A 72,089-nucleotide genomic window follows, 5' to 3' on the forward strand; every position below is an offset into this window, starting at 1 on the left:
TGAGCAAAGAGTCGTCCATACAGCAATCGGGGAAGCCGTCCGATCTGTATCCCCATTGATAAGAGCCAAGCTTGCCTTCATGATGTTGGGGCTTATATCGTCTCTCCATCTTAGGCGCTTCAGATTCTCCGTGTAGATCCCAGTACAAGTGGTTAGAGCAGAGGTATGATACTCCGGTTTTATGTTAAGGGTGATGACCATAGTTAGCTATCTATGGCAAGATGGCCGCCGGCAGTCCGTAGGGGACAGCAGCCTCATTCCACTCTCCCTATGCTGTCCTGGATTGAGTGGTAAAATGAATGACTAATGCTGTCTAAGATCAAGGAAAGGTTGGAGAGGATGGTGAGGATGGAGATTACCTGGAATACGTATTCTACATAACAGTGAGTGCATTGCGATGTTCGAGGATCTGCACATCTCAGTGTCTACTCACATGTGGGTGCATACAGAAGGACGCTTGTTGAGGCAGAGCAACCTTTGGGAGACAGCAGCGATTATATTAAAGGAAGCAGTGGCACACCTCCTTGTGAGTTGGGAGGTGATTAGACGGATCATGGCCCCGAAGGCGCAAAAGTTACTGAGAGAACAGATTGAGCATAGGTGGAGAGAAGAAGAGCCTGGGACACAGAGTGAGCCAGACACTCCTGCGGCGAACCTAAGGACGAAGGCTCGTCAAAGGGCTCAGACACGGAGGGAGGCTGCGAAAAAAGCGTGAGCAAGAACGCTTTGCAGCAAACGAGAAAAGAAGAGAAGATCATCGCAGCGACTTACTTGTGAACCCTGCTGCAGAAGCTGTGAGGGACGCGGTACTCCGGCAGCCCTTGATATTCGAGTCGTTTTCACCACGTTTGGAGCGGGCGATTCCGGCGCCGGCGGGCAGACTCGAGGGTACGACTGAACAGGGTGCTGAGAAGCGAGAAGCCTGATTCAAAACCCGATGGCACAGCTCATTTTGCAGGACTATGGAGCGCTGTCTGCGGCAGAGGAAGCGGCAATGGAAGCAACGACTGCAGATGGTGCGGGTGCTGCGGTAGATCCAGCCTTGGAGAGTGCGCTGTTTGATCGGGCTGATGTGCTGACGGGAGCTGCAGGAGCTGGTGCAGCGGAGTCAGGCGGAGATGGAGCGCCGGCAGTGGAGACTGTGGAGACTATGGAGCGCTCTGAGCGGTCTGAACCTGCCGAAGTTACAGAGCAGGTGATTGGGCCTGTTTTTATGGGCGGGGATAGTGAAAGAACTATTGAAGGATGGACTAGTGATCTTGTCATCAGCGCAGAGCATTAATTGAAGTTGACCGATCAGCAGCAACTTGTGGAGTCACAATTGAGTGCACAGTGGATGGTGGAAGCAGCCGTACAACCGACTGTACAATTGGTAGAGCAACCAAGTGATGCACATGAAAATAGCAACATGCAGGAAGTGATAACGCTTAAAGAAGGGGGGACAGATTTATCTTCAGAGATGGAAAATCCTGATTTATTATTGCCACAATTGCCACAATTTCAAAGTATTCGAATTAATTCTATCTCTGATTCTACGTCGCCCGAACAAGGCTCGATGCAACAGGTAAGCCCAGATGCAGGATTACTCGAAGCAACTCTACATCCCGCACAATTAATTAAACAAACTGATTTGACAGACCTGAAAGGAGAGGATGAATTACTCTCGAGACGACTAGAGGCAGAAGCAGAGCCCACATATGAAAGTGGTAATGGAGTTGCCCATAATGCACAGCAAGGTCATACATCAACACAGCAAGGGGGAGGTACCTGTGCTTCAACAAGTACACTGTCTGAGATAAATAAAAGTGATACAGCAGTGGTAAAAATTGTGATCAATCCAACCAGTGGTGCTATCCCTAAAACTAATATGAAATCAACAACTATGAAATCAAAGCCTCATAGATTGGTTGGCCCTCCAAAGTCTACTAGATCAAACGACCACACGTTACAAGATCGTAGAAAATTTGAAAAGGAGGGGGGCAGCGGCATTAGACGCCTCTCTGCTCAAGGACAACATAGGGATGAGCGTACTCTAACATATAACAATGATAAAGAAGGGGAGGAATTTACTGAAACAGACTTGAGCTCTACCTCGTCTTGTGAATCATTAAGCAGTTCGCAGGAACCGCTGGAATCAGATGACTATCTCTCGGTATCCGAGTTGGAGCAGAAAGGAACTATCAAAAATCATAAACATAGGGGGGATCACACCCAAGAGCTAGTAGACAATCGGCTTCGGCACAGAGAGGTCGCTCTATAAAGCTAAATCGGGATAAATTAGCTCCACCACAAAAACAGCAGGATGGAGTAAGACGAGGCGATACACAAGAAACAATGGTGATTAAGGAACAGGAGCGGGGGCAAGTGCAGGGTCATGATTAACAACAAGACTCTCCAGATCCAGATCCAGATACAGACATAGATAGATTTGACCTCTTATTCTCTACGCTTAAACAAATGCAAGAAGAAGCCCGAACTGAAAGTAAAAGAGCAAAACGAGCAAATAGGAGAATACAGAGATCTCTTCATAAAGTAAATGAACTGTACACTGAATTTTCTGGTAGACTGACGGAGGTGGAGCAGAGAACTGGTAAAGTAGAAGACGAGGTGGCAAAGTTTCAGGAATTCAGACAAGGGCAGGAGAAAACTGAGTCTGATATACTGTGGAAAATTGAAGACTTTGAAAACAGGCAGAGGCGAAATAACATAAGACTGCTTGGGGTGGAGGAAGGGAAAGAGGGTGGAGACGTAAGAGCATACGTGGTGGAGCTGTTGAAAGGAGCCTTTCCTGAGATGAATAACTGGGACTGGGACAAAGAGGTCCAACGAGCACACCGATTTCCCCTGTCACAAAAAAAGGGTAATGCGAGTCCAAGAGCAAGAGCTATTCTCATTTATCTTGGGAATTATTTGCTAAGAGAGGAACTAATAACTAAGGCTAAACCGTACAAAAAACGTACATATAAGGACATAACCTTTTTTGCTCTCCCAGACTTCTGTCACACAACAGTTGAGAGAAGATGGCGCATGAGGCAACTTATAGTACCTTTCCAAAATCTAGGGTGCGAGGTTTATCTGCTGTTTCCATCTCGTCTCAAAGTAGGTTGCAATGGTCAGTTTAGAGTTTTCTTCTCTGAAATAGTAGCACAGGAGTATCTGTCCTATCTCAGGGAAGAGAAAACACATAGGGAACACTCCAATCGGGTTGAAGATACAAGACAAGTAGCTATCATAAAAAAGAAATAAAAACGTTACTGGGATTGCTTAGCTGATCACTATTTGAATAATAGTTATATAATAAGGGAACACGGGAGAGTGGATGAGGGAAAGCCCCCTGGGGGCTCGGCCGTCACATATAGGTCAGGATTGACCTATTTGCCAGTAAGGGAGGGGGGGGGGGACCTGGGGGGGAGCTAGGGGGGAGACAGGATACGGCACGGCATATAAAAGAGAGAAGTACTTCAGTGAATGAAAAAACTGAACTGAGAGAATGGTCAGGGAAACGAAAATATGAAAAGAGAAAGAATAGAAATAATGATGATACAGTACTTATAGGGTGTTGGATAACTAAGATAAACAGGAGTTTAAAACAAAAGAAAGAAGGAAAACATTTATTTGGTGAGGGGGATAAATATGAGGAAACGGGAAATAAGGTAAAAGGAAACAAATTGTATAATATGTATAATATGTATAACGTGAATCTGTGTGGTAACAAAAAAATGAATTATCTATGGGGACTAGATATGTAACGTGGAACGTGTGCGGGCTAAATGATACTCAAAAAAGGTTAAAAATTTCAATGTTATTAAGACAGATGAATGTGGACTTTATCTTTTTACAAGAGACACACGTCAGGACTTCACAAGAATTCTATTTAAAACAATTGGGCTATCAGGTACTAGTAAGTTCACAGCAGGGTGTCAAAAAGAGGGGAGTGGCTATACTATCTAGAAATAAAAACCTGCTCCTAGGAAAAAAAGCATCTGATCAATGGGGGAGGTGGGCAATGGTTGAATGTATGATAGATGGGGAATGGACTACGCTGGTAACTGTATACGGATCAACTGAGGATGACCCGGAGATTCTTCAATTTTTAGATGTGGAGCTAGCGACTTGGGCATCCAGAATTATTATGGCAGGGGACCTGAATATTAATGGGGCTGATTCATTCGGTAAATACTCTGGGAGAAAGAGGCGTGTTTGCCAAGCCTTGCAGGGATTAGTGGCAAATAATACTTTATCTGATGTTTGGGGGAAAAAAAATGCTGGAAATAAGGGCTATACATATTATTCGGCCCCACATAAAATCTGTGTAAGGTTGGATTATTTTTTTATATCAGATGTACTTATATCAGAATCAACAATAGAAAGACTCCCACGGATCCTGAGTGATCACAATCCCCTAATCCTTACACTACCAAAATCGGCAAATATTCGAGCGCAAAGACAATGGACCTTTGAAAGAGGGTTATTGCAGGAAGAAAAATACGTGAATCACATGAAAGTATGGATTAAAGAGTTTTTTGAGATTAACAGAGATAGCTCTTCTGTAGGGGTAGTATGGGATACTTTTAAAGCGGGGGTCCGGGGAGAAACCTTGAGCTTTAACTCTTATAAGAGAAAACAGGAGCTGACGAGAAATATTGAACTTGCAAAGGCAGTGCTTAAGGCTGAAGAGAAACTAGAGGAATGTATAGTAGGCGGTATCCCTGTAGATAACATAATCTTGGAACTTGTAAAAGCGAAAGGGGATGCAGAGGGAGAAATCGCTAGAAAGGCTGAAAAATTATACACTGCAAAAAGAGAAAAATGTCATGAATGCAGTGAAACAGTGGGTAGAACTTTAGCTGTCCGAACAAGGCAGCAAGAAGCGTTAGGAACTGTAAGGGAGATTAGGGATACCTCTGGTAGGATTCATACAGAGCCGGGGGAAATAAGGGAAGTGTTTAGAAACTTCTATGAGAAGTTATATGAGGAATCAATAAGGGGAGATGCTACTAAAATTAGAGATTATCTACAGGAAATCCCAGTGACTAGATTTTCGGATGAAGAGGCAGATACTTTAGAGGAAGTCTTTCAGGGTGAAGAAATTAAAAACGCTATTTTGCACCTCCCCTCTGGAAAAGCTGCAGGCCCAGACCAGATCCCAATAGAGTTCTATAAAGTATTCTGGGACATCTTAGAAGCTGACATGGTTAGGACGCTGCAACAGGCACAAAGTGGAGATTCAATACCTAAGTCATGGGGGGGGCTGAAATAGTGATAATTTTAAAGAAAGGGAACCCTCCGGAAGAACCGGGGTCATATAGGCCCATTACTTTGATGAACACGGATACTAAAATCTTCTCTAAAGTATTAGCAACAAGATATGCTAAAATAATAGATAGAGTAGTGAGTAATAACCAACATGGTTTTATACCTGGAAGAGGCACCACGCACCATACACGTAAGGTAATAACTTTATTCGATGCCACAGCAGTCTCAGGGGACCCAATGGCGATTATGTTACTAGATGCGGAAAAGGCATTTGACAGGGTCTCCTGGGACTATTTGTGGCATATCCTTGAAAGATCAGGAGTAAAAAAAAAGTATATTAAAGCAATCCAGGGGCTATACGTAGATCCTGTGGCCTCTGTGCGTGTGAATGCAGGGACTACAGCACAATTCCAGATTAGAAGAGGGACGAGACAAGGTTGCCCCTGCTTTCCGCTGTTATTCGCAATGTATATGGACCCATTAATTCGGAGAATAGAGACTTGTGATATAATTGAAGCACTGCCAACTCGAACAGGTTATTGTAAAATATTAGCGTATGCTGACGACGTCGCAATAATTACACCAACACCAATGGAGGCTATTGCACAAGTGGAAATAGAAGCTTTGAAGTTTGGGGAAATCTCGGGCTATAAACTCAACACTAATAAGACCCAGATAATCAAAAACCATAATACCATGTGTACAGATACCCGAGTTGTCCAGGCAGGCACATATCTAGGAGTATCTATCTCAGCTGATTTAGACCATTTAGTGGAAAAGAATTTAGTACCCCTAATTATTAAAGTACGGAGAGATCTAGACAGATTAGATCATCTACATTTATCAATAGTGGGACGAACAAATGTAGTAAAGATGTTGATCTTACCTAAGTTCCTTTATTTTTTTAGAGCAATACCTTTATTATTTGAAGTTAAATTGTTTAAGAAGATAGAAGATATGATCAACAGATTTATATGGGCAAAGGGGAAAACCAGGAGAGCACTTAGATTTATGACACTTCCACGGGAGAGGGGGGGGTGGGCATTGCCAGAGTTAAAGTTTTATTACTGGGCAGCAGCCCTGCAAAATATGGGTGGGTTAGCAGGGGGTGGAGAATCTGATGGGTGGAATGAGTTGGGATCACTAGCAATTTATGGTTTACTGTTGGGCCCAGAAGCAGAAAATGTTTTTTTTAAATATACTGAAATTAGTTATTACAAAAGGACACGATTTAGGACGCTACTAGCGGCTTATACTGTTTGGAAAGCCTTTACTAAAAGATTTGGGTTGGGGCGGTATAATTTTTACACTAGACTGAGAGGAAATCCAAACTTACCGGCTGAAGTAGTCTCTGATACTATATTTATAGAATGGGAAAGAAAAGGAATTAGAAGGATAGGTGACTTAATGGATCAGCAAGGTGTCTGTCAGTTTTCCGAACTGCAAGCTAAGTATGCAATAGATAAAAGACAATTCTTTAAGTATTTACAAATAAGGAGCTCTTTGCACAACAAACAAGGTGGTGTGGCAGGATTTAGTAAAAATGCAATCATGGAAGTGATCGAAGCAGGTGAGGAATGCACTATAAAGAGATTCTATGCTGAGTTACTAAACTCCAAAGAGGATGATATTGAAAAATGGGCAAATAAATGGAAAGATAGTTTAGAAGTTAAGGAAGAAAGCTTCCATATGTCTTTGGAAATGGGGTATACACTGTTATGCTCAGCACCTCTCCAGGCGCAACATTACAAAACACTATACCACCTATACCATACACCGGCAAAGATAGCCCAATGGGGGGGGACAGCAGGAACTAATTGCTTTAGATGTGGAAACTCAGAGGCGGATCTAATTCACGTATTTGCAACATGTCCTCACCTGCAGTCACTTATAAAGAACATACAGGGGTTCTTGAACCAAGAATTAGGAAAAAATATTCTCATTACCCCCCCCAATTATTCTCTTGGGGATAACGGAGGAGGAGAGACAGCATCAGGATAGATGGGAATCCTTTTTATTCTTAGCTATGGCGGTCATGAGACTTTGTATTGCATCTGCATGGCTGGATCCTTTACCACCATCATTTCACCAATGGTTGGCTAAATTACTATCAATATATAACTTAGAAATCGAGATATATGCAAGGAAAGGGAAAAAGGGTAGAAAAACGGGCAAACAAATCTGGGATCCCATTACCCGCTGGAAAGAAGGGACTATGGTCTGAAAGGTTTGAAATGCTTGTATAATATATACCTTGTCAAGATGTTTTATTTTTGTTTAAAATATATTTAGATACGTTGATGTTGACCCAACTTGGGGGAAAAAAAAAAAAGTTTGTAATCTTGTTTGGACCGTATTTATCAGTGCACTTACTTATTTATTTTATTTGATAGTAATATCTATTCTCTTCTTCATTTGCATTTTCCAACACTAACTATTACTTTTTTGCCTTACCCTTCATCTCTTTTAATACATGATATGTTATGTTTTATGTAAATATTGCCGTGCCCTGTATGTATACATGCAAAAAAGAGGGGGGAAAAAAACCTTTCAATAAAAATATTTTAAAAAAAGGGTGATGACCTGTGGACGGTGATCGCTTTCCCGTCGTGGTTGGATGCTAAAGCTGGCCAGATGATGGAACAGGTCTGAATTGCAGATGGTGAAGTCCCAAAAAGTTTTTTTATGCCCGTTTGTCCAGGTCCAATTTGGGAGGGTGTCATCCGGTGTCCTTCCGTTCATTACCAGGTATCCGGCACTATAGAATTGTAACACGCAGAGCTCACCCAAGGCACAGTGGGCTTGGTTTGGGGGCTTAGATTGGTCTGGCACCTCCGATAGTGTAGATGGGGAAAGACCGTCGTAGTCTGCATGTTTGCCATGGAAGAGATTAGTGTTGAAGTCCCTCGTCACTATGCAGTCCGAATCGGGGTGGTCCCCGGCCAGATCGCTCATGATTATAGATAAGCGTGCCAGATGTCCCTTTTTTGTCCGCGTGCTTGGGTTGATATACACATTGAGGAGAAGGAGCGAGTGTTGCTTGGACCATGATTTGATTTTAACCCCAAGTAGCCAGTCTTCTTCAAAATTTAGTGGAACAATCGGGCCTTTTAGATTATTTGAAACATAAATTGACAGTCCCCCTTTTGGGTGGCCGTAACGGCAGACTCTGATTCCTGGTTTCCATAATTCAATAAACCATGTAACTGGGGAGCTTTGGGTGGCCCACGTTTCTTGCAGGGCTATTAGTGCGTGCCCGTATATGAAGGAGTGTGTCTCTGGATTGGTTATTTTGTGCTGGAGACCGCTGATGTTCCATGAACACAGTGTGAAAATGGGGTCTGTCTTTTTCCTTATCACGGTTGGAGGTGCAGATTTTTGCAGGTGTGGTTGTACCGGTGCTTTGTGGTTTTGGTCCACTGAGAGAACATCCTGTGGTCAGACTGTTTTCCCGCATGACAGGACAGCCGGAAGCCATCCCCATCCTTGGGTGTTACCGGGCCGTGTTCCCCAGTTGAGAGGGGTGTCTGTGTTTCTGTGATCCCCAGCGCGTTTTTTAGAATTGAGTAGGGCTTAGCTTTGTTGCCAGCTGAGAGACTTTCTGCTTTTGTTCCTACGCCTGGCTGTTTTAATAACGCTGTGGGGTAACCTGGGGTAGAGTAGGGGTGGATTCTGATGCCCCAGTCCCGGAAAATGGCTTTGTGATCCATAAACATTCCTGCCCAGAAGGGCGATCTATATGACACCAGGGTTGCCTCGAATGGTTGTATGCCCCTTGGGGGAAGGAATTCGATCGAGTCTATGTCATCCGATAGTAGTGCTTCAAACCCCGGGATGTCATTAACTAGTTTTAGAATATTTGACCTGTTGAGGGTGTCGTGCCTCCCTCTTGATTTATATTCGGGGACTAATGGGATAGAAGAATATTTTAAGTCACTTTTGATCCCCGTGGGACAATGGGTTTGATTGCGTGGGGGGCTTTGTCGGATGGGGCCCATAGATCTACTCCTCGTTGGGGTAAGGACTGGTGTTGAGGTCCTAGATTCATGGCCTGCCTGCTTAGCGGAGGTGTTGGTTTATGGATGAAGATTGTTTTTAAAGGAATAATATCAATGTTACGTTTTTCCTGCTCTGCCAGGAGGGGTTGAAGAGCTGATTGGGGATGTGATTCCGTGCCTATGAGCCTCAGAGTGGAGGGATCATTGGGTGGAGGCCTTAGTTTTTCTGTATCAGGCTGCGGGTCTGGTCCCGCTGTTTGGGCAGGTGCCCCTGCTAGACCGGATGGCATACTTGGGTCCCAACCGCTTGTAGAGGGCTGTTGACAGGGACTTAGGGGTGAGCCCCCTTTTGAGTCACTATGAATGACATTTATAAAAGTTGAGGGTGGTGATGGAGTGCTTACACCTGCCTTTTTAGATGTCGTTAAGAACACAGGAAATAATTTCTGAGGGGCAGATGTTTGTTTGGTTTTAAGTTTATTTCTTTGTTTGCGCTGGCGTTTGCGCTCTCTCTTAGAAAGAGGTGGCATAGGGACAGAGTGCATTTCAGCATTGGAGGATTCAGAAGCCGCCAGGCTAACATGCTGCTCTCCCGCATTAGAGCTGGTGTAATTTGCTTGCCCATTTGGGACCAAGACTGGTGTCCCTGAGGGCGTTCGGCATTGGGGTGGTTTTGTTTGGTTGTTACTATGGCCTATTTGGGGATCTTGTTCCCCACTTGTCTGGGGGGCAGATGGGAAGGATGTCCGGGAGCTATCAGATTCTGAGCACAGGTTTGTGGGGGTTTGCGGTTTCTTGTGTGGGTTTTTTGGCGGGCCGCCCTCCTTCAGCTGTTTGACCTCATCTATGACGATGGAAAGAACAGTTGGCAGTGAAGAGAGTGAGTCAATAATGGGTGAGCAGCAGCAAACCGACTGTACTAGTTTTGAGGATGATTGAGCATCAATGATTAGGTTATTCAATGTATCTAGTTTATTGTCGGTCCCTGTTGTAAATACTGCTAGCGTGTTCAGTAAATCGACCTGCGTGTCCAGTTTATCTGAATGGTAATTTAATGCTGTAACTATCAGTTGAAATGTTTGAAGTAGTTGGGGCCAAAGGCTCAAAGTTGTTGGGACTTCTTGCTGTTTGATAACATTCGGGATTGGGTTAGGGGAAATTTGCGGGTTTTTAAGGAAAAGGGACAGGTTCACTAGGAGGTGATCATTTGAGTCGGATTTGTGAGGTGATTTAGATGGAGTTATTATTGCTGTTAGAGGTGAGAGCAGGCATTGTTGTTGCTTGGGCAGGACCGGGCTTCCCTTTGAGAAACTGTTAATGTACAGTTGAGGGAGTTAACAGTGTCGTTATTGGAGACCTGGTTGGATTGCTTGTGAATTTGTGGGAAAACTGATTGACGGTGAGATGCAGGAATAACCTCCTTTGGGATGTTATAATATTGAGATGACGGAGGTGATGGGGTCCCTAACTGCCATGCTAGGGGGAGTGCGTCACAAGTTGGCGACCTAGAGGGAGTTGGGTGCAGCCTGCCTCTTGCTTGTTGATAGCAAGTGATCGGTGAAGCTGTCTCAATGGGGGCTGGTCACTTGATAACAGATCTTCCGCCGTCTTCCCGCAACCCTCTAGGGCTGGTCTCTGGTCGTTAAATGCGGGCCCGAAGATGAAGACTTCTGGGCCAGAGGCCGACGTTTTGGTGGTTGTTGAGAACAGCATTTGCGGTGAATACGTATTTAACTTTTCGGGTTTTACCGGGTGTCCTGTGTGTCCTGTGATGCGGGGGTTCATAGCCTCACCAGGTTGAGGGGGAGAAGTAGTCATTGGTGAGACCGGCGCTTTTTTAAAGTAGTCCAGTAGGGACTGGGGTTTTGGTCCGCTCGAGGCTAATGCCTGGGCAAAGAGATTGCTGTTCTTGCTAGGGTGCTGCTTCCCAAGTGCGGGCAAATTTTGGAGCTTTGGTGAGTCCTGAGGGCTCGTGAGAGTGGCCTGGAGAGGGTCTTCGGGGACTGCCTCCGGTTTAGCCTTCTTCTTTTTTGTTGCAGTGGTGGTAGTTTTTCTTACTCTCCCTGATCTCATTGCTTCTGTTGGATAGGCAGATCGTGAGGGACCGCTGGTGATGGGACCGATAAGGTGGGAGCTCCTTCCGGAACCTCTGGTCTTCCCTTGAGAGATTCTACTGGCTGCTGGCTCCTAGGTTGGGCGAGAGGACGTGGGGAGCGTTGGGATGCAGGGTCCCTTTTTGTCTCTCTGGCAGGTTTCCTAGACTTTACTTGACTGTCTCGTGTCTGGGTGATCAAGCTGCCAAGGTATCTGCTGTTGCTGCTGTTATTGTGGGAGATGTGCGTGTGGCTGCCCCCTGCTCAGCGTTCTCCCCCCCCAGGCCCACCCTCCTGCAGCCCGAGCCACCCGGTAGCTAGACCAACCACACCAGTGGCCGAGGGACCGTGCCTGGCACAGAGGCGCGCCCTCCCCCGATACAAGCTCCAACCACGTAAGGGGAGGGGTGCGTATACCCCCTTCACGGCCTGGTCTCCGGTGGGTGGAAGACGCCAGCCGAGTGTCCACAGGGCAGGGGAGGGGGGTTGTTGACTGGAGTGATTTCCTTAGGAGGATGTTGATTTGGGAAACTGTCAGCTTGTGAGTTTGTTAGAGTAGGCCTCTGTTTATCAAAATCAGCATAGATATAAGCAATTTTGTCGACAAAGAAATCAGCTAAACCATCGCATTGTTTAGAGTCCAAGCAAGGGGGTTTAGGCTGACAAGTGGCACCCGAGAGTTCTTTGACAACTTTGAAAAGTACTTTGGGACAGTTTTGTGCACGTAAAACGGTTAGATTAGCGTGCTTTGCCCGAGCGTTGTTACATTGTAAATCATATTTGCTTTGGTCTGATTTGTACAATGATTTAGTTCTAGGATCGTAGTATTTGCGCCAACGTCTCTCTAAATTTTAGCATTTTGTTTTTTCTTGTTTAAGTGCTTCAGAGAACCCTGGGGCGGGAGGGTAGTGGTGGTATTTCTTATTGGACAGGGGTAGACATGCGTCAATAGAAGAGCTAAGTTATTGATGGATGACCGCATCATCATCATCCAGGTTATTAATGGAGGATACCGGCCTGGTGTTTTCTAGAAAAAGGTTACATTTATTTATGTCCAGGTTTTTCAAGTTTCTGCCATTTCTAGACCCTAGTGGGTATAAAGGGTTCTTTCAATGTTGCTCATATTTAATTTGGAATTCGACCAGAAAATGATCGGACCAAACAATGGGGATAGCAGGTTTACATAAGACAGTGTTGAGGTTAGAGAAGATAGGATCTAGTAATTTTCCTGCTTTATGCGTGGGGCCGGAGTTGTGGAGAGTAACGTTCAAAGCAGATAGATCAGCAATGAGATTGGTGCTAGTGGGGTAGGAGGTATCGTTAATATGTATGTTAAGATCGCCCACGATCAAGAAATTAATAGCCTGAAGTAAAAGAGGGGCAATGCAATTACACCCCAAAAAATTTGGCTTAATGGTAATCCACTATTGACAATGGCTGCTGGCGCAACTGCAGACGCACAGGGACACTGACTCATCTTCTCTGGCACTCTTCCATTCTTAAGACATATTGGGAGGATGTGTTAAAAGACATCAATGATATTTTTGAAACAGATGTCCCTAACCTCTTCAGCTATATACTCACATACCCACTACACTCAAACAAAGGCAAGGCACTCCATTTGGTGCTATGTGCAGCAAAACAGGGCGGGACGTCCAAATAGAGCATCGATACCGCACCAGCCCAAGCAGTCTGGGTGTACAAATTGTGGGACCTTATAGGAATGGAAAAATACCCACCTGCAAAGACAATAAATTACCACCATTTGAAAGAATGTGGGGCCCGTGCATCTGATTACCAGCCCTGGATTTTCGTGAACTCTCCTGTCTGACCTCAGCAGACCCCACAGACCTCAAGAACTACCAGCCCATCTCCCTTCTCCCGTTCGCGCCAAAGTCACAGAGAAGACAGTCAATGTACAATTTACAAAATTCATTGAAGAAAACTCCATTCTCGACCCCATCCAATCTGGATTCCGCAGCAACCACAGCACCAAGACCACTCTTCTTGCAGACACAATCGACATCTGCACCCTCCTCGACCAAGGACATACTGCAGCCCTTATCCTACTCGACCTCTCTTCAGCGTTCAACACCGTTTCCCACCGCACACTCACCACCAGACTCCACAATGCCGGCATACTAGGAACCTCCCTTGACTGGAGTTGCTAATTTCTCACCAGCAGAACTCAAAGAATCAGACTGCAACCCTTCCTCTTCGAACCCACAGAAGTCAAAAACAGAGTACTCTAAGGATCGTCGCTCTGCCCCACACTCTTCAACATCTACTTGGCCACCCTCACCCCCATCGTCCGACAGCATGGACTCAGCATAGTATCATACGCCGATGACACCCAGTTCTTCCACTCCCTCACCAAAGAACCCGTCACCACCAGACTCAACTTCCAGGATGGAATGAAAGACGTTGCATCCTGGATGAGCAGCAGCTGTCTGAAGCTCAACTCGGAGAAAACATAATTCCTCATCCTCGGACCCTCCCTCTCACCTTGGGACAACACCTGGTGGCCCACCGTCCTTGGCAGCCCCTCCACTCCTATGGACCACACCGAAACCTCGGCATCGTACTTGACTCCTCCCTCTTCATGATCCAACAGGTCAACCCATCGCCTCCACCTGCTTCAACACTCTCTGCATCCTCTGCAACACATTCAAATGGATCCCCCTGAATCAAAGAAGACTGTCTCCCACACACCCATACCCAGCAGACTGGACTACGGAAACACCCTCTATGCCGGGATCACCAGGTATCAGCTCCACAAACTCCAGACCATACAGAACACCGCAGCCAGACTCGTCCTTGGCATCCCTCGATATGAACACATCACCCACTACCTGTGCAACCTCCACTGGAGCCGCGTTGAGAAAGAAGGCCTCCACAACACCGGACCTCAATTTCTCAACAATAGAATTTCCTTCCATGTGCTCAAGAGGAACCTCAGATCTGCTGACCTCGCAGAACCCCTACGCATCCGCAGTGCAAGAACAGGTAGAAGAACATCATGGCCAAGGCCTGGAACCACCTTCCGATCAACATCAGACTTGCCCCCACCCTGCACATCTTTAGGAAGACTCACAAGACCTGGCTCTTTAACTGACCAGAGCTGCTCCACACGCCTTGAGATCCTCAAGGGTGAGTAGCGTGCTTAATAATTTCCTGATTGATTGACCTATCTCAGAATGTTCTGACTTATACGAGTTGAGAACACAAAAGACCAACGTAGCAGAGACTGAACACAGCAGTAATATCATCTCCTATGACCCAGCCCTGGAACTTTGCATACTTAATGATGAAGACCTCCCCTCCCCCATGGATTACCCCTACTAACCTGTTTTTTCTCCTTTCTACTCAATTCTTCTTTCTTACTCCTACAGATTAGCTCTATTCCCCACGGCCTTCCTCAATGTTATATCTAACCAGCTATTGGATGTAGGGAAAATAAATGTTTTTTATCTTGAGAAAATGAATAAAAACAGATTTGAACCAAACAAAGAAGTATAATTTACTAGAAAAGTATAATTAGTCAAACACACTTAGTCGTGTATTTGTAGTACTACAATAGTACTATAAAAAGTAGTACAAGGTGCAGTTTGTGAATCAGGCCCTGTCATGTTACACGTAGCTTGCGCTGCTGCAGTATTAAAAATCATGTGTTTTAGGCTGAAACATGATTAGAAGATGGAAGACTAAACTGTATTTGGATCTCCTAGGAACAGCTACTCATTCCTGACACACAGAGGGCCTAATTTACTATGGTAAATTACACTTGTGAGTAAATTTACATTTTTGAGTAAGTTTGCTACTTGTCGGTGTTCACAAACTGTATTTTGTAGTGATTAACACTTATTTAGTAACTTACACTTTGTAGTAAGTCCAGCACTACACTTGGCAAATCATTGGCACTGTAACACCCTCCCATAGAAAACAATGGAGATAGAAACCTACTCCAAAAGTGTATGTTACTACAAAATTGTAGTTTATGAATACCAAGGGCATTATTCACGAAGGTAAACTTACACGTTCATGTGAGCTTACTAGTTTTTGCTATTCACAAACCGGGAGTGTAGTTTTAAGTGTAGTTTCTTTATGGCTGCAAAGAACTCTGCACATTAAAGATTGGGCGGTCTTTGTAGTTGTAAAGATACTACATGTAAAACCACACTCCTATTTTGTGAACATCAAGAAATAGTAAACTCTTTGTTAATAAGGCCTCAAAAACAGTAAACTGACTCAAAAGTGTAAGTTGATACACAATTATATGTTCCCCAGTTTTCTCCAAAGAATTTAAATAAAATTTGATGGGCCAGATGTACTAAGAATTGACTGCAAAATACTGGTCGCAATTTGCAACTAGTTTTTTTGTGACCAGTGACACTAATAGGCCAGTTTGCAAATTACTGTTTCCTAGTTGTTCGCAGTTCATCTTACCGCATTAATATTAATAAAGTAGGAGGACCCACTAGTTATGACAGCCGTCACAAGGATAGTGGCCTACTGAGGTCAGCAGACCACCATGTCTGTGATTCCTTTTAAATAAAGCAATTGTGTTGTTTGTTTAAACGCACCCGATTTTCCTTAATGGAAAACGGAATGCATTAAAAAAGAATTTTTTAAGAACATGGACCAATGCCTACTCTTAAAAAAAAATTGAACAGCTGGAATTCTGTCACAACACTTTCAAACATACCAATTCAATTTGCTGTTTGGAAATGACACCCTAAACATGCCACATCCAAATACCGAATCAGTATTGGGTCGCAAAACCAAATTGAAATTTGGTCATTTGTTACAAAATCCCAAATTCTGGGTAATACATAAGAAAAGGCCTTTTAACACATACAAAAAAGCTTCACACATTTAGTCCACTATGTCATAAAACTGCTGGACGCTCAGAATAGTAGTGTAGTGACACACAAGTGCCTCATATGTAATCTCTCCTGAGCAGCTGCAGCCATGCCCCCTTAGCTTTTTCCGTGAAGAAGAATAGCTGTCAGGCTGCAGAATGGCCAAAATGTACTGGCTCCTGGCTGCCTGAGCTGAACTTTGACAGGCTGGGGATTTCACAGCACTGTGGGCTTGACCTCATCAGCCTAGTAAAAGTGCATAAAGGCCCTCCCCCAAATGTAGAGGGGAGCGTCACCAATTGCCTCGGACCTGGGCGCATCCGTTTTAAGCCCTGAAGTTCCCAGGGCCGAGTGTCAATCAGTGACTCCTCCTCACAGAGTGAGGTGAGGTTAGCAGGTCTTATTTAACCCATCCCACTCTGTGACTGCTAATGAGAGAAGGCAGCAGTGTCAACCCTCTTCGGACATGCGAGGCTTTTCTCTATGGGAGCTGCAGGGAAGGTAAGTTTTTGGATGTTTGGTGTGTGCATGCATGTATACATTTGTTGTGAATAACATAACATATGTATTTGTAAAGCACACACTCACCCAAGGGCACCTTGGTGCTGGGTTTTGTTTATTGTTACCAAACTTAACGGTATTCATTTTATCAACCTCAGAAGGATGAAAGACTGAGAAGACCAGCTGGGGTTTGAGCTGTGACCATGAGATCGAACATAGGCTCCTACAGTAGACACATTAGTCCAATAAGCATCAGACCCAGCTCTGGCTGTGCTTGAGTGCGTGCCTGTTTGCAAATGCATAGTGAGGGAGTGCAAGTGTGCATGTGTAGCCCGCCTGACCCTGTCCCTTCCAAAATACTAAGCCAACACTGCTCTTGAGCAAGTATATGAATCCCCAAGTGTAATGTCTTAAGCGGAGCTCTGGCTATGGTTTACTATAATACATTATTATATCTAAAAAAACAATTGTTACATGTCAATATTTCCAAATTCAAATTGTATAAAGACACTAAAATAGTAATATTATAGTATAGTTACTTCATGTAGCATCTCAGCTCTTCTTTAAAAGATGTGAGAAGCAGTGCAGTATCGTTTTAAATATGACTGCAGCCCTGCAACCCTCCAGGACAATGGAGACCCTGTGCACTGTACCAAGGCTGGGGAATTTGTGCCACATTTAGATATCTTGTCTGGCTGGCGAGATAGTTAGGTCTTGAGTGCATCTGATGGATTGGTAAGTACGTTAAAGTCAGCTTTGAATGCTTGGTGGGCACCATATTTGTTTTGGTAAGTTGTCATACATTTGTAGCTTTCATGAAACTGTCAAAGCTGCAGTTTGTTTCAGCAAATAAAAAATACAATAATTGTAATATAGAGTGTTCTTTCTCTCTCTGCTATGTTTGTTCCTTGCCCCTGTTCTGCCATGGAAGGCACAGGCAGGAAATAATAAGCCACAATCACCCAAGAGCATCACTGTGACAAAGTGGTTGCGGATGAACTGCCAGGTCAAACATTTCCACCAGCAGAGCTAGTGCGGATACATTTGCAGAAACATAGGGATTCCTCAGAACCTATATGACGCCTGTGAACTGCGATTTTGACGATATGGGAGGACCACTGATTTTTTTTTTTTTTTGAGAAGTTGTATATAGCGCTGGCTAGACCCGGAGGTATCAGCGCTTTACATGAGGATCAGTGAGTTACAGGTTACATAGTTACATCAATTACATCAAAGAATCATGGAGGGAGGAGGAGGGGGAGGGAAGGAAGCACAGTGTTAAAACGAGGAAAACAATGTCAGATGACTGGCTGGGTAGGTGATGGACGAGGGAGTGAACGCAGGGACAGACTCCTCTATAGCTGCATATGACCGCACCACCGGGCATCGGCCAAGGTTGCTTGTGCACCGAAGTGAGTACAAACAGTTTTGGTATCCGCCCAGGGATACATAAAATTCTAAGGGCCTCTTTTACGAGGTTTTGCCAAAAGGCAACACTGCAGGCCTTCCTGCAGTGCTGGCCTACGGCAAAAAAAAGGGCAGGAATGCGCCTCATCTATCAGATATGGCACATTCCTGTCCTTTTCCGCGGTGCAGGAGCACAATGGGCTGCCATGCGCCAACGCAGCCACCTTTGCACCATGGTGCAAAGGTACCTGCATTGCGAGGATGTTTATTTTTGTGCAGGAAGGAAAACCTTCCTGCACAAAAACAATCACTTGAATATCTTGAATATCTTTCCCCTTTCAATGTGTGCTGCAGAATGCAGCACACATAGAAAAAGGGAAAACGTGGAAAAAGAAAGAAATTTCTCATCGTTGTACCTCTCTTATGCCTCCCCTGGTGTGTCGTACGTTTTTGATATCTGGGGCAGTGTTAAAATGCCATGGATGATGCTGGGAATGCCTCCAGCAAAAACCATTGTATTCCCCTTTAACACAGTACACTGCGTTAAAGGGAACGATATTTAGGAGGTAGCATTAAGCCAAAAAAAAGTGGCTTAGTGCAACTTTGTAAATATGGAGAAGACTCCTGCGCCACAGAAAATTACAAAAAGTGACATTCTGGCGGTGCAAGGTGCTTCATAAATGAGGCCCTAAATTACCACCTTCATTTTTTATGGGATGTCAGAAGTTAGGTATTAATTTTGGAATGGAGTTATTCTTACACATTGTATAAACACATTCTGGTGAGGTCTCACCAAAGTTATGAGTGAAACGTTACTCAAACCCAAGCTCAATAAGCAGGCTAGTCCCCAGAGGAATGCATGTTAAGCTCAAGCAGTAATAACAATTTTAAAGTCAGGAACATAGCACAATAAAATCCCCAAATTCATTTAGAAAAATTGAAAAAAGCATAAAGGCACCAAACTGATAAAAATCAGGTAAGGGGGGCAAGAGATTTTGATTTTGAAAGTTTCAAAGCAAAATGCACCTATTAAAATAAAGCACCAATGGCAATGTTCAGTTTGTATTTGATCTGGGTCTAGGTGCACTTTCAAGCATATTGCAATAGAGCAGAGGTCAGGTAAGGCATAAAGTCACATTGATAACATTTTTTGCTTTGCGACTTAGCCTACTTTTGGGAAATCAAAGTCTTGCAGTGGATTAAAGTTAGGGTCCCATAGGGACATATTTACAAGGGCATTGCATCATTGTAGTGTCACTTTTTTTTAATGCTTTGGTGCCTCTGTGCCCTGCTCCATATTTACATGATGGAAGTAAGCCACTTTGCGCGGTTTAACACGTTCCACTCAACATCCATTGTTTTTTTACACTGATCCAGATTTACAAGGATCTGTAAATCTCAGGCAGTGAGAAAAACTTAGTGGCTCAACAAGGGAAAGTACTTTTAGTGTTCATAATTTTTTGCTCTTTCTTTGTGCATTCTGCAGCACTCATAGAAGGAGCAAAACGTAATTGATGTTTGTTATTGTGCAGGAAGGTGTCCCTTCCTGCACAGCTACAATCATCGCTTTAATGCAGGCACCTTTGCATTCCCACGCTTAGGAAATGATGTCGCTCAGTGCAAAAAAATTGCTTGCGGCACAGCGATGTGCCATATCTTTGTAAATATTCCCTGTTAGAAATAGGATTTCTGGTTGGTTAGGGCATGCGCCAAAGCAAGGCAGAAACCACCACGCTAGGCAGGGCAAGGGAGTTAGATGCTATGGATAACCCCTGCTCACCCCCTTGGTAGCTTGGCACGAGCAATCAGGCTTATCCCAGAGGCAATGTGTAAAGAATTTGCGCAACACAAACACACACACAGCAGCGACACACTAGGCACACCACAAAAGAAACTCCACACAAGGATATATAAAAATAGCCTTTGTATTACTCATAAATCACATGAGAGCATCTTCACACATATGTATTCTGTGCCACAGTGTATATGTATATACAGGGGATTATATACATTACAGGGCCAATCGGGCCTCTGTCATCAGCTTTGGTACACACAACATGGGAAAATCACAACCAGTAACTACTGGCGACATTGCATGTAACATAAACACATTCTGCATCACATCTTAGGCATACTTCCTAAATTACCAGGGCACCACAGTAACACTCATGAGGTGCACACATGACCTTAGGGCCTTACGCCCAACCAGAACATAAGGTGACCTCCAGGCCAACTGGCCTTCCTTGGGGGCCCGTCTTGGGCTGTCCTGTAAGGCCCTCTGTCCCAACGTCAGGGCTCTATTAGCAGAAGATGGCCGCCGAGCTGGAGCTCCCCAATTAAGCTCTGGGACTTGGGATCACACTTCTGTAAATATATCCCTGCCTATGCCCCCCATCCACCCTTCTTTCGGACAACCCAGCTTGCGGGAACGCATCTCCAACACAACAATATACTTAGAGCCTCTGATCTGATCTGAAAGTGGTTCAACAACTTTGGGATGATTGGAGCACTGGAACAAAGAGAATCCTGTAGAAACCTACCAGAAGCCTGCTTGTTTCTTTGACGTTCTCGGTGGTCATCCGCTCTCTAGTGGGGTGATTGGAGGCAGAGGGGCATCGCAGCCCAGAGAAGAGGTTGAAGTACGTTGCAGCTGCCACGGCATGATTTGCTGGCCGGACAGACTTTGCCTCCGAGCTCCCAGGCTGTGATATTGGGCTAGTCCGGTGAATGCGCACAGCCCGCCCCCCTTCCGTTGTGGTCCCGCTTCTAGAGGGGGCTGCAGAGTTGGCACGTGGATCTGTTCTGCTGACCACTGTAGCATTCACCCAGAGCTCCGCTTCTGAAGCTGAGAGGTGAGCCTCCAGCTTGCCGGACGTAGCCCCGAACTCCCTGGATCGCCAGGGTCGAGCTCGGGTTGCAGCATAGAGATCGCATCTCCGCCCTCCCGGCCACTGAGATCCTGGATGCCGGTCGGGCCTGAGGGCCGACCTGCTGAATGTTGTTGCCGCTTTGCAGAGCAGTATTCGGCTTGATGACCCGTCACTGTTCCGGTTTTGCATATGTCTCATACGAGGGTCCCGACTGATCTGGCACAACTGTGGGGCCCATCTTGATGAGGCACGGTGGGTCTCACTAATCACCCCCGTTCCCTGATTCCCGGTGCTACATGGAGTGTGGGCCTTGTGGGCTGTCCGACTCTCTGAGGCACTAAAGACCGAGTCGCTGCCGGCTACTCTGGATTCTGCTAAGGGTATTTGAGGGGATTTGTGGCTACAACAGTAAATACTCTCATCACTGTACAAATGAACCTGGCCAGTTCCTGAACTTGTGTTGTGCTGTTGTTGCACAGGTTTGGGCACCCATTTTGTTTTTGGCCTGGTGTTGTTTTATTAACAGACTTGGTGTCCCCCTACCCTTGGATCTGAAGAGGGTGCCCCCTTCCCCGGGCATGATGCTCGGCAGGGCATGGATATAGAAAGGGGCCTGCCCCTCTCCCAACCTATGGTGGCCTTCTTGGATTGGGCACTCTCTACCTATATTTCCACACTCACTTATGGTGGTCATCCTCGGGCCTGCCTTGTTTGCTTCCCAACTGGTATTCCCACTCTATAGACTGCCTCCATTCATCAAGTTCCAACCCCTGGTCTCCTAACCCGAGATTGTTAGGCCCTTGTAAAACTAATTGACCCTAAGGATCCCGAGGGGGCTGCCATCATTTAGAGAGATTCCCATACCCGTGTCGCTTGATATTCTTGCGCCTCTAATGGGCGAGGCCGAGCTCTGCCCAGTTCCCCTCTTGCCCACTCTGTTACGTGGAGAAGGAGTTTGCCAATATGGAGCCTAAACTTAGGATACTTTGCTCGCCAAACCTGGAACCTACTTGTCAAAACGCTTTCCAAATCAAATACACCCCGAACTTATCAAAAAATGCGGCAAAATATTTCAAACATAAACTACTTAAATCTCATCCGGAAACCCTCATCTCAGACCCCTACTTCTCTACCAGAAAGGGTGCTACCATAAATGACCTCATCTTCTACACTAATCGTCATGTGCAATGGAGGAATGCCATCCACTCTCATCTCAAAATCTCCACTTCCCTGAAAATGCCACATGGTCTGAGATTGATTGTGGCACCCTCCGCGGATTACAGAGCTGAAGCCACCACCTCCCTCTACAAAAATTGAATCATTCTTATACAAGCCTCCAACCACAATCTAATGCGATTTGACAAATTTTTCCCCTCCATCTTAAATACAGTGGCTAGCGGAAATCCTGCACACCGCGCAAGGGTGGGAACACCAGTGGTCCCCCAGCACTTGCAGACTCTATCCCCTACCTTGACACCAACTCCCGCTGATCCCACATCTACCTTGTTGGACCCCCCACTTCCTATCCTAACTCCTAATAACAAATCCCTCGCAATGCCCACACTCTACGTGCTGCGCCAGTACAGTAATCTCGCAAACCCTCCCACTCCCCCATAGGGTATGATAGTCCTAACCTGCCTAGTCCCAGTGCACACAACAATCCAACTCTTCCCAAGTCGCCTTCCGCAAGCCCAATTCACACTCCCACCAGGTTCCCATCAGCCTCCACTGGTCTTTATCGATCATTCCCCTCCTCTTCTATCCTACCCAGCCTCCAGATCTTTCAATGCCACTTCCCTGAATCCCTCCCCTTGGGACACACTCAGGCTCCTACTTCACTACCCTCCCCCGGCCTCACTAGCTCCTCCCCTTCCAAATCCTTTCCGAGCATGTTGCTCCACTTCCCAGAAATGTGTCCCACTGGGCGCATCCAGTTTCCTACAGCCCCTCTTTCCCCTGACCTCACTAGCTCTTCCCCTAGCCTAGCCATTCAGAGTGGATAGCTCCAGTGTCCTGAATCTCTTCCTGCTGGACATAGGCAGTCCACACCTGCACTACCTTCCCCCAACGTCACTAGCTCTCCCACGCCCCAGGAGACCTGTGAACCATGCCTCCCAATCCCTTCCGCACATCTCACTGGAAGGCCGCCTTAACGAGATAGTACTCTGCCTACAACAACTCAAGACATGGTATATTACATATCACTAAGGCCTTTTGTACAAACCCCAGTCCTTGCGGCCCCACCATGATAAATCACCATCGCCGCTCACTCCCTGATCATGGACGTTCGGGGCTCCCCGGCCCCCTTGACGCACAGAGGTCATTGTCTCATGTTCCCCATATACCTCATAGACGGGCCTCCGCTCCACTCCCAATTGACCCGACGCGCTCCTCTAGATGCAAAGCTCCCATGTCTGATACAGATATTCTCTCTCTCCTACATTTTTATGTTCCAGCTCCCCCACCCTCCATAGCAAACTTGCAACAAACTGAATTCATCACCACGGATCCCTTCAGGGAACCTTGGCCTAACACCAGAACCCTAAATGAGAACAACCTCACGCGAGTCACCACCACGCTTCCCGCTCCAACAGACTCCATCACTAGTCTCAAATGTGTGCTCCTAAATTGTAGATCTGCACCGAAACATGCTTCGGACATTGCAGATCTCACCCTGGTGCAGGATCTTGACCTTGTAACGCTGATGCAAAACTGGCTTAATGACTCAGCTACCCCCTTCTTGGACCTCTTAATACCTCCCAACTATGACATCATTAGGTTGGACAGATCCTCAGGGCAAGGTGGAGGCATTGCATGCTTACATGGGAGCAATCCTACAGTGAAGGTACTTCAGACTGACCTTCTGCCGTCCTGTGAATATCTATGCATTGAAGCGACTGGGGTAACAATCACTCCTACAAACTGCATACATTTTACCACTCCCCTTGCGACAACCTTCCCTTCACAGAACAGATCATGGACATTATCTCAGCTAACGTAAGCTCCCACTGCTCCCAAATCTTCCTGGGAGACTTCAACCTCCATTGGAATGATGTAAATGATGGGGTGGTTAATATCCTCAAATCCTTTCTTCTTGACCTTAACCTAATTCAAATCTGTGACATCCGCACATATATCAAAGGAGCTACCTTAGATGTCGTCATTGGTAAGCTCAACTCCCTCCTCCTCGATTCTATCCTCCCGTGTGATTGGACCAATCACTATTGCATCACTTTCCGTATCTTGGATTTGGTAAGGACAAATAAAGCCCAGCCCAAGAACCCTAAACAGCTGAAAAGATGCCTACGGAATGTCAACCCGCTTAATCTGACTGCTCTCTGTGATAACATTCTGCCCTCTCCACCAAACATGTCGGATGTCTACCAACTTACAGCTCATTATAAGCACGCAATGCTGAATGTCCTAGACTCCGTCATCCCACTACAGCTCAAAAGAATCCCCTCCAACGCTCCAAACCATGGTTTACCAATACTCTTAATTCAGAAAGGAGAAACCTAGGACTTGCTGAAAGGTTGTGGCGGTCCAATCCATTCTTTGAGCATCTGCACCACCTAAGATCCCTGAGAAGCTCCTATAATAAACGCATCAGATGCTCAAAGGCCAACTTTTTCAGAACTCAGTTAGACTAAGCAAAAAAAATCCCCAAAAATTGTTCGAACTCATCAAGTCTCAAGCCAAAAGTCATCCGAACTCTGAACTACTGGGTCTAGGGACATTGCCCTATTGCGAAGAATTAGCAAATTTCTTCATAGATAAGACCAGTAAGATTGAGACAGAACTACAATCGGCCTGTAAACACCTTTCGATCAGCCCACCTACCCCCCTATGCTCACTTAGTGGTGAGTGCATGGTCCCGGCGTTACCACACCTCCCTAAAAATAACGCCTCCTGGAATCTCTTCCAAACCTTGGATGAATGCACTATGCACAAAACGCTGGTGACTCTGAAACCTTCCAACCACTACAATGACCCATTGCCATTGTTCCTTTTCGCGGATTTTAGATCCTCCCTATTAACATTGTGGAATACGATAGTCAATGCTTCACTACAGCAAGGTGTTATTCCAGATTGCCTAAAAATTAGTCAAATCACTCTGATTTTAAAGAAACCTACTGCGGATCTCTCGGACCTTTAAAACTTCCGCCCAATCTCCAACATCCCCACCTTAGCAAAGCTCTTGGAGAAATGTGTGCTTGCCCAACTCTGCAACCACATCGACCATTTCCAACTCCTGGACCATTGCCATTCTGGTTTTCGCTCGGGCCATAGCACAGAGTCGGCCCTAACGCACATCGTTGATAACGCGTTAAGAATGTTGGACCACAATGAGTCGTGCCTACTGATCCTTCTTGACCTTTCGTCAGCATTTGACACTGTCAAATATGATACTCTAATTGACCTCCTGGAACACAGGATGGGGTTGTCAGGGCCTGTACTTAAGTGGTTCTCCTCATTCCTCCTGAATAGATCCCAACGCTTCAAGGTGAACCAATCCCTGTCCCATCCTGCACCGGTTTTGCTAGGGGTTCCCCAAGGTTCAGCACTCTCTCCCATGCTCTTTAATCAGTTCATGCAGCCTCTAACAGAATTGCTCAAATCATCCAGCAATTACTATCACATGTATGCGGATGATACTCAACTATACCTGAAGATCGCCGCCCCTGAGGACATTCAGTCACTTAACTTAGTCATACTGGAAACGCAAAGCTGGCTGACAAGTAATCACCTGAAACTAAATGCTCTAAAAACAGAAATCCTCCTTATCTCACCCCATAAGCAATCACCAGACATTGAATAATGATTGAATCAGCTTTCGGCTCTTAACTGCAGACCTCTCCTCGTTGACTCGGCATCCTCGCTTGGTATCATACTAGACAAGAGTTTGAACATGCAAAAACACATCAGTTCCCTCACCAAAGGAGCGAACTTCCAACTCAGCATCCATATGAAGCTCAAACCTTATCTCCTTGCTCATGACCTAAAGGTTGCAGTACAAGCATTGGAGATTGCAAAGTAGGACTATGGCAGTGCTACGCTGGTTGGCCTGCCCGGAGTGATAATGGCTCCCCTTAGGGTGACCCTCAATGCGGCAGCCAGGCTCATAAGGGCACATAAAAATTCAACCACATCTCTCCTGACTTGCTAGCTCTGAAATGGCTCCCCTATGAAGCTCGGATACAGCTGAAAATTGCATGCATAACTCACAAAGCCATCCACCTCAAGACCCTGACGTACCTTGCTCAGAAATTGGAGCTCTCATGTGGTTCAAGAGCCTCTAAAAGTGCCAGCACCCTATTACTCAAACCACAAAAATTCAAGAAAAGAGACCAATAATCATTTTCAGGTATGGCGCCAAGGATCTGGAACTCTCTTCCCCCCAAAGTCAGGATGATCCCTTCCTCTGCCCTGTTCAAATCAAAAGTTAAAGAGCTCTTGATGAAAAAATATCTGCCTCAGACCTCCTTCCCCACTTGACTCTTGGACCATTTGACACTGCTCTGTGCCCTAGATGCTATGTTCTTGAGACTGCTGGACATTCTAAATATTTGTCCCTGTCAATTTGATGATTATTTATGTATATTTCCATGTACTCGTCCTTTTTGATAATCTGTAAAGCGCTCTGATACCCTCTGTGGGCATGTTCACGCTATATAAAACTTTCAAAATAAATAAATAAATGTGGCCATGTATTAGCAACCAGGCTGCCTAATCAGCAGAGTACTGGCCCCAATGGGCCGGTACGCAAATGGGGGGAGGGTTCAACTCACCAGTGTATCGTTGTGGACATCAAATTGCCTCCCCTAGGCTGCAGCTGCCCGTGATCTGGCGGTGCAGCTGGGAACAAGCAGGCACCAACAGTGTGCCTTGGGAACCCCACTCACCGGGTGTCCTCTATGTAGTATGATCAGCACAAGTAGGCACCAACTATGTGCCTATTGAGCCCGCCTCACCGGGGCTCCTCGTCATCGAACAATTGGCAAACGGACACATGGGCAGTCGGGCACGAAGCGAAGCCTCTGTTGCCCCCCCCACAACCAGGCATCCTTCACCTTACTTCCTCTTCTCCCCTCCCGGTGGCTCCAGGCGACACGGGGGGCTCTCCCTTTCCTCCCGGGAGCCACTTGACTGACTCTGGCCGCAGGAATCACTGAGCAAAGTCCCTATTGGTCCCGCCCTCCTCCATGGATCACCACGGGACACAGCAATGCAGGGTGGGCTCCGGCCTGAAGGCTGGCACAACGGTGTCCCTTCTCCGTGGTTTCCACCAGGCTCAGTCCTCACCTGGATTCCGCTCTCCGCCCACAATCAGGCTCTGCCTGACTTCTGGTTTTGCGGGCCAATTTCCGCAGGGCGCAGCGCTCATGAGCCCAAAATGAAAATTATTGAAGGGCTCCACATGGCCCTTCACATGCCCCGCAGCAGCAGTAGATCAGATCACAGCGCTCCCCAAGCCACAGTGGCCCCAGCAGCATCCAGCCGGTCTCACCTCTGCAGACACCAGTAGGGAGCAGCCATAACTTCTCTCCCAGAAGTGCATAGGCAGGCCAGCACACCGGGTTTCCCTGGACAGAACAGCAGATCCTTAAGCTGCCAAGCAGGGCAGCAGGTCAGTCCCCCAGTGGTAGTTCCTCCTAGCAGTCCGGCAGCCTGCCGGCCTCAAGTAAACACCAAGCAGTACACTTTACATGGGGTCACAACCCCAATACTTGTACAACATGTCTTCCTTGATCTGCCCTGGCACAAGGCTTGGGACCCAGTTCAAACCAGTTCTGAGGGGCACTTAACAAGTGCACAACAGTCCCCATTGACAGTGTAGGTCCTGGCTCCAGACACACCACAGGGGGCGGAGCCAGCATTGTGTACGGCAGGTACAGACCTATTCAGGGTCAGAAACTACTCCTCCCACTACTCCAAATGCAGATCAGGCCTTTTCAGCCTAGCGCTGACTCACCCAGCCCCTCTGTAGCCACTGCACCTCCCCAGTCTGTGTGTTACTCCAGAGCCAGAAATGCAATACACAACAGGCAGGCACAAAGACACATAGCACACAGAAATGCCCAATTCTAAAAGTGGCATTTCTAAAATAGTGATAATAAATCTACAAACATCACTAGGCAGCATTTATTACCACTGTTCCAAGCATACCAAACTTGACCACTCAACTCCTCTCATGTCAGGAGCTACACCTGAAACACATATTACGGAATCCCCAATGCATTCTTATGAGAGGGAAGCCTCACAGTAGTGAGGAGCCAAAATGGCTGTTTGTCACTACTAGGACATGTCACACAGTTAAGGCACATGTCCTACCTTTTACCTATAGCTCACCCAGATCATAGGGCTAGCTAGGGCCTACCTTAGGGGTGACTGATGTGTAGTAAAGGGGAGTCACAGATGTGGCAACCACTTTATGTGCCACGCTACAGCGGCAGTAAACTGCGAGCGCAGGTCCTGCAATGGCAGAGGCCTGAGACAGGTTTGAAAGGCTACTTTAGTGGGTGGCGTAAGCAGCACTGCAAGCCCACCAGTACCATTTAATTTACTGGTCCTGGGTATATGAGATATCACTTTACAAGGGATTGATAGGTAAAGTAAATACGCCAAACAGGTGTAGACCAACATTACCACGTTTACCATAGAGAGCACATGCACTTTACACTGGACAGAAGTGATAAAGTGCCCAGAGACCTAAAACCACCAGCATCAGGTCAGAAAAAATACCAGGAGGAAGGCAAAAAGTTCAGGGATGACCCTGCAAAAACGGCCAAGTCCAACATTCCCCATAAAGTTTTATATGCCAGATATGGTAACCAAATGTTCCTTCCTCAGTAGCCATGCTATCAAACTGTGGGAGCCACCATACCCCATAACCAATTATTTGTATTCATATCTGAATACCTGCTGAGAAAGGCCTGCAGCTCTGCCCAGAAGCCTCCGGGCAAATGGCATGGCCTTCTGTCAGGATCTGTGCCATCGTCTATTTTCCCATTCCAGATTGGACAAAAGGTCACTAAGAATGTACCTTCCATGGCCCTTTACCAACAATCTTTGGTCCATTTTTACTCACTTGCTACAATCATGTAGCTATGCAATAATTAAGAACTAGAATAGCAGCTAGCTTTATGTCGGAATTTGTAATTATTTTTAGAGAAAATGTATTGCCACCTCTGTGGCATATGCCCTTGTTTCCATGGGGCTTGTGTAGGGACGTATACGTTTCTGAACTGTTGATGAATCTAATTTGCCAAGATAGCTTTGAATTATGTTTTTTTACTTTATTTGATAACCACTGAGCAGACAATGGGGCTGATTTAGCAAGGGTGATGGAGCACCTTTACCATCAAACTGAAAGTCCACCTCCCTAATTTACAGACGGGAGCAGTCAGTACCAAGGCAGTGAGGGCATGGAGGTTCCTGGCTCACATTTAATTAATACTCAACACCTGCAACTACATCTGCAATCATACCTGCAACCAGAAATTTCTCCAGTGTCTTAAAATCCCACAGTCATCATTTGGTCCAAAGGTCCAAGGCTCTACACCAGTTTCCTCTTGAATGGATCATAAGTCAATGAGAATATGTCTCTTTACTACGAATGTGTTTTTCACGCATTCGATTACAAGGCTGTCATAACAACGACTGCGTTGTTTCAACGCGAACCAGGACATCGTAAATCGTTACAATGACTTGTTGTAGGGCGTGTGCTGGACTTAGGAATAGTATAATTTACTATTCCTACTCCAGTTTGTGCAACAGCAGGAAAGGTGTTGAATTTACAAACCAACACCAGCGCGCCCTCTACAGTAAGTCATTGAAACAACTTGCGATGTAATGGTGTGTGTTGAAACACACCGGTCGTTTTAACAACTGCATTGTAATGGAATGCGTTGTAGTGCATTCATAGTAAATTTTGTCTCCCGCCAATGGCCATTTACTTATTTATAGATCAGGGGAACCCCCTTGCAACATGAGAGCAGAGTAAGGAGCTAGATAGGGCCACTATAAAGGCATCCAGGCCCGTTTCCCTTTAGCGCTGTCCTGTAAATTGATTTCTTATCATGTATAGCCCGATCAGGTCCACTCAGGTTATGTGCTCTAGAAGAACTTGACCCATGGATGCAGCTTCAACCAATTCCATAATGTGAAAAAAAACAAGCATCAAGCTTAAGACAATACAGTAAAGCACATGAAAGCCAGTTCAACCAAGCAAAAGGCGACATTACAAAGCTTACAGGAGACTGGGGCTCACAGCTTCCCCCAACGCCTTTTGACTTTTTTGAGACACAGAGGTAACCAGGAGAACAAGGAGGCCGTGGTCCCATTTAACCAGCTGGACATGGTGAGAAGGTGAGAAAGTTGCTTCACCATCTATTACCTGGGTGACTGACTCCAAGGGCATTATGGATAATGAAATGGATGGGGTCCTCTTTTCTCTAATAAGCCAATTTGCTCACTATGTCTGTATGTTCCAACCTGGAACAAAAACAGGAGCTGTCCGATTCTAACCTTTATGTTAATCTTTCTCACCCCGTCTTTGCGGATAATGTGGTTTCTCCATATAGATTCACGCTGCCAACCTCAACAGTACTTAACCTTCTGATGGCTGTTCCCACTATGCTGACCCAGCCAAACACATCCATAACTCCACCCAGTGGAACTGGCCTCTGGTGTGTAATCGACCACAACACCTTACAATATGAAAGGAATTAGGACAGCCAGTACCATAGAGTGCTGGGGTTCCCTGTTAAGCACTCTGCAGGTGGTTGTAAAAGCCCTTAACTACCTCTCAACGAAGCTCGACATACAGGTGAACCTCACAAATAACCTCACACTTTTCATCTCTAGCATTGATACAAAATTAGAGAAACTATTTTTTTTAAATTTCCATAGCAAAGTCTAGATATGATTCTAACCTTGTCATCTGCCACTACTTGCCCATCATTGACAAACTAAGTGATCTGTCCGAGGTTATAAAAAAAACTAATGGTGAAACTAAAGACAAATGGGTCTTCTGGATATTTATCAGCACAGGCAAACTTACCACTGAGGCAGGACGGAACCCTACTATCTGCTAGAAATTATCAGAAGATACCCTCAGTAACTGCAATTGTAGGGCTTTCACAGCATAGACAGTCTTACGCAGAGGTGTTGGCACTTCCAGGCCGGATCATGCAAGCCCCAGTGTTAGGCTCTTACAGGAAGCCCCCATATAAATTCCTAATTATAGAGTGGACATGACCACTAGTAAGAATAGCATCAATGGCAAAGATGCCTCCACAAAAAGGCCTTGAACGGATTACGTACAAGCCAAGCAGTGCCCGAGACACACAATGAGTCTATCTGAAGTGTTTCAATGAACTTCAACTCATGCTCCATTTCATTAGTGGTGGTTAATGAAATCCAAATTCGGAATACCTCGGCAGGGAATGCACACTCAACATGGGAATGGCATCCATTGTGGAGACCAGACCAAAGCTCAACTGCTTAGCAACAGTAAAGCCCGTTCTAAATCAAAGAGGGCCCTCAAGAAGGCGTGCAAGGGCAAATGAGTTCATAACCTGGGCAAAAAACAACCCTTGGGCAGGTGTTTCCATATATTCAATAGAAATATTACTGATTCAAATAAGGGAAAGGGTAAACCCAAAGCATGACACGCTCCCATACCCCATTTAATCAATGCCAATCTAGTCATTGCAACAACAGCTCAGCTTTAGACAGGTAAATCACCTCTTATACGAACACAGCCTGCAGTTGTAGCTCATTTACCAATGGGGCTGGCTGAAGTCTCAATTGCAGTGGGACAGAATATAAATGGTAGTCAAATTGACCTAACCCATTGGTGCAGCATTCAAACAGAGAAGCTAAGGATGCCACAACACTGCTATTCAAACATAAGGATTTCCTCAAGGTTTTGGCGAAACAATACAATATGTACCCTGATCCCAGCACAGAAAATTGCAAGGGAAGGTGCACAGTCATCATGAACTGCAGGAAGAGGGATCTCAGGTAGAGCAACCTAGTAACAAATCCTTAACAAACACACATACTAGATCTAGGCAATGCCTCAATAGGCATCCAATTATGGAACAAACAACATGCAGTACGATGCTCCTGTTTCAACCTGAAGGAAATTCCAGAGGAAGACATGATTCCCTAAATTGGGGCAACATTCAGAGAATTCTAAGAGATCTACATGTCCTTACATATATTGATTCACCAGACATCCACTCTATTGAATTCCTGCCCCCCAGGGGCTCTCAGTGTTTGGAGCCCCACTCTAGTTACATTCTCCTCTAACTCACTTGCACAGACAGTCTGGGTTTGGGGGTTCAAAGTAACAATATGTTGTGGTCATACATAGCCACCGGCATTATTCTCCAAGCCCAGGGAGGAGCCGTGCCCCTGTAACAACCCCCAGAGACATAGCTCTACACTACATAGACACATTGGCGCTGAACTGTCTGCAACAAAGGGTGGCACTGGGTCAGCAACACTAAACACTCTGATGCACTTTAAGGGGTGCCAATAATTGTGACAAAACACTGACTGGGCTCTGTGCCTCCCTGGGCTATGGCCCTTCAGCCTGATTAGGGCCCCGTGGATCTCCCTGGCCCTTCCAGAACTTTACAAGGGCAAAGCTAGACAAAGAAGCATTGGTGTCTATTTGCATACATTTCACATTATCATACTGCAAGAAACCTGGTTGGAAGCATCAACCCCTCTAGCTGGCTCTGTAGAAATGATCACCCCTGCAAGTAAGTCGGCATTCAAAGGGCATTCAAAGGGTGGTTTAGCCATGTATGTTAGCAGTTAGGTACCATCCGACATTAACGTCGTAGACGTATGAGAACCACGGTTACTGGCCGAAAAGATCAATGGCTGGACCAAAACCACAATATGCCTCTGATAACAGTAAATATCTACATCAACTCAAGTCATGGGGAGAAGAAAGCATTGCTGGAAAAAACTACAGGGCTTTGTGGTGGGTCTACGTTTGTGCCATCGAGATGCTTGAATGTTAGTAACCGGTGTTACAAAGTGACATTAATGATGAGCATATCAACCAGCAAGATTATATTTGAAACATCACTATCCAGGTATTCACTGATGAAAGGCCTACAGACAAAATTGATGAAAAATGTTTTTTGCTTTACTGACACCCATATTGAGAGTCCTCAATGGATGCTTCTCTGGGGCATCCCCCAGTCTGGACATACACATCTGATACATCTAATTCTACAGTTGAATATACATTAGCCAGTCTGGCATTGTTCAACTAGATAACCAACTTTTCCATCACACTGAGAGCGATCACTACCTCCAGATTATAAACCTACAGTTAGTCTTACCCCATTACAAAACACTAATATCCTGTTTGTAGATGTCCACATGGAGAACCTAAAGAGAGTATGTGGTGAGAGGAGCTGGCACCCGAAATTTTGTTAACAACTATAGAGTCAACTAAACTATGAAAAGGGTAACCCTATTGCTATTTGAAACTAATTTACAAAGAGTACCATCGCAGCAGGCGCTAACAAGTCAAATCCCTGGGCATATAGATCAATGCCCAATGGTTTAAATAAAAATCTCTCCAAGCAACTGCGGTGCTTAAATCTGGCACCCTAAGATCAAAATCATTAAGCCAAAATAAGACACATTGGGAGCCAGTAAAAAAAGCTCCAGTATATCCTGAACTTCCACTGGACTTTCATCTAAAAAGGTCTCTATCATAGAAGAACAGAATTCATAAAACTGGGAAGAAGTTATTGTTGCAAGGGTGGCTGAGCAAAATGACAACGACGTGCCAGCCACCTAACAAATGTATTCAAAAGAACAATTGCTGAAGATACTTAAGAAAGCAAAATCAGACAATGCTGCAGGGCCGAATGGCTTACCAAAGACCTTTTTAAAGCCAACACTGATTTCGGGGCAGCCAAGCTATGTCGTATGTGGCGGTTGTCAGCCAAGCCAAGGTTACAGGCTCATGGAAGGGCTGTATATATAAAGATCTTTATTCGGTTTTTAAAGTACATAAAAAAACATAAAAGCAATGTCACAGATGAAAAACATCGATTTACATAACTGTGAATAAAAACTATTACAATTCATATGAAACGTGTTATTCATGGAGAACAAACAGGGATCCCAGACCATGTTAGCTAATATATCAGCATTCTAGATTTCTGAAACTCATCTAATTCTATGGAGATAAGACTTATCAAAGATTTACTCTATGTTTAAAAATACATTTCAGAAATGTCATAATGTATTTACAAATCCGTTCAGACTCTAAAAACTGTAGTCGCAGCATGGCTGGGCGACATCTTTTAACACCCAATGATTTTAGCAGCGGTAAAAACCAAAGCTTAAGATGACTATCATAAAATTTACAGAACAAAATAGTGTGAATAGTTGATTGCTCTGATATTCCATCACATGGAAAAGATAGCAGAATTCGGTCCCAACTGTTTTGAACAGGAAATACCACTAGTCGATGAAAGATGTTAAGTCTGAATCTGACCAGTAGAAATCGCTCAAATTGTGACAGATCATATGTTAGATGTGGATGAATTGAAGGGGCGATCTGGACCGCCATTGAGTGTTGAACGGAAGCTTTACTTGCTTCCGTGGCGATACGCAATTCCTCTACGAGGCTCAGTGCCCTTGCATTCAATTTTTTTCTAGATATTTCAGAGATCGTCTCAGGAGCGAAATAATAATTCCCAAGTTCAAGATCAGTCAGAAACTTTTTCACATACATAGCCAACTAATGTTAACTGAATAGTCTAATGACATACAATCAGCCACTATTTGCTTAGTGAGTGAATTTTTCGTTGATGTCCAAATACGTTGCCAAAGTAAAAGTGGTTGTATTTTTGCCAAATCCACCAAATGCGGGATCCCCAATTCCATATGGCACGCAAAAGTAGAAACGCATTTAGGTGCTGCTAGTAAAAATCTTAAAAAAGTGTTCTCTGCCACTTGTAGGGGACTAGTATTGGCATGCCCCCACAATCTGGCCCCATACAGTGCTATCGTCTGGCATTTGGCTCTATAAATTTGTAACAATTCTACGGGTGGCTTTTTTCCCAACTTCTGCGAAAAACCTATGAGTGCAGCGATGGCTCGCGTTAAGTGATGTTTCTTGGCCTCGATTGCGGGTTTCGAGTTTAATCTGTCATCAATTATGATGCCTAGATAGGGGTATTGGCCAGTGACTTCGAGTCTTTCTTTAGTAAGGAATATATCTTTACCCCCTTTTTTTCCTAAACCTGCTGCCATTACATAGGTCTTTTTTATATTTATTCGTAAATCAAGGTTCCCCGTAAAGGTGGCATACCTATCGAAGGCCTTCTGTAGTTCGCGTGGGGTGCGGGCTAGTATCTCTGCGTCGTCCGCATAGAGCAGAGCGGGGATCGGGTGTTTTCTTACTTGCGGAAGATCCTGGCCCCCGTTCAACATTGCCGCCTCCAAGCCGTTTGTATAAAGGGAAAAGAGAAAGGGGGCCAGGACACAGCCCTGCCGGACACCACGCTCTACTCTAAACGACTCAGACAACTCGCCTTTGACACCAAATCGTACCCTCGCAGAGGCGTTCGAATATAATTCCCTCAGGAAATCGACCAGAGGGACATCAACACCCATTAGTATCAAGACGGACCACAATTTCGTGTGGGAGACGCAGTCAAAAGCAGCAGACAGGTCAACATACACCATGTATAACCTGCCCTGTTTTGCACAAACGTATTTACCCAACGGCACTGATAAATTTAGGGCTTGCTCGGTCGTCCCTAAACCCTCCGGGAACCCAAACTGGAGGTCAGAGAGGATCCCACCATCGTCCGCCCACTGCTGTAAACGCTCGAGCACTATTCTCCCCACCACATTTCCTAGCGAGTCCATCAGTGAAATCGGGCGATAGCAGGACACCTCATGCCTATCTCCCTTCTTAAAGATAGGGACCATGATGGATTTAGTCTAGGAGGCCAGCAAGCCATTCTTCATTGCTGCCCCGAACACCCTAGTCAATATTGGAGCCCACAAGTCCGTTTTGTATTTGAAAAAATCTACGGGAACCCCGTCTGGGCCCAGGGCATTCCCATTTCTGCTTGCATTTAATGCTTGAAGAACCTCGCATATAGCGATTTCTAGCGAAATGGGGTATACCACCGTTGGGGGACTACTACTGGATACTATGTCAGTCCCTACTGGTTCCGGACCTTTCAGGAATATATTCGAGAAGTGTTCCACCCAGGCTGATACCTCGATGGCTACTTCTATAGTTGGAAGGTTTTTGCTATCTACTAAGAAGGGAGCTTTTACCACCCTCCAGAATGCCTCACTATTTTTATCTATTAAGCTTTCCTGCAGTTGGTCCCATAGGGCTTGCTTTAGTTCTGCCTTCCTTTCTTTACATGCTATGTTATAGAGCTTTCTTAAAAATCTTATTTCTTTTGGGTCTCTGTTCGTTTTGTTTAGGGCTGTTTTCAGTTTCTTGTGTGCTGCCGTACATTTATGATTAAACCATCCTGTTTTCCTAGAGCAATCTCTTTGTCTATTAGCCATTAGTAATTCTTTTATTTTATCTAGGATTACCTCAAAGGTATTTAGGACTTCCTCCCCCGAGGCTCCCAGATCTAAGCATTTAACTATAGAAGGATAGACTGCACATACCGCTTTTCTGGTTATTTCCCCAGCATCTACCTTTTCCCATCTTAGGGAATATCCATTTATTTTAGCTAAATGCAGGGTATTCTGAGTTAAAGAACTGGCTATGATCTGACGGGAAGACTGGGCATATACTAGTAGAAGTTCTAGACTAAGAGCACTGTGATCACTTAATGTGTTCACCACTAAGTCGAAGCTCATAACTCTGTTGGCCAGAGGATTTGATACTAGAATGTAATCTACTGTTGTCTCATGACCCCTCCCCAAAAAGGTTGGATCTAGCCGATGGGAATCCACGTTTAATTTATTAACCATCATGAGTCCCAAATCTGAGAGGACTTCATTCAGGTATGCCCCCGTGCGAGTATGGTTAAAATGCACGATTGGCTCTTCATATTCATCCACCATCCCACAGATAGCACTGTTACTGTGTGTACAGGGGTGCTGGTTGAAGTCACCCCCCTACAATACTTACACTAGCTCTAGCTCCAACCTCCTGAGTCAGCTGGGAGAACGTATGGCGTAGAGAACCCAGAACATTCAGGGCCTGTCCTTCCGCTAGATTATTATAAAAATTAAGCAGAAGGATAATCTCTTTAATATTAAACGATAGTCTAAGCAACTGGTAATTTACATCCAAATGTACTACTGTTGTTTTCAGTCCCAGAATTGTATTAGCGATAAAAATTGTCAGACCTCCCTTAGCCCTGCCCAAGGTGGCTGCTAATATAGAGGTAAAATATGTTTTATATCCCACCAAGTGCAGTTCTGTCATGGCCCATGTCTCCTGGAGACAAATTACACTATGGTTCTGGACAAAATTTAGGGCACTTCCATCATCAACCTTTGTACGAAGGCCTGCAATATTCCAGGACATGACTTTAAGTGATTGCCCATTTTTTACTGGAATACTATCTTCCAAGGGGGTATGATATGGTCCCGACTGAACGTCAGCTACGGATCTATCTAAAATATTTTCTTCTATATTTTGGGTGGCCCCTCCTATCAGATTTCCAGCTTTATTTTGATCTGCCATATTATTTACCTTCCAAGTAGGTTGCATTCATGGCAGTTTAACCCTGGTGTCCTCTTCCTGTATGTCTGGATCACCTGCTATTAACCTTTCAGAGATCACAGGCTTGGGAGGAGTACTGGAATTAGGAATGGCAGTGGGGTGGAGTCAATCCACTCCTTCTAGCCCATACAGCATCGAAAAGTGGTAAAACGTTGGAATATTAAAACCCTGGTGTTCTGGAAGCCCTGATTTGGGGGGAATCTTAGTGGATGATTAAAAATCGGGTGGTTAATACCATAATGGTCTATACCACGCCTGTTTAAAATCTGTGTTCCTAGAGAAAAACCTTTAGAGTGTGAGGCCGACGTCTGCGGATAAAAGTAGCTAAGATAATGTGTAGAGATGTTATCACTACCTCTTGCATCGTACCAGTCGCCGATGTGCCTCCTGCTCGGTGATCTTTAAAATTAATGATAATGGCGTCTCCATTTCTGTTTTTGGGCTGAGATCCAAGCCAGTTCACACGTCTAACAGTTAGGATTTCTCCATTAACGTGGGCAGGCAAAGGTCTATTATTACACAGCCAATATATTACTTTATTTTTTAAGGCTTGATGATCTTCCTTTACTCCCATCGGTAAAACAGGAACTCCTGCCAAAATAACAACAAAAGGAGCAGATTCTGGTGGTAAATCTACTCTTCTGTTGGTTGGTCTATGTGTATTTTGTAGGGTAATGGTCTCATTGTCCTTATTTTGGAAGAGTTCCGCTTTTTCCCCTGGTTCCACCGTGTCCCCCTTATGATCACTCATGGTTCGTTTTAGTGGTGCTTTAGGGGGAATCGTCTTCTGTGATGAGGACGATATTTGGACTTTTTGGGGGGATTTAGGTAGTGACTTTTTACCTGCATGGTTGTATTTTTTTGGGACTGTAGGACAAGGGGGGCATTGTTTACTGAGCAACGACGAGTTCTTTAGCACCTCCTGTTCAATAGAACCTAATTGTTCCCCAATCCACTTAACCCTTTCTAATAATGGAAAGATAAATGATTTAATCAACTTTTCTAAACTGGGAAGAAGCTAATTTACAAATGTCGATGACGGTTGTTGTATTGGGGTATTTTTTGGGATAGTTGTCCGGGTACAACTCGGTTCGGTTTCAGATACCGCCACCGATTTTTTTGTCCTTTTTTCTCCGGCAATTTCTCGTCAACTTCCTTTATTTTGATGGTGGGACTGTTATACCCGCTGTTGTAGCCGGTGTCTCTTTAACAATAGGGCCCTTTTTAGGTGAAATAATTATGGGGTCGGGTGAGATGTTTAAAAGAGTATCTATTAATGAGTCAGTGTTGTGTGTGTCATTCATTGAAATTTCCAAAAGCGGCGACTGTGTCAAGTCATGTGTGGATAAGGAATCATGGATTTGTGAGGTGGTATCATCTACATACTGTCTATTTGGAGAAACCGCAGATTGTATTGCCCCCAGAGAATATCTTTTTTTATTTATTAGTTCTGACGACAAGCGCTTCTCCGTTAGAACAATTTCTTTTTACAGTATTGAAGCAGCCCTGGTAATGAAATCATCAAGGGTCCCCCTCAAAGAGCCCCCCACCATTGACGGCCTACCTAAGCTATTACGTCTACTCATAGTTCCCTAATGGAATTACAAAGAGGCAAGAAGGGCTTGACTATTGATCATAAGAATCAAAACACATATAACTTCCCACAATAATAGAATTAGCACAAAATTTACAAACTTAGCAAATATAGAATCTACATAATAATAGTCCTTAGTTCCAGTTCCTATGATACCTGAGGAGTTAATGAAGTGGCTCAGCCCAGCCTTGGCCAGTCCCGGACGACCACAGACGGCCCGCCCTTTGCCTGGGCTTCGCCCCGTGCGTCGTCCCGCGGTAGCGTAAAGGGCGTTCCTTAAATAGGAGGAGGAGGGGTCGGGAAGAGTCACCAGGTGCGCAAGGTTGAGAAAGCGCAAAGACCTCTGGGCCTCGCAGTCCCGCACCCCCGTTATCACCCAGGTGGAAATAAGGAAATTGGCGAACACAGCAGCAGCTCCCAGAGTCAAGGTGAGGTCTGGCTTTTAGATCAGCAGCAGTCCCGGTCAGTGTAGTAGCGAAGATTTTAAAATAAACACCAGTTGAAGTAAAAGCAAAGTTCCACAACTACGAGCGGCTCCCGCAGAGAGGGGGCCGCGAGTCATATTTGAAGTCGGCAGGGAACAGCAGGGAGGAGGGGCGGGAAGAGGCACCAGGTTCGCAAGGTTGAGAAAGCGCAAAGACCTCTGGGCCTCGCAGTCCCGCACCCCCGTTATCACCCAGGTGGAAATAAAGAAATTGGCAAACACAGCAGCAGCTCCCAGAGTCAAGGTGAGGTCTGGCTTTTAGATCAGCGGCAGTCCCGGTCAGTATAGAAGCGAAGATTTTTTTAAATAAACACCAGTTGAAGTAAAAGCAAAGTTCCACGACTACGAGCGGCTCTCGCGGTGCGGGGGCTGCGAGTCGTATTTGAAGTCGGCAGGGAACAGCAGGGAGGAGGGGCGGGAAGAGGCACCAGGTGCGCAAGGTTGAGAAAGCGTAAAGACCTTTGGGCCTCGCAGTCCCGCACCCCCGTTATCACCCAGGTGGAAATAAAGAAATTGGCGAACACAGCAGCAGCTCCCAGAGTCAAGGTGAGGTCTGGCTTTTAGATCAGTAGCAGTCCCGGTCAGTATAGAAGCGAAAATTTTAAAATAAACACCAGTTGAAGTAAAAGCAAAGTTCCACGACTACCAGCGGCTCCCGTGGAGTGGGGGCCGCGAGTCGTATTTGAAGTCGGCAGGGAACAGCAGGGAGGAGGGGCGGGAAGAGGCACCAGGTGCACAAGATTGAGAAAGCGCCAAGACCTCTGCGCCTCGCAGTCCCGCACCCCCGTTATCACCCAGGTGGAAATAAAGAAATTGGCGAACACAGCAGCAGCTCCCAGAGTCAAGGTGAGGTCTGGCTTTTAGATCAGCAGCAGTCCCGGTCAGTATAGAAGCGAAGATTTTAAAATAAACACCAGTTGAAGTAAATGCAAAGTTCCACGACTACGAGCGGCACTCAAGGAAAGGGTGAATTATACACCTCATTTACATAGGAGGAGACAAGAGCTCCCCTGGTAATATCCGCTTAATAGCCCTCCTGGATACTTAGACAAAATGTTTCACAAGCCTATTCTTCCAAGACTTACAAAAATGACCAAATGACAATGATGCAGTTCTATGGAACCAGACAGGCTTCTGCTTCAGGATCAAGGACACTGTCAAACTTCATGGTGCTTGCCCTGTGCATAGAAAATACTTTTATGACCCAAACCTTATACACATGTTTTGTCGACTTCAAAGCTGCGTTCAAGACCGTTCAAGGAACATCCTGTGGAAGAAACTAGCTGATGGGGACATCTGGAGGAAACTGTGATAAAGATACTTTATATTGAAGAGTCCCTCCAGGTAAAACTAGGGTGAGAAAGCAAAAGACACACAGATGATGAACGGAAAACTAAACATTGGAAAAAAACTATCAAGGAGTGCACAAAATTATCCGCTTGAAGCAGGGATGCGTTTTCGCGCTTCTTCTATTTAATCAGTTAGCCGGTAGATTGATTTCGAACCTTCTATGCGCCGATGATCTACTCATGCTGAGTAAAACAAGGATAAAATTTCAAAGATTGCTAAATAAACTCCAATCCTGCGCAACAGGATGATGATAAATCTGAACAAAACCAAGGTGCTTAAAATTGGGAAGAAAATAAACAAACTTGGTGCCTGGAGCATTAATGGGAAACCTCTAGTCAGCATAACCAAGCACAAATATTTTGGGGTTCTTGTCGACACCAGAGGCACCTACAACCAGCACAAGCTCCAGCTGAAAGTCAAATCTAGTTCCCTCATTTTGATGTTAGGTCTACTTCAAAGAAACTGAAAGATCTCACCTCTGGTCCTTTGTTAAAAATTCTCCTTCTGAAATAACTAGAGATAAAAACTCTGACCTTTTAAATAGGTTAATAGCCAATATGTATCCATTCACCATTCATCTACTGAAAAATGCCTCCCAACCGCAATGTGCACCTGGAATTTGGTCTTGTTAAACAAAGCTTGGCCAGGCGAGGAACATTCTTCTTAGCCTGCTACCAATTTACAGCCACAGGGAACCTTGGATAATCTGACCTGACAAGAGATAAACGCTTCTCTTGGAGCCTCTCTCTAGATATTGCAAGCATCAGGCCTGCTGGCCGTCCTGTGTACAGGGAATGCATTTAAAATGACTTTAAACAAACACATTTATATGATCCTCATAATGGATTACAATAGGACCTTTCCAAGCGTGCCTACTCTTGGCACGTCATTAATAGTTATCTCACTCTTGGCCCTCAGCCTTAATTATCCATGTGTTACTACTCTTATTTTCTGAAAAGTATGTACCGTTTTGGACCCCAGACAGTACTGGAGAGGTCACCCACACAGCTCAATACATCAGAAAACGTTGCGTGCCGACTGTGTGGCAAAGCCAAGGAAACATTAAAAGCACATATAATGTATTTGCCCGAAACTCTTGATTGAATGTAGATGTTTCCTTAGGAAGTCTTTGTTAGGCTCAGGATCTGCACCTGCAGACATGCGTTATCAAGTGTATGGATCTAGCTAACATCCCATTGAACACAGAGTTTGTCAAACTCTTGATGTTCTTCTCACGGCGGACTGACCACCCAATGTTACGGTGACCAGACCTAGTCCTGCTGCAATATGACACATTGACTGTACTGGTTGTCTACTTTTAACTTCCAATGTTGGACTTCATCCTAAAGACAATGACAACAGCTTCTCCAATGGTGGAACATACACCATTTGCGCAAGTAACTATCACACAGGATTAAGTCTAGCATTGATGATCTAATTATCTGTTTGCTCGCATCTCTTTCTTTTCACCTCATAGCCTGTATTTTGAACACCGCGTTGAGCACTCTATCATCTGAAGAGGAAGTAACAACATTTGTGCGCATGGTCGAGTTTTAAAGCTTTTAACCACCTGATAGTTTTACATTGCTTGTCAGAACCTTATAGTTTATACCACCATACAGCACAATAAGCAGGTTGCCATCTGAGGCTTGACACAACATATTTAGCAGGAGGCACCCTTCTGACTGTAATACCTGTATCTTAATGCATTTACTGTATATCATGAAGCTGGCATTGCATGATAAACACTGACGGCCTGATTACAAGTTTTGGTGGTGCGGCAGCTGGTACTCCACACCACACCCTTACATCACCAACACTTGCCCCCAACCTCCCGCCAGATGACAAGTGATTTGTAGTCTGGTGGGTGGTGTGGCGTTCCCAGGGCAGTGCCTCTTTCAAAGGCCACAGAGCCTTTGAAAAAGGCACCGTGATGGGAACACCTCACAACGTTCCTGCACTGCATGCGAAGAACCGGGGTTTAACCCAGCGGCATCAGGGGCACGCCTAAGATCTTCGAGTTCACCTGTCTTGATATTCAAATACACGGAATACTTCTGGATGGCGTCAGAGACCAAGTTTATTAGCTGCAGCTAGTAACAGTAATCCTAGAAATACATCACGGTCTAAATTCTCAGGACACTGCTCATTTTACTAAGGCGAGACGTCTCCTTTTATACCCAATATTCACATTATAAATGTACACCCACTGCACAAAATTCTAGCCAATAAGATACATTTTCAAACAAAGTATCACATAGCAAAAACTCAATTTACAGTTCCCCAACCCAAAAGTTAATTATTAGGAATGTCCCAAATTCAATCTCCACAAGTCGGACAAACCTATAATTGAAAGCATAACCCATGTAATGAAGAAACATAAAAAAAGAAACAGTAACAGATACTGAACAAGATAAGCACGTGCAAGGAAACTAAAAAGTTAACGATGTCCTGAACATTGATTGGCAATCTCAGATAAAAGATCGATCAGGGAAAATGGCTTTGCGAGGTCAGTTTCAGGTGAAGAGGTCAGTTTCTTACAGTTCATTTCAGAGTCAAAGAGAAACCTAGTTAATGTATACATGAACTAAGAAGGCCAGGCCACTTCGTTCGCCAGGTTACCTTTACAGGCCTAAGTGAGGGCAACACAAAATGGTGGCACAGAACAAAATGGAGTCAGACTCGAGAATTACAGAACCTTAGACCCTCCTTTTGCCATTACGTAGGCAATAACCTAAGACTCCTGTTAATCTGAATCTAGGTCTATATCAATATTCATTAGGTCATCAAAGTGTTGCTGTAGCATAATTTTATTATTTTCTACTTCTCTCGGAACAGATCTCCCAACACACATAGTAGCACAAAGACTACAAATGGCGGGGCCACACTGGATGTAAATACAACAACAAGAGAAAAGGATGGCTAAAACCATACCAAGGAATGTCAGAATCTTCCATCCCCACTTAGAGAGCAGTCCCCAAAACCATCCCGTCAATGACCAGTCTCCTTCGTCTACATGGATAGACTCAGAGATCTTATGCAACCTAGAGATGGCTTGGTATACTGTAGGGGCATTATCTGGTATGTAAACACAACAACTGGATCGAATCAATTTACATACTCCTCCTCGATCTGCAAGTATGATGTCTAATACCATACGGTTCTGCAACGTCATAAGGCGGTCCGCTTGAAGCTCAGCTGTAACATTACTAAGAGCACCTGCTGTCTCATTAATAGTAGCTTCAACAACGTGGACAAGCTGTCAAATATGCCTACTATTGATCATAGGACCCCAAAAGGGCAGGAAGCCCTTGAAGAAATCTCCTACTTCATGTGCTGCAGTATCTTCCTGATTGAAGACACCTCTACCATATCTCGTTCTATAATAGTCTGAAGCAGTAGTGTATGTAGGGGGAAGCATAAACGCCACATAACATGTTCCTGTAAAATCAGGTGGCAACCATGTGTAGGCTCTGTCATGACAAACAAAATATGTGCCTTTAGCTGGCACAAACGGTGGAGAAGTCCGGGATGAATAGACATTGGTTTGAGCACAAACACTCTTACCTAGCTGAGCTTTCGGATTCCGACTAGTACCTTGCAAACAAAAATGGCCTCGGTGGGGTACAATCCAAATAGTGGGAGACCTTTTTCGTCTCTCCTTCTCTGTCAAGCTGGTACTATATACAGTCACGTTCCAACCAACATAAGCCTGTACCTCATCCTTAGGGATAGCATTATATGCATCAATATCTCAGATCATAGCTACTATTCCCCTTATCAAGGCATTATTGCTGTAGTTATCCCTAAAGGAACATAAGGGGCGTACCTCATTTGCATGAATAAACATGGTCTGTAAAGCCCACACAGACCCATTAAAAGAAAAAGGTAAAACCAAATATGGCATACCTTTATCTGTCGTATGAGGCATAAAACCACAAACCCAACAATTAGTGGTATTGACTGCCAGTTGATGCTGATGCAACAACTGTATGAACAAGTTGTTGACAAATTCTGTTCTCCTTGTTTGCTCATGTTCAGGCAACGTATAAAACTGATGCAAAGAAACAGTAGTGAAAGCATAGGCTGGGAGGTGGGTGCAGAGGTCTGTTGTGTAACATAGACAATCCAACCCACACAAGCTAATGTGATACTTAAAAACATCAAAGAGCACAATATTATAAAACATTTGCTACATATCAATGTACAAAATCATGTCTTAAGATCTATTCTCTTAACATCTCTTTCAGTTACAACAGACTCTATCCTCTAACGTGCTGCTCGCGGGAATTTTCCTTCTTCACTCAAGTGTGCGTCCAGGCGTCCTAGACGTCCCTAGAACCGCAGACCTTTCGTCAATACGCGGGCCACCCCTTAAGTCTTATACCGCGATCCTGCAGCTGAACCCAGGTGGTGGCTCAAAAAAGAAAAAGAAAAATAGTCTCTTGTCTGAAAGAGTGTAATTCACAAAAAAATTCAAATTTTATTTGTCCTTTTTAGACCTTAAGTCGTATCGTTCTTTACCAGGCACAGTTTGATCCTGAAAGAGTGTTTCTGGATGCGTAGTATCAAGTCTCAAACACGGCGGCACAGCTTCTTGCAAGACTTCATTATCCGCACGTTCTGACTGAGTCCATTCCAGATGTGCATCGCTAAAAGGTACAAATCTGGTAACCCTTTCACTCTCGGAATCGGCAACGCCTTCCCGACCCACTTATCGTACGGTAAGGGCAAAGGTATCTTCTTGCAATGGGTACCATGTACCCAGTTTTTCTTGCCGAACACCTTAATAGCAGTCCGAGTTGATAACAGGACTTGGTATGGACCGGTCCATCTTGGTTCCAAGTTATTTGACCTCCTAAAATTCCTGATTAGAATCCAGTCGCCCGTTTGAATTGTGTGGCCTGCGTCTACAGAAACTGAAGGCAAAGTGTCAAGGACCTGTTGGTGAAGAACACGCAATTTAGCAGTCAAATCATGTAAGTAGTCAACCAACATAGGGTACTCGATATCACTGTACTTCTTAGGCCTTGGCACACCCCAGATATTCGCCGGGCGTCCAAAAACAATCTCGTAAGGGCTAAGTCCCACGCGAGAATGTACTGTCGTTCTCGTCGACAAAAGTGCCAATGATAATGCATCGGGCCATGTAAGACCATAGCTTGCTTGCACCTTGGCCAACTTCAGCTTCAGAGTGCCATTATAGCACTCGACCAGGCCTGCTGACTGGGGGTGATTTGCAGCGTGAAATTTCTGTTTAATACCCAGACCCGCACATACTTTCTTCATAATCTGACCCACAAATTCACTTCCATTATCACTCCATACCATCCTCGGCAAGCCATATCTGGGAAAAAATTCTTTGAGCAAAACCTTGGCTGTAGACAAGGCAGTATTATCCTTTAGGGGGTAGGCCTCTATCCATCTGGAAAAGGTACAAACAACCACAAGGACATACTTCAAGTTATTGCATCTTTCCATATGAATGTAGTCTATCTGCAGCACCTCGAACGGATACGTTGGAGGAGCAAAATGACCCGCTGGAGTTGGGGTTCCTTTTCCAGGATTATGCATCAAGCAAATCATGCAGTGTTTAACCAAATTGTCAGCACACGTAGGAATTCCACCATTCTGCCATACCGGAACCAACAACTTACATATCCCTTTTGAACTAATGTGAGCCAGCCCATGAGCCATGGTAACCACCTCGAGCACATATGCATCTGGCAACAACCATCGCCGGTGCTCTGACAACTCAACCCAACAGCCTGTTGAATCCAACATTCCCGTACTCTCTCTCCACATACTCAATTATTTCTCAGTAGCTTCCGCCTGAATCATCTTCACACTTTCTGTTGTATCTTCACACATTCCTCCTTCCACAACCCATCTGGCAGGACCTGCAACATACATCCGACTCGTCACATCTTTCGCTGTTTCTCTCGCTACTTCATCAGCAAACGCATTTCCTCGACCCACATCATCCGTAACCTTCTTATGCGCACTACACTTTACTATCGCAATTTGGGTCGGTAAATTAAGTGATTCAAGAAGTTCACTCACTAATTGTCCATGCTGAATTTTCTTACCATAGGAAGTAAGAAATCCTCTCTCTTTCCACAAACGACCAAAACTGTGAGCCACACCAAATGCATATTGGCGATCAGTAAAAACATTCACTCTCTTTCCTTTTGACAACACACACGCTCTAGTCAATGCTATCAACTCCGCTGCCTGTGCTGAATTCTATGCAATACGTGCTGTTTCAACAATCGTATACAAAGTTGTGACAGCATATGCTGCAGTCGTCTCTCCATTCGGAAGCTTAAAGCATGAACCATCTACCCATAGGGTACCATCAGGATTCGAAAGAGGAGTATCTTTCAGATCAACTCTACCCTTCGTTTCCTCCTCTGTCTGGAGAAAACAGTCATGCTGTTCCTGAGCATCTGTCTCTTTAAAAATTGGCAACAATGTAGCTGGATTCAATGTGTTGCACCGCTTGATGTGCACATGACTAGCCAAAAGCATCAACTAATAACCTGACAAACGTGCACTGGTAAGATGTTGAGTCTTTGTTCTGTTCAATAGGGTATCCACTGCATGTGGAACCATCACAATCAATGTATTATCCACTACCAAACCAGCAGACTGTCGAATAGAAACAGCCGCTGCCGCTGTAGCTCTTAGACAACTAGGCAATGCCCTAGCTACCGGATCTAAAGTGGCTAAAAATACGCACATGGGCGCTGCTTGTCTCCAAATTTTTGCGTCAACACTGACAAAGCACAACCTTCTCTCTCGTGTACATAAAGTGTAAAAGGTTTACTATAGTCGGGGGTACCCAACACAGGAGCAGAACACAATGCATCACGCAATTCAGAAAAACTCTCTGACATTCTTCAGACCAAGGAAGCGGGTTTGGTGTGTCCTTAAGAGTAAGTGCCAACAAAGGTTTCGCTAACAAAGAAAAATTCGGAATCCAATGTCTACAATACGAGGTGATACCTAAGAAGGCACGCACCTCTCTCTGTGTGCATGGCACAGTCATTTGGGCAATCGCTTGAATATGCTCTGGAGTCAATCGTCTTCCCTCCTTCGACAAGAGATGACCTAAGTAGGTCACTTCTTGTCGGCAAAACTGCAACTTCGAAGGTGACACTTTATGATGAAGGTCAGACAGGTGTCACAACAAAGAAAGAGTAACCTCTTTACAAATCTCTTCATCATCAGCAGAAACCAACAGATCATCAACATACTGGATAAGAGTAGCACCAGAAGGCAATGCAAAAGTATCAAGCTGAGTTTTCAAAGCCTGACTATAAATGGAGGGACTCTCACAATAACCTTGAGGAGCGCGTTTAACCTGCAAACTGCGACCTCCTAAAGAGAAGCCAAAAATATCCCTACTTTCCTCAGCAATCTGAATACTGAAGAAAGCGTTCTTCAGATCAATAACAGAAAACCAAGCAGCTGAGGCAGGGATCATAGTCAATAAAGCAGTAATGTCTGGGACAACAGGAAACTGTGGCACAACAATCTTATTGACCTCTCGAAGGTCAATCACAAACCGATACACAGGTGGCTGAGAAGAGTCAGTACGCTTAAGGACAGGCAGAACAGGACTATTACACACATTGCCTCTCATTTCTTCAACCACACCTTTCTCAAACAAATCATAGATGATCGCTAAAAGAGCTCTTTCGCCATCACTGGAAATTTTGTACTAAGGAATGCGAGGTAATTTAGCATTTGACTTAAGGGTAACAACGTAAGGGGAATCTGCAAGAGACCAACATCATTTGGACCTGTAGCCCAAAGTGTATCAGGGAGAGAACGCAGTTCCAGTGGAAGGGGATCCTTAGACAGATAAATCGGGGAAATCACTTTCTTACCCACTGTAAGATGTACTCCCAAAGGAGAACAATGTAATGTTGCATGCAATCCTTTCAATAAGTCCAAACCCAACAAATTCTTGCCACCGCCAGTCGTTAGAATAAGGGGAGCCTCCAACTCACAAGGACCAATAGAAAAGGGCAAAGGACAAGAAACCGGGTTACGAACTGGGGCGCCAGAAAATCCTACCGAAACATTAGTCAAGCCAGACAAGGGTGCGCCAGGGAGTTTAGAGTGCTTGATAGAACTCTTTGCTGCACCAGTACCAAAAGAAAAGGTTCTGCCACACCTGATGTAATCACTTCAACATAAGGTCCACTCTGGTCTACTGGAACTGACCTACTCCCTCCCTTTGTCCATGGCTGTCCTAACTATCATTAAAACCAGCACTCTCACTTCCAACATAATAATCATCAGTATAGTACTGAGCGGACTGAACGGTCAGAACATTCTGTTGGTCAAAATAATTTATAGAATTCTGAGGGGAAAAGGAACGTTAATTCTGGGGAAACGTACCACGTCCCCTACCCCTAGGTACTTGTTGGTAACCACCATGACCTCTCAGACCAGACATACCATTCGCACGCTGTAGCAAGATCGGGCAACTATTCTTGTAGTGACCTTCCTCTTTACAATAAGCACACTGATTAGGGCCTAGCGGGAGTCGCGAAGCAAAAGACTCAGGCTTCTGCAACAGTTTCTGAAACTGTGGGGGTTGCTGAAACTGATGCTGATTAGGGCGAGGCGGATAAGCCTGCTGCAGAAGAACTTTCGTTTTTAATTCTCTAGTCTTCTTCTCTACTTTATCCTTCTCATCTTTATCTCTATTCTCATAGTATTGTGCAGTAGCCAATATCTGGGCTGAAGAAGAAACAGCCCATGAACTCTCAGAGTCCTTTGACTTATTAGAAAGTTAAGGAAGTAAATTAAAAGCAAACTTATCTACAAACACCCTCTGACCACCTTCTGTACTCATGTCTTGACCACTATGATCAATGAATGTTTCCTCGAGCCTAGTGAAGAAATCAGACACACTCTCATCTTTCTTTTGTTTGCATGCTGCTAACTTGTCCCAATTCACCCGCAAAGGAGGCATCATAGTTTTCATTAAATTAATAATCCTACCAGGTAGTTCTGCAACTAAGGGTTCAGGTTTGGCACCTCCTACCTGCCGACCATCTGCAGCAGTAATATTAACCCATGTATCTCCTAACTTTGGCGCGTGGTCCTCATGACGGATCTTCGCCCACAAGGGTTGAGGAACTACATTACCCATCAACATATCTATGTCAGCTAAATTCATAACACATGCATCAACTGTCTGAGACAACTCCTTGTAATAACCAGCAGGATTTTTACGGGGGTCAGGCAAGGTCTGCTTAAGAGCCAGGACCTCAGCTCTCTTCCAAGGGACATTCACCCACACTCGCTGAAAATGAGCCGGTGCAGCCGCAATACCATGAGCGGCATCAGCCAAAACTTCTTCTCTCCATACAGGGGGAACCTCTCTCATAGGATACTGCTTCACTTTTCTCCTAACAGAAGAGTCAGGTTCGAACAATAACTGAGGTGGAAGTCTAGATCTAAAAGTGAGTAGTGTCTCTACCGCTTCCTCCACATCGGAACCCACTATCGTTCCTTTTAGCAAATTCATACTGAACATTAATCAATTCCAATGGAATTAAACCCAACTCATTATCTTCCCATTCCTGACGAAAGAAGGTACACATGATATCAAAAACATACCTTTGTTTTGGCGCCTCCCACTGTAGGAAGATATCCATAACCACTTATGGACCATACTTGGAGGCATTCGAAACCCATCTATGACCAAGGAGATCTAACACTGCCCGCTCTTCGGGACCAGGAAGCTGACCACGTCTCTGCTTACGTTCAGAAACAGGGGTCATATTTAGTGACCCAAAGAGAGGAGACAAAAGACTAGTGACAGTCTCAGTCATTCGTTGCCGAGCAGAAGGAGAAGAAGTGGACATGAGGACAGGAGACAAAGTGTTTTGAGGCAAGAGAGACGTAGGGACATAAATAAGAGAAGTCGCAGATAAAGGAGTGTAAGGCAAAGGAGTTTGAGGCAAGGCTGGTGACAAAGCTGGCGGCCCTGGAGGGGGCTGCGCCGCGGAAGGAAGAACCACCTGTTCGGTGGCGGAACAACAACTGGGGGTTGAACGACAACAAGGGGTGCAACAACTGGAGGTAACCGAGGTGCAGTAGCACCCTGCACATAAGGGGGTGGTAATCTCAGTAGATTTGACATCAAAGGATCCTTTTCAGGGTCTTCAGTCACATTTGAAAGGGGAGGTGGCAAAGCCGGGTAACATTTGTCAATGGCCATGCAATGTTGTCTGACACTTCAATTGCAAGATCTTCTTCATCTTCCTTAAAATGCCTAGCAGCTTGCATTACCGACATATTCCTTTCCTTCCTATCTCTCTTAGCTTGCTTAATTTCTCACTGTTTGGCTTCCTTACGCCAAAGGCGGAAAGAGTCAAACATCGCCGGCCAGGCTTTCTTCTTAAATAGCGCTACTTCTAGGTTATCTAAAACATCTGATTCAAAACTACCATGTTGGGGCCATCGTAAAACACCATCTTTCCTTGCATAACGGACCCATACTTCATTATAGGTAATGGGACCCACACCATGCTTTGAATAGAGCTCATAGGTTGGAGTTCCAACCGGAGGTATCGGACACGAGTCCTCCAATCGGGAATCCTTATTACAACTACAACAAAACCATTTCCTAATTTTGCCAAAACCAGGCATTTTTCACTCGCTAGTCCTGCTTCAAACTTCAAGGGGTTATCAAAAATGATACACTCGTAAATATACGAACCCCTCGGCTTCGCCTATTGCAATGGCCGAATCAAAACCAAGAAACAAAACAAAGTCGTGGGAGCGACCCACTTATACTTAACCAAAATGTCTATCACGCCACCAGAAGACCGTCTAACGTCTCGCCTTACAAATCATCACAAGAGGGTCCAAGACAGGGTGACAGTCAGGGCAGCAGTCCTTCGCAGCCGTCGGAAAGGGGAAGACTCGCAGAAAAAACCTTCGGTCCACATCGACATGCAGGGGTCATTGAAGTGGCGGCCGTCCTCCAGAATTTCCTCACGGGGCTCCTCACAATCTTCGGGCTTGGACCAGTACCTCTGAAGTCGCCCCACTGGGGCGCCAGTTGAAGAACCGGGGTTTAACCCAGCGGTGTCAGGGGCACGCCTAAGATCTTCGAGTTCACCTGTCTTGCTATTCAAAGACACGGAATACTTCTGGATGGCGTCAGAGACCAAGTTTATTAGCTGCAGCTAGTAACAGTAATCCTAGAAATACATCACGGTGTAAATTCTCAGGAGACTGCTCATTTTACTAAGGCGAGATGTTTCCTTTTATATCCAATATTCACATTATAAATGTGCACCCACTGCACAGAATTCTAGCCAATAAGATACATTTTCAAACAAAGTATCACATAGCAAAAACTCAATTTACAGTTTCCCAACCCAAAAGTTAATTATGAGGAATGTCCCAAATTCAATCTCCACAAGCCGGACAAACCTATAATTGAAAGCATAACCCATGTAATGAAGAAACATAAAAAAAGAAACAGTAACAGATACTGAACAAGATAAGCACGTGCAAGGAAACTAAAAAGTTAACGATGTCCTGAACATTGATTGGCAAGCTCAGAAAAAAGATCGATCAGGGAAATTGGTTTTGCGAGGTCAGTTTCAGGTGAAGAGGTCAGTTTCTTACAGTTTATTTCAGAGTCAAAGAGAAACCTAGTTAATGTATACATGAACTAAGAAGGCCAGGACACTTCGTTCGCCAGGTTACCTTTACAGGCCTACATGAGGGCAACACAAAATGGTGGCACAGAACAAAATGGAGTCAGACTCGAGAATTACAGAACCTTACATGGACTGAAAAGTCCATGCCATGCAGAGGCTATTGTGCATGCACACAGTGGGGCACATGTTATGCTCCCATGTGCATGCACAAGCAGAAGAGGCGCAGCGGGCCTTGTTTCTTCTCCACCAGGGTTGACATGTAGTAGACACATCCATGTCAAAGCTGGCTGAGAGGAACCTTGTAATATGCTTGGTGTGACCGCGGCAGTACAAACTGCCATGCTCTTCCAGGGAACGGCATTTCCCTGGTGGCGTCGGGGGTCCAAGGGCAGTTTGAGCACCCAAGAGATAATGCGCTGGTTGGACCACTAGTGCGGCCACCCTCACACTCACGTGAGTCTAGCAGTCCTCAAACTACTAGACTCGTAATCGGGTCCTAAGCAGCTTACAGTATGACAGTCCATAGGAATGCCGTACTTGCTGTGGCGGTCCAATCACTGCCACAGTAAGGGCCCGCCTGCAGTATTACATGTGTGGCGGTCGGACCGCTACAGAACTGATGCAACCGCCGTGGTTTCAGTATCCAGCTGCAGTTACGCAGTGGTCAGATGCTGAAATATGCTGGTGGGGCTGCAGCACCACAATCGAACACATTTCAAGTTACCTCTCCACCGCCCTTTTCATGGTGCTGAGCCCGCCATGAAAAAGGTAGTGGAGAGGTAACTACGGGCTCTATGTCACCTCTAGACCTGGGGGTGTATGAGGGGGCATATGTAGTGCTCCCTTGGATTTGCACTCCTAGGGGCAGATTTATGAAGGCCTTGCGCCGCCGGTGCGTCATTTTTAACATGGGAAAAAGTGACGCACCGGCGGCGCAAGGCCTTCATAAATCTGCCTCCTAGTTTCTGCACGTTGCCGCATGTATCCCACACAATGCGGAGAGGTACTCTGACAGTGGCAGCCTGCATGTTAGGCTCTTCTATGAGCCTAACAGATCACCACTGTTCGGCCCCTGCAGGACCGCCCACCAGACCAGGATTGAAGTCCTAATCTGGAGGGCGGCAGCAACACAGCTTTAGTGGTTCTACAGTGGACGCTGCATTGCATGGTCCTCTGTAGAACCGCCAACGTCGTAATAAAGCCCTGAATCTATATTAGGAAGGGGCGTGTAAAGGGTGTCCCTTCCAAATACGGATTCCATAAGTTATGTAATAATGTATTACTACTGACTTTCGGCCACAAAGCATTAATATTGTACTGCAAGTCAGAGGATGTGGTAACCATTCATAAATGGGCAAGGGGTCCCTTGAGTGAATGCGGACTGGAGAGAATATGTGGCCTAATGGCTAGAGTGATCGACCTCGAAGCTGGGGAGCGAGGTTTGAGGCTAGGCAGGGGCGCTCAACATCCTGTGATTCTAGGCAAATCACTTAATCTCCCTGTGCCTAATGAAAATGAATGTGTGTGTAATGCAACTGCTGCTCAGGTAAAACACTCTGATACCTTTGGGTCAAGTTTGCGCTGTATAAAACTCCCCAAAAAACCTAACATGTCTTTTTTGAGCAAGCAGTGGGACCCCTGCCTACTTTTAAAAGAAAGTTGCAGAATGTATTTCTTTTTTTAATGCATCCCTATCTCCTACTAGAAAACGGGTTGCATTTAAAAAATAAAAGATTACTTTATTTAAAAGCAATCACAGACATGGCATTGTGCTTATCACCACCCCTTGTTGTTAAATATTTGTCCACCCTAAGCGTGGAAGGGTATACTCAGATGTGAGTCCCTTGCTCATTGCACCATCAGGATTCAAGCAAGCCGGGCCGACGACGGCTGAAATGCCAGAAACCGGTCCCCGGAAGCTTGTTTCCTTCCCAGTGTAAGAATTGGCTTGGTAGTTTGGTTTGCCCTGTTCCCATCATGCACTGGGACAGGAACAGACTAATTTGCATATAGCCAGGTTCTGAACTGGGATGGTGCAGTGAGCTAAAAAACGGTGTTGGATCTAGCCCTGATCTCTTGACTGGGTGAGAGTATTCTGCTTAATTCAGAAACTCTGTCCATCACCACCCCTTGTTGTTAAATATCCCAGGAGGCCACCATGCATGACAATCACACATTTTGCAACCTACCGCACGCATAATAATGAGGTAGGTCAAATTGGGATCAACTACGATTCAGTATTTTGTGAATCAACCTCTTAAGAGGTTGGTTCGCAACATACCAATGATTTAGGTAGAAGTCGACCACTTCTACCTAATCCATTATAACACATTCCAAATAAGAAATCGCAATTTAGAAATCCGTGTTTGTTCCAATTTGTGATTTCTTATTTGAACTAGTAGTACATGAGACCCTTCATTCCAAGCGTAACTGCATCACAAAAACCTAAAATAATGGAGGGCCTGTCCAAAGTAGAGGCAGTCATATTATTTTGCTAAATGAAAGTGTGGCAAACATTTACGAAAGAAAAAATGTCTGCCACGGCCATTAATTCTGTTTCATTGCCAGGCATATTGGATATTTTGCAGTTTATTTGTTAATTGCCATAAAAAACCTGTCATACTTCAAATTTATGTTTTCTGTGATAGATAGGATTCCAGCTGCGGCTACAGTGCTAGTACCTCCCTATCACGGAAGAGAAAAGACAAGACTTAGTGAATTATTTAGAGTTGCCAAAGGTGTTGCGATAGAAGCTAATTAAAAAAGCTATCTGCAATGCAACGCTATAAAGGCATAATAAAATTCGAATCTCATTTGTTCCACTTCAGGTTCCTCATGTGCATAGATAGAACTCTATAAAAGGAAGCATCTGTGTTCACATTGTATGCCGAAAGATATCTCACAGCCACTAATTCAATTGACGTTTTTAAGTTCATTGTACCATATATTTCCATTTACAAGACTTTTTCGCCCGTTTTAGTGCTTTGTGTATAAAACGGAATACACAGATAGAGCTATTCCGTTTCCTAATGATATTGGCGAGGCAACTGACAGAATATTGAGCCGTCACTCTGTACCTGAATCAAAGTTGGAGAATTTAAAAATGTGCTTATGAGTGCTAGTTTTAATCAGACAGCGCACACCCACTGTGCTGGATAATGGAGATAAGAATGTGAATAGAAAAAATAAAGCTGGTTCTCTACTGTGACAGAAGAGAATCTTTTCTTTCTAATCAGTGATTTACCAATCAATTGTCTACAAGAGTGTGGCATGTCCATCTAATGGCAGGCGCATAGTTGGAGTTTCAATATTTAAACTGTTAAACATGCAAAATCTATCTATCTATCCATCCATCCAACCATCCAACCATCCATCCATCCATCCATCCATCCATCCATCCATCAATCCATCTATCTCAGATGCAACAATAGGCTGTGCGCAGCAGGGGTTGGATGTCTGCAGTGCAGTGGCGTCACTAGGGGGTGCGGACCGCACCGGGTGACACCGTCACATGGGGTGACACCGTGAGCCTCTGCTTTAAATAATCGTATTGCTACATATCAGGAGGCGAGGAACCCATTACCTGGCCACCAGCCAAGATTATATTGTTTATTAGGCTGCTATACAACGTCAGCGTCCGGACGTCAATGAAGTTCAACTTTCAAACGTCACTCACGCAGGGAGCGGCAGAATGCTTTTGCGTGATCCACTGAACCCAGGAGTACCGCGCAGCCGATCCCCATGGCTTGGGGTTTTACCCCATATTTTCCTGATTGTGCCCCCACACCATGGCTCACCGGCGGGGGCCTCCGAGACCGGCCAGGGCCCGCGGGACCTTGTGTGCAGAGGTAAGGAACGCGCCTGTGCTGGATGCTGCTATGTCACTCTGGGAAGTATCCGACATCAGACATTTTTTTTAACCCAGACATGTGTGTACAGTAGGGACAGTGTATTCAGCAGAGAGTGGGGAGGGGCAGGGCATGGTGACTTCGTGGGCTTGTTTTCTACTCTGAAAGAGTCCTTGGTGTGCTGAGGCTTGTGTCAGTGGGCGCTTGGGCCCGACATAAATCAATATGACAGGGCACACTTAAGTTACAGTGCTCGCTTTTGGTCTGTAAGTTATATACTGCGCTATAGGTGTTTGTACGTCTCTGTCTTTTATATAGATCTATAAAAGCGCCCAGTCTGAAGCAGCCTTAAATCTGACATGTGGGCGCTATGTAAAAAAAAAGGCATGTGTAATTGTGTATTCTTCGAATTCTGCAGTTTTTGTGTTTCTGTTTGCTGTGTCTCTGTGGCGCTTGCGGTTTGTTTTGCATTTTCTACACGTGTGTAGTACCTAGAAGCGGCCCGGATGCAGGGCAATTGCACGAGTTCATAAACAAAATACTGACGTTAGCTCAGTCAGTAGATCACAGTTGGCCTTTGTTCAATTACTGAATATATTTATATTTGTTTGCATGGTTGCTTCACTGTAACAAGCGCTATATAAATACAAACCTTTTTCCTCCTCTATCCTTCTGCTATCATTCCAAATCCAAATACTGACTAACCTATCTACCACTTAAAATGTACTTGCATGTTTGACTATACTAATTCAACACTAATCCTCTATGGGTCCCGGAGTAGCGTGCTACTCGCCGAAAAAGCACTTTGACGCCTCGTATGGGGTAGTAAGCGCTATATAAATGCAATTTACAATACAACTGAAGCACCGACGGAGAAAAGTTAAAAGCAGAAAATCCACGCCAGTACAGGCCAGGGAAGGTAAGGGAAAAAGTTGCACGTCGCAGTGGGGTGGGTGATTAAAAAACTGCCACATACACCAACGACCAGGCTGTATATCGAGCTTGGTGCTAATATCACCTTTATGCTCCTCGCGGGTCCCAGCAGCACAAGATCCTCTTCACGACTCCGAGCAGCGCCCTGGCGTCCCTGCAGTGCTCACCAAACTAGTACTCCTTAAGACTGCATCGCAGCTTAAGGGCACAAAAGGAGAGAAGAGAGAGAGCTAGCGTAGGGGTTGCATGTGGCCTGTGGGCTGGGAAGAGGGGCCAAGATGCCTGTGGTGCCGATGGTACAGGTGTATACCAGCATTAGAGGCAAATGTGTGATCGTGAAGTGGATGGCCGGAGAAAAGAGTGGGAGGCAAAAAAGAGGAGAAGGTGTGAGTGGGTAAGGAAGAAGAAAATAAGCATTTGCAATGCAATAGGTCTCGCATTAGGAAAGTTTGAGCTATTGGTATTGTAAATGACAAATCTTTTATTTATGTGTTGGTTTTAAAAATAGAAAAATTAATAGCAATGTCATTTACAATGCCAATACTTTTAACTTTCTCAAATGTGACACCTATAGCATTTGAAATGCACTATGTGTTGCATTTTCGCGACTTACATGTATTGATATTACAAATAACAATTGCTTTTAATTTTTTTATTAATTAATACTTAAATAAAAGTTATTGTAATTTATAACTGCAATAGATTAAACTTTTGTAAATATCTTTTGTGAAGCTAATGTTCAGTGTATTTTATTGTGACGAAAATCCAAGAACAGAAGGGAAATATTAACATCTTTTTGTGACATTTGTAATAAAGCTTGAAACATTGAGAGAACATCTTTGAACCAGTTGTTGTTGAATGGTTGCACAGACTGCTGCTGTGGTGGCACTGAGTGATGTTGTGGTGGTGACGAGTGATGCTGTGGCATTCAGTGATGCTGTGGTAGCGCAGTTATGTTGTGGTGCCCCTGAGTGATGCTGTGGTAGTGTTGAGTGATGCTGTGGTGATGCGATAGATAGAGTGTAATTATGTGGCGTGTAACTATGTGGCACTGAGTGGTATTTGGAGTGTATGTTGCGTTGAGCGCAGTGTAATTATGTAGCATATAATTATGTGACACTGAGTGGTATTGTGTGGAGTGTATGTTGTATCCAGTAGAGTGTAATTGTGTGGACATTGTGTGAGTAAAAAATCCATGGCCAGGATGGAAGTTCCGGATGCCGTGTGAAAAAGGTAAATGGACAGTCTCCCGCTTGAGTGGGACCATGGTCTCCAGTAAAAGATAGAGTAAGGTTGTTATAGGGAATGTATCGGGGTTCCGAAGGGGTGGATCGTCCAAGGCAATAAGCCAGCCAGTCAGGAGATGAAAAAGCCACCTGGGATGACCGTTGGCCACAGCTTGACCCAGGGGAAAGCTTCTCGACCCTCCCCACCACTGAGCCACTGAGTACCAAGGAAACCGCTGAGAGAGACCCTTTGCAGGAGCCAAGGTCTGAAGATGGCAGCAGCCGTTCCCACCCTCGGTGTTACGACTTGAGGTCAAATCCACCGCCAAACCAAAGTCTCAGAGACTTTATTTGTTCAACACCAGGACAAAGGCCAATTCCAAGTTGGGGAGGGATGTAATGATCCCAGCACCGCCCTCACTGTGCTGGTGTGACCCGAAAGTTGCATCCTGTAACACCCTATGGCCAAGCGTGGCCAGAGGCTATATAATAAAGGTGCAAAGACCGCACAGGGTCATTTGACCACACCCAAAGCAATTGTGTGTGCGTTCATTGCATGCTACAGCGCTAACCTCTCTGAGACCATCGCACCCACGAGTCCCACCACACTAACCACAGAAACACACACAAGAGACCTCCATATGAAGAGAATGCCATGAGATCTCAGCACACAGCACCTCAACAAGACACTTTACTGAGACTTCGTCACACAGAGAAAGTTCTCAGAGGACGCCACATGGGACCTTTTGTTCCGAGAGACCGCTCTTACAGACCCCGGCTCAAGGAAATGCCCAAGCAAGTCTCAACAGAGACCACCGTGAGAATCTTGAGCACACAGAGACAGCCTCTGGAGACCTTATAACACAGCCAGAGCGGGCACGAGACCGCCGTGACAAACCCGGCGCACGCAGCCTGCACAGTCTACGTGGAGCACTGCGTGACTCCGGCAGAGAGGAGGGGGAGACGGGGAGGGAGAGCGGGCCTGGGGCTGGGAGAAGGGAAAGAAATGGAAGGAGGAGGCAAGGGAGGGGAACGACTGTTACCAAACGTGTGCATTTGTAGTCCTTGCCAATAAAGCATTATTGAAATCAGAGCCGGCGTGAGGGAGGGCAGCGGCTTGGAAATGAGTGAGTGAGGGGGCAGGGCTTTGGCAGCTGCTCTCTTGCAGTCCGTCGGAGCCTGAAGCTGCCAGTTTCGAAAGTCCCGGGGCAGTGTGCAGTCTCAAGTGTGAGGGCTCCGGTCTGCGGCACCAGTGTCCGGACTGAAGAACGGAGTGTGCAGCCCGCTGCGTGCAGTCTCGTCTCCGGTGTGTTGGAAGTCTCCAGCAGTCCTCTTCACCCATGAGAAGTTGCAGCCTGTCCTTCAGAGCACGTGCTGCAGCCGTGTGTACACTGCCCTGTCTGCAGCGGCCGCTTTTGCAGGTCTAGTACTTCAGTGTCTTTCATGGAGTCTGCAGCCTGTGTGTGAAGTCTGCTGTCTCCCGCCTGCAGCCCCCCATGTAAATAAAGTCTGTCCAGTCAACAGTGGTGTGACACACCACGTAGCCTGCAGTCTAAGCCCTGCAGCTGGCAGGTGGTCTCTCGTTTCCAATGCAAACTCTCCGGAGTGCTGTCTCCACCCCCCGCACACAGCCTGCAGCCCGGCGACGTTTATTTGCTGGATGAGGTGAAGGAATGGAAATGTTTAGTCTGTGTCCCTCTGTCTCTGTAAAGCTGTGTGTGTTGGTGTCTGTCTGGTCTGGGGGGGTCGGGGGAGGTGCTGCGGGTGATGACTGCATGGGTGGATGACAGGTATATTGTTTTGTTACGAATCCAGGACAAAGACACCAACTGACAAACATTACAGCAATATTTTACAAATCACAAAGACATTACATTTTAATGATATTTTGGACCCGCAAGATATATTTTTGGGGCCCCCTGTACATAATTGTACTGCCCATTTTCTGCCAATTGAATACATTATTCCAACTAACTTTAACAAGAAGGCGTGCGTATATTACGAGCGAGGCCTGGAATGCAGGCGAGAGAGGCGGGCTCTACTTTGATCGGCAGGAAAGTTCTTTTGAACCTGTGAGGTTCCGGGAGATGCCCCGCCTCTGTGCCAGGCTCGCGGTGACGTACCTGGTCCGGAGCGCGGCACCTTGGAGGCAGAGGGGTGTGGTTAGTGGAGAGCCGAGAAGAAAGCAGGGATTCGGGAGTGCTGGCGTTCCCGGGAGACAGCAGGAGGAGAGAAATCCAGTGATGCGACGGAATGAAGGAGCCAGCGACAAAAGAGCCCAGTAAGTGGTAGGGAGTGGGGAGTGTGTGCGCGTGTGTGTGTGTGTGCATGCATGCGTGAGTGTGTGTGTGTGTGTGTATGCATGCGTGTGTGTATGTGTGCCTGCGTGTGTGTGTATGCGCGTGCGCGTGTGTGTGTGCTTCCATGAGTGTGAATGTGGAGCAACAGATGTGCACGGCACCGGGCTGGACGTGCGCGTCCACAGACCAGAATCGCCGTGCGTGCCCGGTCTGTCTCCCTTGAGAGGCATCTCGACGACAATAGGTCTCGAGAGCGAGACCTAAAAAGGTGAAATTTGAGAAAAAGGTGCAGAGACGGCGAGAGGAAACTAAGTGGCTAGGGAGGGAAAGGAGAGCACAGAATGGCAAAGGAAGGCAAAAGGAAGGAGTGGACATGGAAGGATAGGCTACGGTGAGAATTGAGAGGTCGGTGGGCAGGCGAGAGAGCAAAAAGTAAAGCAAGGAATATGTATAATAAAGAGAGAAGGAATGGATACTGTAAGCAGAACTAAACACATGGCCCTCTGGCCGCTTCAAACCTGTAAGAATGATTCCGGTCCTTACTTGGGCGCTGTGACATTCATTTCACTATCAATGTATGTCAGATGGCACACATTAACTATGCAGGCCTCTTGGCGCTACAGAGTAAATGTAACCATTTACAATAAGGCGATCATTTTAGTTTGCTTAGTGGGCAGTGGGTTGAGACACAGAAAACTGCCTGGCAATGGTTGTATCAACACAGAGTTAGTGGTTATTAAAAGTGGCTTCAGGAAAGGCCTGAACCAGAGAATAATTCAATACGGCGGAAACCAGTGAACTAAATATAACGCTCAGACGCAGATTGAACCAAACTGCAGTCAAGTGAGTTTATATTGAGCAAATACAGGCACAAATGCTCGCAAAATACAGGGGACTGCTTCATCAGATATACGATTAATAAAAACATTCGCTGAAAAGGCTAAAGGTTAAAGTGAAGTTAGGATTAGATTTAGTTATAACACATTAATTTATATTTAAAAAACGTAGAATTTGGGAAAAAAGCAGCAATTAAAGTCGATTTATGTGTATGGTTGGAAACTAAAACCCGAAAATCTTGCAAAATATGGATATGACCGCAATCCATAACTCTCACATTAGACATGCAAAACATACCTGGGGTACCAAATGCAGGGTTAGGTCAAAGGGCAGGCCATTCGTGTGCGGTTATGGTGGGCCATCTACAGAGGGTTAGGTGTCGGGTCTGGCCAGAGGCAAGGCATGTTTCCAGCCCCCACTGCCTGCAGCCACAGGCCATACTCAGCTGGGGTTGGCTATCTATGGAGGGTTTAAACAGGTTTTTTTCCAGAGACCTGGGCTTGTGGAAAACCCCTGTTGTATAAGCTGGTGTACACTGGTGTACACTGGGGGTTGCCCAAGTGAGGGTTGGGCACAGCGCTTTGCTGGAGCGAAGGCTAGCCATGAGCAGAGGGGGTTAGCTGTCCTTGGAAGGTTGAAGGTAGGGAATACCTGGAGGACAGGCCCTGTGTCCAGCCCCTACTTTATGTAACTGAAAGTCATCTGTAGAGAGGGATGGCCACTCACAAAGGAATGAGGGCAGGACTTGGCCAAAGGGCAGGCTGGTCACGCACAGTGAGAGTTGTCTAACCATGGAGAGCTGCGTACAGCATCTGGCCATAATGCAGCCAGGTCATGACAGAGGGGGTTGGCCGCCTGCAGAATGTTGGATGTAGGGTCTGGCCAAAGGGCAGGCCAGCTCTGGGCAGCATGGGTTGTCTATCTGCAGATGGTTGTGTGCAAGCCCCAGCCATAGGCAAAGACCTGTGGCTAACTGTCAGAAATTGTTGCAGAGAGCTCCCCAGGTAAACCATTCAGACAGTGAGAGTATGTTATTACAGCCATACAAAATGCACGTCTTGCAAGATCGCAAGGGAATCACAGGACTTCAAATACTGGTGGCCATTTTGGATCCTTCACTGAACACTACACCATTCAGATTCTTCAAAAGAATTGCTGGACTGCAAGGAAGATGCCTCCTCGAGAAATTCAAGGGAAAGGATAAGTCTCTTAGTATAATTTTCATAATATGGAAATTGCTTAAAATTGCTAACATACCAAGTTAATAAGGCTCAAGCAGCATTGGTGCTACTTCCTATTTATGAAGTACTTATATTCAACCAGAGGCACAATTTATAACAAGATTAAAACTATTTGAGATGTGAAGTAACACACACACATGCACCCAAAAGTCACACCCATGCATTAAAGCACGCACACACACCATTCACAACAGTCACTCACAAATACACCTATAATCATGCATGTATGCACACACCAACAAAGATAAAACGTACCTTCATTGCAGCTTTCCAGGAGTGAAGCCTTGGTGGTCCCTGGAGGATTGGGACTGCTGCTTTCCTCACTCGTCACAGAGTGGGATAGAATCACTAAGACTTCTGAACCCACCACACTCTGTCACGAGGTGTCACTGGTTAACAATCGGCCCATAGGCACGTCAGGGCTTAAAACTGAAGTGCCCAGGTCCGAAGCTATCATTGATGCTCCATCATAATGAGGAGGGCCTCAAGGTCACACCCAATGAGATGTGAAATCCTCAGCCTGGCAAAGTTTAGCTCAGGCAGTCAGGCGTCTGCGCATTATAGGCATGCCTTACTCCTGACTGCCTGACCTGAGCAAGAAGTCAGGTTGACCTTTGTTTGGCCTGACAGATGCTCTTCCTGTCAGATAAAGAGGTGGGGGTGTTGCCTCTCTGCCTGTACAGACGGGATGCTGCTGGAGAAAAGGGTATTTTGTAAGGAAGTGCAACTACAGCTTTTCAACAACCGTCAAGGGAAGTAGATTTTCAAACTCATTGCGCATTATTAATTTGGGAAATTTACTTTATGATGAAAAAAAAATCAAAATGATTGTTTTTTTTATACATATCTTAGGTATTAAAGGCTAATGGGCAGAAACGAGGATTGATCAAGATGTATATTTAAGTGATCAGACAGAGTCTACTCCGGGAGGGTAAAGGAGAAAAAGTAGGTTAACATTGGAGTGGAGGTGGGTGAAAGAGCACTGTAAAAGTTTAAAAGTAACACCAATCTCGTTGTTTCCACAGGGAGATACACACCCTTTTCTCTTTCTTTTTTTGACTGTTCTATTTTAGTGAGGTATTTGATCCTGACCCCCTCCTCCTTGTATGTATCTAAACAGCACTATCCCCCAGATTCATCAAGAACACATTTTGCTCTTCCTTAATAGCAAAAAATACCGATTCGCTATTAAGGAATAGCAAAATGCAATGCATCAAGAAATCACTACAAAAATAGCGATTTCCAATAATTCCTTAATTGCGACTTGCAAATTGTGAGTCGCAATTGAGGAATATATCCCCATTCATTCCTATGGGCCTAGAGGCCCATGGGAATGAATGGGAAGACAATCTCAATTTGCTAATCGCAATTAGCGATTCGCAAATTGCGATTGCGATTTCAAGGGTGCAGGGGTGTCCAAAGGACACCCTGTTGCACCCCTGAAATTGATGTGTGCACATATGTTGCGCACACACATGCCCTTAGGGCATGTGTGTGCTCAACATGAAACTTTGAAAAATGCACTTTAGTGCATTTTTCAAAGTTTTTGCAAAGTACCACGAAGATGTACTTCATGGTAATTTGCGTGCCCTAATAGCGAATTCGCTATTTTTTTCACTTTCATGCATTGAACTTAAGGAATCTCAATTTGAGATTCCTTAAATGCAAAGAATCGCAATTTAGCGAATTCTTAATTAGCGATTTTTGCATTTGGGATGATGCATCCCAAATGCAAAAATACCGCTCGCAAAGGGCCAGATTCTCAGAATCTGGCCCTTTGCGAGCGGATTTAAGCTTCATGAATCTGGCCGTAAGCTTGCTGCATTCCAGTGGCGGTTGTAAGAGTATGAGAAATCAAAGAGTCTTTGCTACCTCTACATTCTAAGCAGTGGTGAGAATACCTTGCCCAGTCTGACACCAAACTGTGCTGAAGGTAGCAGCAGGGTGTGACCTGCAAAGGTTGGTCAAAAGTGGTGGGTTGGGCCAAAAGCCACGACCTACACCCAATAATTTCTGACCATGGTTGAAGCCCATGCATAGTGATGGTAGGCAGTCCGTGGACTGTTGACCACCCCCACACAGTTCTGTAAAGACTATCCCTCTGTGTGCATGGCAGAGGCCATGGGCAGTGGGGATTTCTGCCTGCAATGGGTAGGGTTTAGAGTGTGGTCGGAGACCAGCACCTGTGGTCAACCAATGCTAAGCATGTCCAAATGCTGTATGCATAAGGATTGTTTGCTTGCCTATGGTGGGTTGCAAGGTCTTGAAGGATAGAGGGCTGACCATCAGAAGATTTTTAGCTGCACCCATAGTGTTGGGCGCAAGGATTGCCTGGAGGGCAGTCTAATTGTGTTGAGGAAAAGTGTCCTTCTTGCCGGCATCCATTTTGTGTCATGACTCCATTGTTTTTGCATTGCCATTTCGTGTCAAACACCTCTGCACGACCCTCCTGGTCATTTCTGCTGATGTCTATTGAAATTCTAGCTGTCACGACCACCCTGTCCTTCCTGCTCCTTGTGGTTGAGCCAATTTCGAAAAAAGTGGAACCAAGAATTGGCCTCACCACCCTCGGACTGAACTCCTGCACACATCCATCCTGTTTCGCAAGACTTGGTCACGCCACCGTCCCGGAAATTTTTTCTTTCTCATATCCTGTTGTTCAAGATCTGTCTGTTCTCTCACGTACATATCCTGTTTTGCAAGACCTGTTTGTAATCTCTGTACCATCTGCTGCAGCTCCCTTCCTGCCTGAACAAAGAATGGTATAACTGCATTTTTGACTCTGGGGTGCCGGGCCCACACCCAAACTAGTTTCTTAATGTGGGAAATGAGTATATAAGGACTGTAAGCTGCAGAGTGAAGCAGCAGCCTCCTCAGTCTTGTTTCTAACGAGCTTGGGACTCTGTTCCATAGCCCAGGCTATTCGAATAAAACTTGGTTCCTCCTGCAGACAAAGGCTCCTGTGTCTCCTTTTACTAAATAAGGAGGGTATGGAAGACTTGGGCGGTTCCTCGCCACCTAGACCCAGTAAGTGGGTATAAACGGTTCTTCAGTGTGCAGCTGGATATTAGGTAGGCCAAGCCCAACACCAAACTCTTTAAAGGCCGGCAAACTTACTGCATATGACATTCAGCCATGCCCAGTGTAGATTGGCTACAGGACCTACATGTGGGCCATGCCCTACTCCCATCCCTCCTCCGCAGTCCCTTCCTGCTACACATAGCCACAGGCTCCTTTTCCCCCTATTGTTTAGTTTAAATTCTGTTAAAGTTCACTGCTTAGTGTCACTAGTACCATTAGGATTATGTCATTGGAACTGCCACCAGTGATAACATCAATAGAGGCATTTGAGATGTCATGAGTGATGTCATTATTGATGTAATTTACCATATTCGAAGTGATGTCCTATGTACGATCATAAGCAGTGCACGAGGGGGGTACAAGTTATGGCTAGTTCACCTAAACATAGTTGACGAATGTCAGCTTTTTTTTGTTTTTGTTTTTGGAATCATAACACACTTTAAATGTTTTTTTTCAGAGAATATCTATGTTATTTTTTCAATCTATGTAAAGGTTTTATAACCAAAGCTAGCTACAACTTCACTTTAACCATTGTTTTAAGTAGATAGATAGATAGATAGATAGATAGATAGATAGATAGATAGATAGATAGATAGATAGATAGATAGATAGATAGATAGATAGATAGATAGATAGATAGATAGATAGATAGATAGATAGATAGATAGATAGATAGAAGACGTTATTGATGTAAAAAAATCTCCACAACTTCAGGAATATAAATATGAAAAAAGAAAGAGAAGCAGCACATGGTGAGAACTGATTCTGCATTAGATTTATTATTCTCTGTTCTCTTTTACAGGCCAGGGAAATATGATAAAGAAAGGGTCATTGACACCCAACCCTGTAGTCTGACTAGGACTAGGGAATATATCGTAGACTTGTTATAGGCCCAGGGTTTACAGAAGTGGTTCCCAGACTTGCAAAGTGGCTATGCTGCCTACATAAATTCTGTCAATTTTGCCAAAGTATGGATGACTCATTTCTCTTCAAACCCTGGACTTTTCTAAAGGCCTGAGAAGGTTCTTCCTGCAAACCTTGATGGGAAATAACAGCTACAATACTCTATTTCATGGTTGGGTCCCTTTGCACCCACATGGTTCACAGAGGATATGCAGATTTGACCCCCCACCCCCGAGGTGGTGATCACTGTGGCACACAATAGCTGTCTTTGTGTCCTGGTATCAGTAGGGCACTGAGGTAGCCTTTTGCAATTGAAGTCCTCCCTCACACTTGATACAGGAGCTAGTCACAGGTTGATATGATGTTCAAAGTCTGAGGCTAACCATCACTCCCTTACTGCGGCCCTACGTGGACTTCTTTTGAAACAGCAATGGATTGCTTTCGCAGCCTCAGGGATGCAAATTAGGAGTGAACGAAAGAAAACAATATAGAAATTCAAAATTTCAGCTGATCCTAGTCAGATAATAAATACTACAAATTTGATCACACTAACATCACTCAAAAATAAAATAAATTGAGCAGTCCATTAGTTTTTTCATAGCTGATTATTGATATGGGGTGACTTAGGTTTTGAACATTTAACCATTCTAAAATCACATTACGAATTAAGTGCCATTGGGAGAATGAATTTCTACTCCTTTTTTTTTATTTCTTTTTTTTTTATAATGCAATATAATAAGATACACAATCAAAGTTGTTCATTACAGCGTCCTGCCCACCCCTCTTCTGACCCCTTTGCTATAACCAATACAGTAAGAAAAAAAAATGGCAGATAAGATTCTATCATAAATCGTAAATTCATTACAGTTTGGCCATACATAAAGCTCAGATTCTAATTAGGCGTCCAATAATAACTCAAATAAGCAAACAGAGGACTAAAGAAATATTCAATTTACATGTCCTAACATCATAACATCAAGCCACTTCGTTAAAGGTTTCCATATCTCCAGACCCCTTTTTTGTGAGCGTCTACCCTTCTTTGCATAGATAGCACTCTCTAGTTTGCATGTAGCTAGCAGCCGAGCCTGCCATTGAGAAAATGAAGGGGGGTTTGTGTATTTTCAATGTGAGGCAATATATATCCTAAAGATAGTCATAGCAACAAAAATCAATGCACCCCCCACCTTCCTATTGATCGTCTCATATTGCCCCAACATGATTACAGTTGGGGTGAGTTGAATATACATTACTAATACTACCCTTGGGAACTATTGCACTTCTTCCAATAAGGTTTTAAGTTTTGGGCATGATGCAAACAAGTGCACCGAGTCAGCCGAAAACTCAAAACATCTGGTACACAGTGTGCCCCTACCAGTTCCCCACTTAGAGATCCTGCTAGGGGGTAATATATAGGAAGAATCCTGTCTTGTAAAATTGTTCCTGCAATTTGGGTGATAACAGATAGTTTGATGCCAGACTTAATGCAAGACACAGGGTATCTGGTGGGGGTGTTCAGTTTCAACTGCCACTTTTTATTGATTTTTCCAATATCATCCGGCATTTTGATATTTAAGGCAGTATAGATGTAACCAATTCGGGGTGGTCTTAATCCCTGCAACTTATCTACCAAGTCTATCCATTCAAAACTACCTGCTCCTCCCGACTTGTGCAGGAGAAAGTCTTTGACGGCGTGGTACAGAAAAATCTGGTTGTCGGTTAGATTGTAAAAGTCTTTAAGCTCACTAAAAGGCCTCACCCCCGTCGTAGACACCAAGGGCCATATGTATCATTGAAATTCGCATTCGCAAAGGCCGGAATTCGCCGAATTTCGGCCTTTGCGAATACGAATTCAAAAAATGGTATGTATGTATGCAAAATCATTGCAAATCAAGGAATCGGAAAAAATGTGATTCCTTATTTTGCGAAAATGGCCAATCTGCGATTTTCCTGCGATTCCCTACTTTTGCGAGTTCTTAATTTGCGAATTTCGCAAACAGAAAATCGCAAAAGTAGGTAATCGCAGGAACATCGTAGATTGGCCATTTTTGCAAAATAAGGAATCGCAATGGTATGTATGAAAAAATCGCAATTAGCGAATTTGGGAAAATCGCAATTTACAGAATCGCAATTACCACCAAGTAGGAGCAGGTGGTAACCAGGTGCAAACTATTTAAGCAGCAACAGAATTCCACATACTTTTTACCACAGTGGCGCGGCTTTACCTGATAGCTAGGAGGATGCATCTGAGAGCTGCTGCACAGAGGAGGAGACGCCAGGAGAGGATATTCCGTTTGCGCGTCAGCATCTCCCAGCTCCTTGAGGAGGAGCTCTACACCCACTACAGGCTGGATGAAGACAGCATTAATGATTTAATTGCGGAACTCAGACCCTACCTTGAACACCCCACACGCAGGACAAATGACATCTCCACTAAAATCCAGGTCCTGTGTTCAATACACCTGTTGGCCTCAGGAAGTTTTCAGGGTGTGATTGCCTCAGCAGGAGGGGTGTCACAAAGTGCCCTTTCTCGATTCTTCCATGCCTTTCTAGATGCCATGGTTCAGAGGATGCAACATCACATTTACTTCCCCAGCACGCCACAGGCACTAGCCCAGACAAAGCAGGACTTTTACCAAATCTCTCAATTCCCACACGTGATAGGATGCATAGATGGCACACATGTTGCTATTTCACCCCCTCAAGCAATGAGTAAACCTTCAGGAACCGGAAATGCTACCACTCACTGAACATTTAGGTGGTGTGTGATGCCAAACACATCATAACTGACATAGTAGCAAAGTATCCTGGCAGCACACATGACGCATTTATCTTCCGTCTCAGTGGGCTATACCGTAGACTCTCAAGAGGGATGTTTGGCGAGGGATACCTACTTGGTAAATCCCTTTAGACATAGGGTACATTTGTACTAACTACCATGTGCAGTTCACTGACTAACCATTTATATTTCTACCCACAGGTGACAGTGCATATGCAGTCCGGGATTTCATCTTGACTCCCTACCTTAATCCCACCAATGCTAGAGAACGCAGATACAACAGGGCACACATCGCAACCAGAGGCACCATCGAACGGACCTTTGGGATCCTGAAAAGCAGATTTCGGTGCCTCCATAAAAGTGGAGGTGCACTCCAATACAGCCCCAATATGTGTTGCAAAATAGTGGTAGCCTGTGCCATGCTGCATAATATTGCCGCAAGAAAAGGCAAACCAGTGGAGCTGAATGACTCAGGATCCTCTGACGTGGCGGGGCCTGGACCAGGACGTATGCTAGCTTGTGTAGCTGTTGCAGCAGCTGAGTGCCAGAGGCGTGATGAGATTGCGCCAAACTATTTTTAGGTAAGGAAAAATAACACAATGCCAGATCTTGTAAGTGTGAATGTGTTTTTTAATCCTTACATGCAGTAAAAATAATAACCCAAAACGTTCAGGCAAAGTAGTCATACTACATATGTTTTGCACATGTTTCAGTCACAGTGCTATTAAGAAAACAGGAGTGAGTTTAAAGTTTGATGTTGCACAGTGTGATGCTAATTGGAAGGTGTAGGCATATTGTTCCTGCCACTACGGCGCCTCTCCAAGATGGGTGGTGGGGTGGTGCTGTTCCGACCTGACTGCACGTCCTCTTCACTTGGAGTTAGTACTCCAGGCCCTGTTGTGCGTACTGCCCGCAGCTCGTCAACAACAGTTGTAACTTGCAAAAGTGCATTTGCAATATCCTGTGTAGCATGTGTAAACTGACGCTGCATCTCTATGCTGCGCCTGGCCTGGATGCTTGTGGCAGAGGCCAAGCGGTTAATGGCCCGGGTATAACGATCTTGGTGCTGCAACGCTCTGCGCCTAGCAGCACGCTCTGCGCGCAATTCCTCACATACCGCCTGCATGCCATCCCTCAGTTCATTTCTCAATCCCCTGAAGCCTGCCCTCACCTCTCTTTGTAACAGTTTCATGTTTTTGGCTTGCAGGCGCTGCACCTGCAACATATTGAGTTCCAGGCCAGCAAACACAGAATCTTTGCATCGTCCTTCATCATTGTTAGTCGTGCGCCGTCTGCGCCTGGCTGTACTTTGTGGCACATGATGGTCTGGTGCACGGACCTCTTGCTGTGGCTGTGTGGTATCATTTATCAAATTTCCAACACTATCATCTGCCTCATCCGCCATTGGTGGTAGTGGTCTCACAATGTGTCTCCTCTGTTTCTTGTGAGTGGTCACGGGGCTGTCCTCCCCATCAGTGTGCTCATCATGGCTGGCATCTCCTGAGTCTGCACCTTCATTGACTGTTCCACTGCCTGTAGGCTGTGTTGAAGATGGTGCTGTGGACAGAACAGCACACGTTAATTTACTGTACTCACTTGCACTGTGTAAATACATTCTTTTCACCGTTTGGGTTTACATTGGTCTATTGTTTCCCTTTCCTGACGTGCAGATTCTATGTTTGTCTTGTTTGACTGAAAATTTGCAACTTTGATTTTCATGTGACTACATCTCCCATAATGCATTGCTGTGTCTGCCTGTGTACCTGCTCTGGACTACCTATCTTTTTTCCTGCCCCTAGGTCACTGCTGGAGGTTGTTGGGGGGTGTAAGGGGTGTGAGGGCATGCTTCTTACCTTTTCCAGATGCTGGTTGAACAGAGCTGTCCATATCAGCCACTCCTCCCACACTCTCTGGTTGCAGGGTCCCCTCCACCAGTTCCTCAAGGGGTGTAGAGACCGAAACAGAAGAGGTCCCACCACCGGTTTGCTTAGACTGCTCCAGCCTGGCAGCTAGCTTCTCTTTTGAGCGCAGGCGCAGGGCATACCAGTGCTTTCTGAGGTCC

Source organism: Lissotriton helveticus, chromosome 9, assembly GCF_964261635.1.
Source record: "Lissotriton helveticus chromosome 9, aLisHel1.1, whole genome shotgun sequence".
NCBI classification, from domain to species: domain Eukaryota; kingdom Metazoa; phylum Chordata; class Amphibia; order Caudata; family Salamandridae; genus Lissotriton; species Lissotriton helveticus.